The sequence below is a fragment of the Dromiciops gliroides genome, chromosome 3 (genome assembly GCF_019393635.1).
Source record: "Dromiciops gliroides isolate mDroGli1 chromosome 3, mDroGli1.pri, whole genome shotgun sequence".
Lineage (NCBI taxonomy): Eukaryota > Metazoa > Chordata > Mammalia > Microbiotheria > Microbiotheriidae > Dromiciops > Dromiciops gliroides.
Window position 1 is genome coordinate 310,205,004 of NC_057863.1, and position 72,089 is coordinate 310,277,092.

A 72,089-nucleotide genomic window follows, 5' to 3' on the forward strand; every position below is an offset into this window, starting at 1 on the left:
GGGGGAAACTGTGTGTGGTTATATTAGAGACAAGTCTATTAAGCTATTCAGGGGAAGGTGGGAAGTGAGCCACCTTCCTGACTTCTGTTCAGTTGGTCTCCTTGGAGTTATACAATGGCAACTACTTTGGGGACTATTGATGTTTATTTCTCACTGAACATTGAATTTTATAAGGCCTCCTAATGTATGTCCTCACTCTTGAGTATTTATCATTTTAACCAGGAGTACTTTATTCAGTAACCCTCACTGATATTTATTCCTGGCCTCTACCTGTCTGATTCTAATTATTAACTCTGTTTATTTTATCCCAAAGACATACATATGCCCATTGGGAACTTAGAAAAGCAGAAGAGGGAATGGTGCAGAAACAGAAATATGAAAGATTCCCTAGAGGGAGGAAAAATCTTGGGATTGGGTTAACTTAGCAGTCTTGCTCTTACATTCAATGGATCTTTAACATTCCCTTTGAGGAGGAATCCCTGTGTCCATTTTCCTCGCTTTTTATTCATTGACATCCTCAGGAGTATAAGCACAAAGAAAAATGAGAACTTATATAATGAGGGCTGAATCCTTGGAGGATGCTGAGAAAGTTCTGTCTCCTGTCAACCCACAAGAGATGGGTTTAGTGAACTTTTTTTTTTCAACTGCATGATAATAGGGATTCAGGGGGCCAAGATCTCTTTGGTTAGAACACAAACAGTTATTTTGTGACTCATGTCTGCTAACTGCCTGGTGAAAGACTGTCTTTTAATTGAGTGCTGATCTGGAACTGAGTGTGCATACAAAAGGTACAAACTAACCCAATAACCACTTTTTCTCCCTAACAATATTCATTTGTGCAGGATGAATTTCTATGGTGCTATGGATGGCTAAGGAACCTTGGCCCCTGTGTCATTTAGTCACTATGTATCCACAGACCTGCTGTAGCTGCTGATGTTGTGTTTCATTTTCTCTGTTCTTAGGTAAATGAGTGTAAGAGACTGAGTGAACAAGTATGCGATAGTATCTACCTTCTTCACAACAACTTTATGAGGATGGTGACCAGAAGGCTTTTTATTCCTATGTTATACATAGGGTTGTGCTGAAGTCAGCACTTTTTAGAACTAATTGTTAAATTTTCAATGTGAACATTAAAACCTCAGAAATTGGCAAACTCTAAATCAGAATTTGGTTTATTGTGTGTGTGTTTTTAATTGTCTAGACTGAAAACAGTAATAGAGAAAAAATGTATAATGGTGATTAAACTTAAAGTATTTTCAGAGAACAAGTTGTTAAAACATTTACCAGAACATCTCTGGCTAGAGGTAAGAAAACTAGTGCCTTGGAAGTGAGATAACTTGCCCAACATCATATTACTTGTAACTATCACAGATAGAATTCCAACTCAATTCTCCAGTCTTGTTATCTTGCTTTTTTTTACCAATGCTTCTAGTGGGTTCTTTAGAAAAGAAAGAATGAATGAAGAATCTGAGCATCTTGAAGGCAAAGATAATCTCTTTTGTACTTGTTTTCTCAGAGCCTAGTTCAGGTCCCTATAGTTATCTCAAAATACATGCTTTGCCTTGATTGAATCTGCATGAATATGTAGTGTGCATAGTGTTGTCCCACAATTCCATAGGGACTTAAGGAAGGCATCTGCAGGTGAAAGCTTCCAGGTGCTTACAAAAAGGCACTGTAAGTCAATACAAATCAAGACACTTCTTGAGTAGTAGAAATTAACCTGCAGGAACCTTGCAGGCACTGGTAGATTTTAGGCAACAACACTGTGTATGTAATTAAGCTGTATTTATCACCTAAGTGGGAGAAGGAGTTTTCAGGTAGTCTGAGTTACTATGATGCAATCTGGTATTTTAATTTCAAAATAGAGGAAGTTAGAGAATATACTTCAGATATATGTCCTTTTTAAACTATTTTTTTTTCCTGTAGTGTTCTGTACCATTCAGAAATATCATAAGCTCCCAAGTGGCTCTACTTCAAACATTAGTTTTGTAAGCTCTATGTGCATGTTCATTCTAATTAGCATTGCTTACAAAGGAAATGTAGAACAGCTTAGTGCATGTGTAAAGAAAGCATTAATCAACCTGAGGAGGAAGCTTAAGAACAAGATAGTAATCGAATTTACTTTCTCACTCCCTTAATTACACTGGGAGCCACAAACAAAACCATAGGATGAGGAATGAAGGAATTCAGACTGCAGAGATTTCCAATAATTCCATCCCTAGAAAGCTATTCCCTCTTCTATTGTCCTTCAACTTCCCTTCCCCCAGCCCAACTCTTTGATACAAAACTCCACTAAATATTTATAAATCTTTGCCAAATGATAGGAATGTTCTTGGATTTAAAATTATTTTGACATACTCAGAATTGGAAGATAAAATAAAATAAAGAATTTAACTGAAGAAACAAGAAACCCTTAAATAAAATGGTAGATGCAACACTCTCCACCTTCTAGTAAAGTTTAGTGAATGCCAAATCTAAGAAACAGAATGTGTGGCACTTCTTTTCCTTTTAACTTCTCACTTTGTATTAGAGAATGTGTTAATCTATTTGGTTGCAGTAATCTATTTAAACAAATAGCAATAATATAATTAGGAAGTTAAACACAATGCTTCTCTACAATACTTAATTAACTTACTCTTATTTTCCATTTTCTCCCCTTGATTATGAAATAAAATTCATGTCCTTCAAAGTTTGACTCAGCCATAGATTTTTTAAAAATTAATTTCATTCTCCCATTGCTATATCAAATTCTCCTTTTGTCATCAGTTGTTGACAGCACCAATGGTGGGAAAGGAAGAAAGTAAAGGCTACATTCTTGCGGTAATGCCATATTTACATTTATTGCTTTTCATTTTTCATTTTAATCAGTATATATCCCAAGTGCTTCTATTGGCATGAGATTCTTTTGCCTTTAGCAAAATCATACTGATTGAATGATATAAAATGGTTTAAAATAATAAATTATGCTATTATTTGTATTTGATACAAGCACATGGCCTAAATATATTTTTTTATTATTATTATCAAGAGAATCCCTTTCCAATCTTCTAAACATAGGAATTGTGTGTGCATGTGTGCAGATATATATGTATATATTTACATGTGAATATATGTATAAATATACATATACATACACACATATATATATAGCTGTTAATATAATTGATAATGTAATATCAGAAAATTGTTAATATAGATTGTAATATGAATTGCCTCAATCTGTTTAATCATCCTGACAATGACAAAATCCCAATAGTATCCTTATATTTCTAGCTTTAAAATAATTAAATTAGGTTGAGCTGAGCCACACCTTATGCTTCCACCCTGGAATCTTCAAATCCTATACCTCAGAATCTTTTGTGGTATAAAAAGAAAACAATTCCTGCCTGATTGCTCCCTTGACATTCTTACCCCCATCAGATTAGGATTCATGGAATGAAGGGCAAAACAGCCAGAGTGGAGTGGTTTTCCTTTGCCCAGACTATGGAAAGCGGAAGACATTACATGGCCAGACCTTCCTCCTCCCTCCCTCTACCCTCCTAAGGTATAAAAAAATCCATTTCCATAGGTCTCCGGTTTGGGAAATCCATGGTGCTCTACACTCCTGGGTGACCTCAGTTTGCAAACTTTTCTTAGGAATAAAAAAGAATTTCTTTTCTCTTTCACATAAGTGTTGATTTATTTCAGGGCTTGTCAAAACATACTTTTCAATCCTCAATTCCACCAAGTCTAGGTATGTTTTAATAGTCATATAAAAAGAAATAGCCCTTCAATTATGTGAAGGTCTCAATCAATGGTAATAAAGTTATGCATACTTACATATATACATACATATATGCATATGTTATTAAATAATTTTAATTCCTCAAAACTAGTGAAAAACTGAACTAGCTCTTCTAATCAAAACGCCAAACAGCAGCACATAAAGAATACAATCCCTTTGAATAGTTAATTTTAGAAAAATGAGTCTGAAATTTTATATTGAAGAGCAAAGACTTTGTAAAAGTTTCAAATTTCACAAATCGTTTACTCATTTAAAACAAGTAAACACACATTCTCAGATTCCATCTTTCTAATGTGAGTTCCCCACTTTCCATTTAGTATTTAAGTATAGTCTCTTAGATACCAACTGACATCTATTGACCTATGCAAAATTTTCCATACCATGACATCTAAGGCCATGGAGTTTTCCATTTACATTGGGGTCTAATGAAAGTAAAGTTATAGTTCATGTGGACATAAGTCCTGAAAATATATTTAGATTTCAAAATCTAGATTTCTATTGACTTTAAAATCAGTTTACTATTCCTTCTCTTTACCAAATAGTAGTAACAGCTTTTTTGGGGAGTAGGGGGAGGTCTTTTATTTTTCAATGGTATTTTCATTATTCGATTCCTTTTAAACCCAGTTATTATTCCAATTTAATATATACAGATGTTTTCACCTAAAAAATAGATACTGCATCTGTCATTCATTCTTTTCTTATATTTCAACATTTTATGGTATACAATAAATATTTAAACATGTTATACCAGATTTAAGATATTATTTATGGTTACACACACAAATTCCTATGTAAGTGAAAGCAGATGTCTTCATAAAGATGAGACACCTCAACTGTGAATGTCAATGATTGTAAAATACTTTCTGAAGTTACAAGATTACAGATTAAACTCTGGGTAACCCTTTTAACCTAGCTATGACTAAATTCTAAAGTCAGATTGCAAGGGAAAACAGCCAAGCTGAAAAGATGGAATTATCTGAGAAGTAGGAGTAGGAAACTAAAGCAAAGACATAATCAGAGATCACAAAATCACTAAGAAATTGCTTGGATGATGTTGGATTTAAAGAAGAAATTGATCATATCCTGAGACCTTTACATTAAATGCCTTGAAACCACTTGTCTGTAAGGAAGGAAAAATGTAACAAAGAGGTTTTCTAACCAATCTAGGCTATAATGCTGGTCTTATAAATAGTCAGAGACAGCAATTTCTTACACAGTATTATTTGAGGATTACTTTTAAACCCTGCCCTCACCCCCCACACACATGCAAAAGTATCTTCATTAGTTTCACCAAGGTGTCTGAAAAGATGACATTTCATCTTTTTGGATCTCTTTTTTACAAATGGTGATACCTCAGTGATATGCACCTCTATATCTTGAACAGCGGTGGCTATGGCTAACCTTACTGATATTTGGGAGTATATATATTTGTTGTGTTTTGTGTAATTTACTGGCAAAATATTTCTTCTTTTGTATTACAGATGACACTGAAAAAATTGCTACATTTTTCTTCATTTAAAATATTTTTCTAAATTTAAGCATCAAGGAAAATAAACATTTTCATTTAAAAAGAACAAAAGGGTATTGTGTATGAAACTATGAATTACCATTATTTGCAACCTGCTTTTCAGTTTAACTCTAAAATAAATTCAACATGCAACTTTCAAAGCTGCCTTATTTTTGTTCTTTCCACATAATTTTTTATTCATTTTAACATGTTTCAATAAATCTCTTTTCTTTACTTTTTTAAACAACCTATCCCTAGCCTTCTTCCCTTAACCTAGCACTACAAAAAAAATTTTAAAAGAAGAAAAACAAAACTTTTATAACAAATATGTATATTCAAACAAATAAATGCCCATATTGACCATATCTGAAAATGTGTCTCATTCTACATATTAAATGTATCACCTCCCTTCCAATAGATAGGTAACATGCTACATCATAATCACTCTGATATTTTTCATATCTGACATAGGTAGTGATATCAACTCCCTGACTAAACCAATGGTCAAGAAGAATTTCAACATGAGAAAAGAAGTATTAAAATTACAGTGGTCCTTAAACCCAGAAATCATTGTAACACACAACCATGAGAATTAATATATGGAAAAAACACCACAGGGACACTACCCTGTACCACTGTCCTTCCTTTGTATACATATTATAGGCAAATTTGATGGAAAGTTTAATGACGATATACATGCAGAGGAAAATATCAAGAACATACACCATTGTAAATAAGAGCAACCCTAGGTAATCCAGCACAAAATGATTTCCAGGCAACCAATTAAAAAAAATGACAAAAATATTCACTAGGAGATGAAATTATATCAGAGGCTACCAGGAAGTAAGATTTAATTTGCAGTTTAGAAATTAGTTAAATTCTAGATACTTACTTGCTGGTAGGATGAGAACTATTTATTTTCTCATTCTATATTATACTACTTGACTACTATTTCCTAAACTCCTTTGCTGGATTCTTGTCTAGGTCAGCCAGATAAAAGTGAGTGTCTCTGAAGAAAAGGTTCTGAGCCCTCTTCTCTTCCCCCTCTATACTACTATGCTTGATGTTTCATCAGCTCCCAATGATTTGATTATCATCTCTATGTTGATAATTGTCAGATTTCTTTGCACAGCCCTAACCTTTCTCCTGACCTCCTGTCACACATGTCCATCTACCTATTGGACATTATCCAACTAGATGTCCTTTTATATATATAGTCCCTTTAGACCAAACGACTTGAGCAAATGGAAATCAATCACCCCTAGATTTGATCAAAATCCAACACTGTAATTTCACAGTTAAGGACTATATTTAATACATATCAGCCCACTTGGGCTGATTTTACTTGTCTTATGGAAACTTTTCCATCCCCGGGTGAGATTACAGATATTACCTCAGCAGGAAATGCCCTGGTTTTAAGAGGCCAGGCAGTTGCCGCATGGCCTCTCTGGGACCCACAGTGGAATTATAATGATGATCAACAATTCCAAGATTTAAAAGACGCTAGGGAAACACTTCTGAAGGGAATGGAATCTTGCTCTAGAAAACCCGAAAACTGGCAGAAATTCTTAAACTTAGATCAGGAGACTAATGAAAGACCTAACAGGTTTTACAATAAACTTTGTGAAGTCCATAGACAGTATACCAGACTGGATCCATAAGATTTAAGAGATTTCTATATTGTGCTTAACACATTCATTCATAATTCATTGCCAGAAATATGCAAATATTTTCTGACACAATGTCGAGACTGGAGAACTTTGAGTATAGATAGGTTTAAAGAACTTGCCATCTATGTCTTTGACTCATGTGAGGAGAGAAAGCCTAAACAGAGCATTCTGGCACCAGCACTTTGTGGTCAGGCATCTAAGGGCCAACACAAGGGTACTAAGGTGTGCGGTTACTATGATAAAGAAGGATACTTATTGAGGGACTATAGGACTTGAAGACAAGTATTTAAATGCATAATATACAAGGACCAAGGTAATGATAGGCCATATTACAGGTGAAATCAAAATGGAAATAGATCTTTTCAAGGGAATCCAGAGAGACAGTATCAAAATAACCATAGACTCTATCAGAGAGGTACAGAAAGACAGAACCCGAATAAAAGTAACCGAGGAGTCCCTCAGAGCAGGGCACAGGATTGATGAGACAAAGGGGAGGGATAGATACTGAAAGCCACATATTCCCAGACCCAGATTTTTTAAATGCCCTTGTACCAGTCCATTCACCTCCCCAGAGTAACAAACCTCATGTGACCCTCGAAGTTGGGGACACGTATTATGATTGTCTGCTAGATACAGGAGCTTCTAAATCAGTACTAGTGAGCAAACCTGACCCTGAATCACCAGCTGAATGTAATCATTCATAAGTTGAATAAGCCCCTATGGCAAATCCATGGTACAAACAAAGTCAATGCTGAAGAACTCCACATTTTCTACCATAGAGAACATTATGACAGCATTAGAAAAATCAATGACAATTCAGAAACCCCTGACACTTTGGTGTACAGAGAATTGGGGAACCAGTTAAAATGATGTGGTATACCCCAAACTCTAGCAGCATAATAATTTAACTTTAACAAGCTTTTCCTTCTGCAGGTAAACTACTGAAGCACATGGCCTTGTTTTCTGGCCTACCTCAATCTACCCCACCCCTTTTCCCCCTCCCCCTACTTAACCCTTGTTCCTTGAAACCGCCTTTTGTTGTTTTGTTTTGAAAAGCACCAGTTCATGAGGGACCACCCCTTTGGACAAAACTTTCCTCTCTCCCTTTTCTATATTGTTATTAATATATTGTTTGCTAGTATAGGGCATTATATTCTCTTATTTTTTGACTGTTTCATTGAGCAAATGTGTTTTCTGAAGAAACAAAGGGGGAGATGTGGAAAAAATTATTTGTGGTAAAATTACTAGAATTTTAGCTGACTCATTTGGGAGGGGCCACACCTGGCCCACCCTGAAGTTACATATACTACTGAAGTCAGAAGGATAACTCTCCATAGGCAGTTTTTGAAGGACCTCCCCTTTTGGGAGAGAAAGATTGAATGCTCCATGAAGGGAGGCAGAGGTTCTTCCAGAACACTAGCTCTCTTGCTCTCTGACTTCTGCCCTTCTGGTGGTACAAGCAACTGTAGACTTTCCAGGTGTTGGTAAGTGAACAACAGAAAACCCTAAATTCCTTTGAAATAGCTTAATTGGAAATGATCCGGGAATTGCATAGGCTAAGTTTAAAGTTAAGAGTAATTATCTGTATTTCTTTTTCCTATTTCCTTATCTTTGATTTTTTATTAGTTTCACTTTTGTTGTTTAATTAATTCCCAAGTAATACAATCTGATCCTTATGTGAATTAAAGCTGTAAGGCTCCTTTCTTATTGGCCTGGGAGAAGTATCTAAAAGGGCAGTTCAGAGGGGAGGGTGAACCTAAAGGTCTCTCATATTTCCGGGACCCCAATATTAAGGCAAGTCACACAATTAATGCTCTGTATATCAAATTTTGTCCCTCACAAAGTCAACATAAAACTAGACTCAATATCTTTCCTTGAAATCCCTCCCCTATTCCAAGGATTGTGGTGAAGTCAAGTCTAATCAGCTTATGAAAGCCTTTGTAAATTTTCAGTGTATTTATACCTCAGAAATTGTTAATTGCTATAAATCAATGATTGAGTGTATTTTTAGTGTTGTATGAAAGGAGAAAAGAGTTATTTTTTAACTGTCTAGACTTTAAAACTTGATAATAATTCATATTAAACTTAAAAGTGTATGAATCATGAGCAGGTAGGTGGCACAGTGGATAGAGTACCAGCCCTGAAGTAAGGAGGACCTGAGTCCAAATCCGGCCTCAGACACTTAACACTTACTAGTTGTGTGAGCTTAGGCAAGTCACTTAACTCCAATTGCCTCACCAAAAAAAAAAAAAAGTGTATGAATCATTTTTTACACTTTTTTAAAGTCCAAGTTGTTAAACGTATTTATCAATGCACTTTTGCATTGCTCTATAAATACTTCTCAAGCTCATCAAGTGTACAGCAGTTGTAATGGATAGAGAACAATGTCTGGAGTCAGAAAGACCTGAGTTCAAATTAGCCTCACCCACTGATTTGGTGCATGATCCTGGATAGGTCACTTAACCTTTGTCTGCCTCAGTTTCCTCAATTGCAAAATGGAGATAATAATAGTACCTCCCTCTCAAGGATATTGTGAAAGATCAAAAGGGGATAATATTTTAAAGTGTTTATCATACTGCCTGACACATATTTTATGTTTAATAAATGCTTGCTCCTAGTCCTTTACCTTCCCTATGTGCTAATAATGATATTAATAATAATAATTAGCACTTAAGATTTGTGAAGTACTTTATATCTATTTTTTCATTTGAGCCTCACAATACTCATGCTTATTCCTATTGTTACTATAATACCCTAAGACCTCACTTCCCTCCTAATCATCCTGGCACACAACCTAGTTATCATCATCTTCACTCTCCACTCTACTTATCTGACATTTACAATCTGTTTCGAAATACTAATGAGTCCACCTTTTCAGTAGGTTTTGTATATTCTCCTTCTCTCCTCTTACAGTGCCACCACCTAGATGAAGAACCTCTTTACTGGACTACTGAAAAAGTCTTCTGGTTGTCTTCCCTTTGTCAATTCTCTTCCCACTCCATTCCATTATCCATTCATCAATCAATGTTTTTCCTAAAGTTTAATTCTGACCGAGTCACCTCCCCATTTAACAAAGTTCAGTGGCTCCATTTAACTCTAGACTCAAATATAAAATCTATTGTTTGACTTTTAAAGCTGTTCCTGATTCTTTTTACATTTCTAGTCTTCTTAACCTTTGTTCTCCTACATGTATTCTGTAATTCGGTGGTATTAGCTTCCTTGCACTAACTGGCAGGACACTCCCTCTCCCAACTCATTGTCTTTCCACTGGCTGTCCTGGAATGTTTTCCTTTCTCATCTCTACCTTCTGGCTTCCTTAAAATCTTAACTGACATGGGGTTTAGGACAGATTGAGGAATTAAGGGACTATTAAAGTTTAAACTGGACAACTAGATATCAGGACAGACACAACTAAAAAGTAAGGGGAGATAAAATTCTATAGCCATTAGGCGTGGCTACTACCTGGGGTGGTGCCAGGGGACAGAGATAACACTAGAAGTCAAGACCACCACCACTCATTCAAGCTTTTCCTACCCCACCCAGAAAAGGAACTTTCCATTGTCAGGTGATCACCCCACCTAGCCTCTATAAAAGCTTTGGCCTTTCTTCTGTTCTGGGAGGAGAATGTTTTTAAGCCATCTCCTTGCCTTGAGACAAAAACTTCCTGTCACTTGCTCTAGGGCCCAAATAAAAGACCATTTTATTCTAATTAGGCTGTGTCTAAGTGTTGTAATTCTTTACAGAGGAATACCTAAGGAGCCCACTACCTATTTCCCTGGTGATATTAACTAAACTTAACTAAACTAAATCTTAACTATACTCCCACCTCTTGTAAGAAGCATTCTCTTTCCCCTTAAAGCTAATGCCTTCCTTCTGAGATTACTTCACATTTTTCTTATAGATAGATACAAATATCTATATCTAGATAAATAGACAGATATAGATATCTTGATTGTATATAGTTGTTTGCATGTTATTCCCTCATTAAGGTTGTGAACTCCTGCTCCTTGAGAGCTAGGACTGGTTTGTGTGTGTGTGTGTGGTTTTTTTCCCTTTCTTTGTATTCCCAAGGTTCAGTCCAGGGCCTAGAATGTGATAAGTCCTTAACAAAATACTTGATCACTTAACTTAGGTAGTATCATGGTTGCTATTATGGGAATTAATTGAAGTATAATTAATTAAGTAGATTTGTAACTATTTTGAAAAATACTGTGAATATAAACAATAAGATAAAGGAGAACCTAGATTCAATTCAGTATTTATGAGAGAATTCAAAGCATCTAGGTGCTATTGATATAGGAGGCAAAAAGGGGTTAATAGAAAAACCTAAGATCCAAGCTTTAATTCAGATATGAACTCCAAAAAGGAGTTAGACCCCAGTTAATGGATAACTTATGTTATGTTCTTGTGCCCACAGAAATCAGTGCCCATAATGGGACCTTAGACTAAATGACAATAGTATAGAAATTCTAATGAAAAATGATTATATTTTGAAACCAGCCATGGAAATCAGAAACATGCACAGAAAAGGGCAAATTTGTCCCTAGATTCATCTTATGATGTGTAAACCCCCAAAACACACCTCCACTGAAACAGGTACCCACCTCAGGGGTTGGCTTAGGACTCCAGGAACTCCAAATTAGGATAAGCCCTCCCCTGAAACACCTCTAGGTTGAGAATATTATAATGAGAAGGACAGGCCCTCCCCTGTACCTCCCCAAGGTGGAGATTATTACAATGAGACTGGTAGTCAATTTATTCATACAATAAATATAACTTTCTTTCCTTTCCTTATTTGAGAGATACCTTTCCAATATTCTGGTTCTCTCCCTGTGGTCACCCACAGCATTGCAATAAAACTTGGGAAACTGAGTCACTGAGTCTCGTAATTCTTTTGGGACAACTCACGATTAATTTGATCCCAAATTCCAGCCCACATCACTATAATGCATAAAGTACTAGACTTGATGTCAGGAAGGACTGAGTTCAAATCTGCCCTCAGGCACTTAATAGCTGTGTAACCTCTGTCATGTCTGTTAAACTCCCTCTATCTCATTTTTTCTTATAAGTAAAATGGTAATAATTCCCAGAGCTGTTATGAGGATAAAAAGAGCTAATATTTTAAATCACTTTACAAATCTTAAATCATCTTATAAATACTGGTTGTTATTGTTGTTGTTACTATTATTTCTCTCTGCCATTAATTAATACCTGTGGACAGGGGCCTTGTTCAAGTGGAGGACCTAAAACATATCATATTGAAAATGTTGCATTTAGTCCATCTGAGACTTAGCAAAGTTAAACTTCTAAAAGGAAAAACAAAGAAACCCAGAAAAGAAAGGCCTTTCTGATGCAAAGGAAACATTCCACATCCAATAAAAAGTCTGAAGCTTGAAAAGCTAAATTGCCTGGGAAGAGGGTAGTGAGACAATGAACTTGCCTCAGAGCAGAAATTACTTCAATAATTTTATTCCTAGCCATTCATGTTCATAAGAACCAAAAGAAATCTGGTGAGACAAAGTGGATTGATTCTTTCCCTGAGAAAATCCAGTAGGAAGGATTATTAAATGGAAGGTGATTTACCTTTCCCACCCCCTTCCTGGAGATATGAAACTTCACAAATGATCCTCTGAGAGCATCAAAAAGGTGAGACTTTTGATAATCTCAGGTTAAGGACCATAGTCCTTTCTGAGATTACTATAAAGTTGCTTCTGAAAAGAATGCAGTAACACCCAGATGAGTCAGAGGCTGGAGATAATCAAGACTCCAGTTACCCATTAAAGAATAAGTAGAGGGAGTTCAGCAGATTAACCTGACAAGCAGAGGTGCCTCACCCTTTGAAAAACCCAGCACCTAAAGGAACTAACTTCTTCACCTATCCTGAAAGTAACAATGCAGTGGCAGAATGAGCTGCCCAGTTTAACCTTTTGGCAAACCTAATCAGGAAACTGCTACACAGTCAAATATCTTGATCTGCTTAAAGCAGAGACACTGGGCTTGAAAAGCCAGTCCATCCAGGTTGCAAAGTGAATGTCATGATAAAGGGGAGATTCTACAGCTGAATTGTTGAAGGGAAGCACACTTGTAGGGTCTGTGCATCATTACAAAGATAGTAACTTACAATGTTGCCCTTAGAGACCTGAAAATACTAGCAACTGCTTTTCTGGGTGCCCAATTGGTCAGTGCTGGTGAGAGGTGGGAGAGTGATTTTAATGGGAAAGTTGCAGAAAAGGTAAAAAAATACTGTTCTGAACTTGTCATAATGGATAAAAGAAATCAAAACAAAAACAAAAACACATACTTATTTCTTGTTTGCACAAAGCCATTTTTTAAAAATTACCAAGCCTTTCCCTTTAGGGTAGGTTTGCAGTAAAAAAGTCAACATAAAATTTGTAATGTAGATGTCCAAGATAGCTATCCACTTCTCCTTTCTAAAAGTCTTTGAAAAGAAGAATCCATTTCAAGTTGGATCATTTTTTTTTTTAATTCAGCAAAGTTCCCTTAGCCTTCTTCTGTCTTCAGAGTAGTTCCTTCTAAACTTCTGAATACAAATTAAGAAGTGCACAGCAGGGTGCTCTGATTGGCTGTTAATAGACCCTCTTGAGTTATCTTCTGGTCCTCTTATTGAGTACCTCCTGTGTTTCTTCCACACAAATTACACAGCTAAAGCTCTATAATTTACTAACACTCCAGTTGTATAAACTCTTTAAAAAGCAAGTTGAACTCAATGTCAGGACCATTTCTTTAGACCTGTTTCACCCTCAACACTTAAAGTTATGTTGCAAATGAAACTTTATACCAGTCTTACCAATAAACTTTTCCCAAAGCCACTGTTGAACAGTTTAAATTTTTTAAAAGAGGAGAATTTTATATCTATCTTTTGGACATCAATCTAATACAGAAACAGTAAATAATACATATGGACACACATATATTCATATATACATTTATGTGTATACATGTCTTTGCATGTATAAACACACACAACTATAACTATATACACATGTATGTATATGTGCACATGTTTATGTATGTATATATTTATGTTTAATGAGCATGTGTATATATAATGTCTGCCCTGTATGTTTATATATGTGTATATTTATATATAATGTGCATGTGCGTGTGCATAATGGCTGCTCTGACTCTTCTTAGTTATATGACCTTTTAAGTTACTCAAACTCATTCAACCATTAGTTTTGTCATCTGTGTAATGATGATGCTACCTACAATATTTAACTCCAATAACTGTTCTGAGCATGAAAAGTAATGATCCTTTTAAAATGTACTGTAAACCTTAAGGGCCAATAGAAATATCCAAAAAATTATTACTTTTAAAAAAAAAGTTAGGTAAGGCTAGTGGTTAAGGGACATTAAAGCTATTACTATGTCAACATATGCAGTGATTGTTCTTTCCAAACTTTTCATAATGTCTAACAAACAACACTTTGATACTAATCTAGAACTCCTGTGTTCTTTGACATCTATGCCATTCTTAAATTGTGAATTCCCAGTGCTAGATGGTCATTACTATTCAGCTTCTTTTGGAGCCACATTTTCACAATTTCAATGCCATTCTCCTCAACTTTCCTTAATGTGTTCACATATTTTAGACTTCACCAGCTCTTAGGAATGAACCTAAAATTATTTTCTCCATAGCTTTCCATCATTACTACATTGACAATCATGAATACTGGATAGCCTTAACTGTTTTCTTGGCTCAAACTCATTCCTAAAATACTAGAGTAAGAAACACAAGTTCTTAGAATTAGAAGTTACTTTAGAAACCACCCAGCTGACCACATAAATGAATATGAATCCTTCTACAACATCTCTCATAAGTGGTCATCCAGTATTTATGTGAATTAGTCAATCAATAAATATTATTACATATAGGAAACTATGCTAGATACTAAAAATGGAAAGTAAAAAATGAAATAGGTCCTTCAAGGAATTTACCTTCTATGGTGAAGAAACCATGTAAAAGTATGAATATATACTATAATATAGTTAAAAACATCTAGTGAGAGAGAAGGAACTCATCACTTCCCAAAGTAGTCCATTGTTCTTTGAGACAGCTGTAATTACTAGGAAATTGTTCCTTGCATCAAGCCTAAATTTACCTGTTTTCAACATCCATCAGTTACTCTTAATTCTGTTTTTCAAGACCAAATGTTTCTGGTCTAGTATCTCTTGCCCATGACTATCAAGATTATTGAAAGTAGTTATCATGTCTCCCCTAAATCTTCTTTTCTTTTTGAAAAAAATTGTTTATTTTTGTGGGGCAATGAGGGTTAAGTGACTTGCCCAGGGTAACATAGCTAGTAAGTGTCAAGTGTCTGAGGTTGGACTTGAACTCGGGTCCTCCTGAATCCAGGGCTGATGCTTTATCCACTGCACCACCTGGTTGCCCCCTAAATCTTCTTTTCTTAAAGTGAAACATATTCATTTCTTTGCCATGTTCTTTGATATAAGCTTGAGGTTCTTCATAACACTGGTTGTTCCATACATAATCATCTTCTAGCTTTTCCCTTAAAACCTTTTAATCTAACATCCCTTCTTTCTTTCCAGTTGCTTTTTGAATCATTACCAGTTTCTTACTATTCACCATATCCAATGATTTTTTTTTAATTCAGTTTTTTTTTATTCTGGACCTCTTTTATTTGAAACTGTTTTTTCCTCCCAAAGCTCTTATCTTCCTTGTCTTCAGAATTCCTGCATTGCATGGCTTCTCCTTCTATTCTAATTGCTCTTTATTTCTCTGACTGGTTCCTTTTCCTCCTATTATTTCCTAACCATGGACATTCTGCAAATTACTGACCTTATATGCCATTCTTCTCTCTCACACACATTGTCTTCCTATTGGTAAGTCATATTCAGTTATTTTCTGGAAAAATGAGAGTCATTCACTGTACTTTGCTTTCCCTTTTCTTTCTGTTGGATATGCCCAAGAATCAGCCTGGAAGTAACTTTTGTCATTCAGCTCCTCTGCTTAATAAGATGGGAAAGGAAACAGCAAGATTGTCTCTCTTAATCCCAAAAGATTTAAAGGGAGATGCTAACATAATCAAGATGGAAGAGCTAAATGGGTAGGGACCCAAAATTGGACCCCACAAAAGCTGACCCAAAACAGAAAAAACAGAACTTAAGTTGTAGTCCAAGGGGAAAAAAAGATATATCCAGTAAACTGAAAAAAAAAACTCTCTGATTAGAAGTTCTAACTATAGAACCAGAGGTAGTAAACAGCTATAACTTTCAGAAAACTGGGACCATCTATAGGAGGATAACTGAACTGTGAGATTTAGTAAAGGAAAGCTAAAGAGAGTGAAAATGCCAAAGCATGCCTCTTTCTTCATGAGTACAGGAGAGAAGAAGTAGAATAGTGATTTACTAAGGGAGAGACAAACAGACAAGGATAGAGACAGAGAAACAGAGATAGAGATAGAGGGACAAAGCCTGAGGGACCTCAAACTGGAGAGATGGACCTCAAAAAGAATGCTGTCCAGACATGTAACATGAAGGTGCAGTTATGCCTTTTTCCATTGCTAGAAGCTCATGCTAGGTATAATTATAAATTATTGCAAGAATTCAAGACATGGGAACAAAACTGACAATTGAAATGAGTGGGAGTTGGATTTCTTGATATTCCACAGGCTTTGATGAAAGTTCTTTCTCTTTGCTGCACAAATAAAAGTATTCTATATTTTGAAGTCCTAGGAACCTTAAGTATTATCAGACAAATTGGTAACTAACCTTAGGGAAATGTCAAATACTGATGTTCTCAGGATCTATAGGTTTGAAACAATGAACCAGGTTCATGACAGGTCAAGTAGTAGGGTATGACATTTTATATAAGGAAGGAGTTTGATATAAGAAATACCTTATAAGGCTTCTTTGCTTTCAGATATGTAGTCTACTGGGCAAGTCATAACCCCAATTGCTTCACAAAAAAGAGAAAGAAATGTAGTCTATATGAATTATTACCAAATTTTTGTTTGATGTCTAGAGTTCCAATCTCACATTTCAAACTCCCTGCCAACCATCTTCATTGAATTGCCACCAGCATCTTGAACACAATTCCTTACAGCCTAAGATGCCAATCCTATGTCTTTTGCCTATAATGTGACATTTGTACCCCTTGAAATCTTAAACCCTCTTCAAGGTATGATTTCTCCATTTTCCAAATCTCCACAACATTGTAATTGTTCTTTTTATGTAATTTAGCATATTGTTTTATAATATAGTTACATACTTTTAAAAAATCCTCCACTTTTCATTTCTCCATGTAATTTACAAACTCCATGAGGACAATGGCTGTATTATACATGCTTACATCTTACATGGCAACTAGAATAGTTCCCAAACATAATAGTTGCCCAATAGCACCCATTAAATAAATATTCTCTTGGATCATTGCATTAACCATGAACTACAGCAACCTTACTGCGGTTTGTTGCTTCATTGTCTTATCAGTGCTCAAAGTCAGCGATCTGACTTTTCAAAGTACTATCTGTGTGAATAGACTCATTCTTTTATCCCTTAAACAGGACATCTACTTTTCTCATAGGAAAGAACTTTGACTTTCTATAATGATCTTCCTACTCTATATGCTCTAGCACCTTTCTAATACCAGTATTAGCTAAAGAGGATTCAAGTTATGTCAATACACCTGAAATGAAAATGTCAACTGTAATGTCAGACACCTGCATGACTGATCCAGATGAAAGTAGCTCTGGAAACATTCCTGAATCCATGGCAAGACTTTCACTCAATTAAACATATAAAAGTCCTAATGAATTAGCATCCAAACTAGCCCTTTTTCTCATGAAGCAAATATTTCTTTTGACTTGTAAGCCCAAATGAAAATCTCAATAGCTAACCTTTGTAACATCTAAAACCTTTTTTGTTTCATTGAGTTAATAATTTTCACATATATCATTTCATTGGATGCCCACACAACCTGCACAATAAGCAGAGTAGTTATTATTACCCTCATTTGGTAAATGAGGAGTATACTGAAACACAGAGATTTTAAGTGATTAAGTGAATTGCTCAACATCACCCAGAAAAGTAGGATCAGATTCAGACATGAAATTCAAGTTTCTAGACCATTTTCCTTCATGACATCAGAATTTTCTTTACCAAAGTATATTTATTTTTTTGTTATAAGTATCTTGTAATTATATTGGGGTTCTCCCATCTAAGATTCACTCTGTGTAGCACTTTTAATTTTAAGGGAAATCAAGGAGTAATTTAAAATTGATTTGGAGACATTTTTCATATGGTAGCTAAAAATGTGCCAGGGGTGGGGGGCATGGGGTTCCCAAGTTCCTATAGGTGTTACCCATGCCAGGTGGCTACAGTGCTATAACTCACTTTCAGGGTTCTAGGTGTGTGGAGGAAATGCATGTCTACATTTGTCTGTAGCTCCTGAGCCCCCACAAATGTTTTGTTTTGTTTTTCCCATTTACACACATCAATTACAGTAGCACCATTAATTCTTAAACATTAAATACTCATTTACTAAGAAGGTAAAAGTAAACGTAATCATGACACAACATTTACTAATGTTAACTAAATGGAAGGAAAATTATGAATACTCAAAATAGTGTAATCTACCCATAAACCTAGTCATATTTTTTCTACCACATTTTTCTATACACAGTCACCATAAGAGATGAGTGGGCCCAGATTTACAGAAACCTAGAAGTGAAGCACATAAGCAAGAAAATCCATGTGCTAGGGCAGCTCATGACGCTGGCACTAGAGGCCTAAATTTCTGTAGTCTCCTTAGCATTAATTCTACCATATCTTACCTGCTGTATGAGACTGTTCCTCTTCTCCTCAAAACAAACAAAAAAGTTCTCTGCTACTCTCAAGCTTGTGAAAACATGATAAACTCTTAGGTCAAAACAAACAAAATGTATCCCTGAGTCCATAGTGATCCTTAGCTCTGCTCCTTTCACTAGGCACTAAGGCAGTATGACATGCTTTCTACTCCCTTTAGGTACCTTTTGCAAACCTTTTCAGGTCTTACTTTCTATAGACTTTTAGGGGTTTCCTATCTAAACCCTTATAGGGTATAAAAGGGAATTATAGAAAATCACTGGAGGTTTTCCCTTTCTCCATCTGTAGATGACTCTCAAAAGCAAGGCAAACTTGGGACCTTCCAGCTCTTCACCCAAAGCAGAACAGCTCCTTTTCTGCCCATCCAATGTTTCAAACAACAGAGCTTTTCACCAATCAGATCAGTTCCCCTTCATTAATAGCAGAGCTTCTGTTCTAGCTGTGTTTAATTCATGTCAGCTTCTCAGCTCCAAAGGCCTTTCTGTTCTATTATCTGGTATTTTGACTTCTTGGATCTGTCTCTATCTCTCTCTATCCCTGTCTTCATCTCTTTCTCTATTTCTTTCTTTCTGTCTGTCTGTCTGTCTGTCTGTCTGTCTCTCTCTCTCTCTCTCACACACACACACACACACAAACACAAACACACCTGTTATTGCTAGCATCTTTAAAACTCTTCAAGGTTTGTAAAACATTCTGTGTGATCTGATTTGATCCTTACAATAACTCTGCAAGATGTTTGCTATTAGTTTGCTATTATCATCCAAATTTCCCAGATAGGAAACTGAGGCTAGAGAGGGTAAGCAGACCAGAACTATACAGCTAAGTAAATATGAGGCAGGATTTGGACCTAAGACATCCTAACTCTAAGTACATTCTATCCATTATACTACCTGACATCACATTCATCTTGTTTTGACACAGACTTAATCTTATGATCTGGCTTCTGCTCTCTAGTTTCTGCTCTTCAAATCAGAACTTCTTTCTTTATAATGAGGTATCTTTAATAAGTTAAGAAATAATATATGCTAGTTCTATAATAAACTCAACCAGTTCATTGATTCAATTCCTCAGCAAAACACTCCAAAGTTCTTCAAATTAGCAACTGGAAAACAAGGGACTATATGGAAAATTTAATAATCAGTTTTCCCTCTGTAGGACTTAAGTCCTTTCAATACTTTTATATGAGGAACTTTTTTCTCTTACATTCTCAGAACTGTTTGTTTCTTCAAAATGTTTTACTTTATGGTCACACATAAAATGTGCTTTTTCTTTCTCTTTCAGATAATAAAACATCTATATATGAAGAGGGCAGTATCTTATTATACAAGTTTACTACTAATGGGGTCAAAAGAGAAATTAGAAAAGAGAAATGTGAAGCAGAGAGAAATCAGGCAAGCAACAAGATACACATATTGATTAATCACTTACCATGTGCCAGTCACTGTTAATTACTAGGATAAAAATATAAACAAAAAAGAAAGACATCCCTCAAGAAGCTACATTCTACTGAGGAAAGACAACACAATAAAAGAAGCTTAAAAATAAGGGGTAGGGGGCATCTACATGGCTACATGGCTCAGTGGATAAAGCATTGGCTCTGAATTCAGGAGGACCTCAGTTCAAATCTGGCCTCAGACACTTGACAATTACTAGCTGTGTAACCCTGAGCAAGTCACTTAATCCTCATTGCGAAGAAGAAGAAGAAGAAGAAGAAGAAGAAGAAGAAGAAGAAGAAGAAGAAGAAGAAGAAGAAGAAGAAGAAGAAGAAAGAAGTATCTATATGGGGACATGAAGGTAAAGTTTATAGAATCAGAAGCACAATTTAAAACCATGATGGTCTTTGGCCTATCCTCAAAAAGGACTCCTGAAAAGGAAATCATCAAGTGCAGAAGGAGGCTGGCATGGCCAAGAGATATTCTAGGGTTAGAAGAGACCTGAGCTATGATGATGAAGTCTGAAGAGTCAGAAGCACAGTCAGGAGAGGAAGAACTCCCTAATTGAGAAGAACTATTGGGGAAGATATTGGAATTTATTTCCCTAGCATCCAAGGTTTATCTCCTCTTTCTAACTTGTAGGCCTTTTATGGTTTGGAAATTGTAAACCATACAAAGACAAGATTCTTAAAGCTCTCCAGCAATACATGCCAAAACAAAGCTCTCTGTCTAGAGTTATTCCTCTTGTTCCTGGGTGAAGTTCACAGTGACATCTTGGAAGGTCATTGTTTGCTGACAGACCAAAAATGTTCAGGCACCCTCAGGGGAATGTGTGTTTTGTGTAAGGGGGTGCATTGTAAAGCTTTTCCTGGAAGAGGTAACAACTGGTACCATCTTTGAAATAACATAAGTATTCTGAAACGCAAACATAAAGAGGAAATGCATTGCAGACATTGGACAGAAGAAATGGGATAGCTTGTGTGAATTCAGAGGTCTGAGAAACAATGTCAAGTTTAAGAAAAAAAATAACTATAGTAACAAAAGAATTACATCATCATAGATTTTAGATTTGACAAGGGCCACAGTAGCTAACTAGTTCAACCCATGACTATCAGATAATTATTCAATCTCTACTAGAAGACTTCCACTAGAGGTGAAGGGCACTATCCCACCTTCTCTAAGGCAGCTTTTTCCACTTTGAGATAACTCTGGGGGTCAGCTAGGTTGCACAGTGGATAAAGCACTGGCCCTGGATACAGGAGTACCTGAGTTCAAATCCAGGCTCAGACACTTGACACTAGTTGTGTGACCCTGGGCAAGTCACTTAACCCCCATTGCCCCGCAAAAAAAAAAAAAAAAAAGAGAGATAACTCTGATTATTAGGAAGATTTTTTTTCTGGCATTAAGCCTTACCTTTCCTTTTTGTAACTCCCATTCAATGTTCCTGACAATCTTCTATTGACAAACTATGAATGATAAACCCAATCATTAATATGGAAGTCAGGTTAAATGGTGACACTACAAAAATATGTATTGAAACTAGAAAAAAAAAGTAAAGGAAAAATAAACAACTTATATCAAGTATGCCATGCCTTTGAGACATCAACATGGGATGATCTTGTCGGATATTGGAGCTGAGAGTTACTGTGAGGACTTAATTAAAGAATCAATAAAAGTTGAGTAAAAGGTATGTGAAGCAGTAATGAGGGCCCTTCTGAAATTTTGAACCATCTATTTTTAGAGTAAAATATTTTCAGTTTCATGATTATTTCCAGTGACAATCAGCAACCCTAGAATAAGGGACAAGGAGTACAGATATTTTAAGATACACAAATCAAGAGCAAAAAGTCATCAAGAGACATAAAACTCTAGGGTAATTGCAAGTGGAGAAAAAATGAAGTCAAAGGCCATGTGAGAAAAACTGAAGATGGATGTAAAATGAAGCCAGGATGGAGGAAATGAATTGGATGAGAAGAGGGTTGATTCAAGACATCAGAGTTCACAAAGTAGACTTTGCCTGCATAACAAAGCAGAAGAGGCAGGAGTATAGGGAAGTGAAAAGACAGTAGATGTTCAAAATTTGGTCTTGAAAGTTTTTTAATTTCATGAGATTCTAAGATCTCATGTTTGACTATATCTAGCTAGGGGAGGTTGGCAGGAATCTCTTAAAGTTAAGGAGCTTCAAAACTTGTGTGGTCTGAAGAGTGTAGAAGAGTCCTCAATCAGAATATGACGGTTACTATAGGATTATGTGAGGGTGTTTGGAAGCTTGGTGGCATAATGGACAGAGTGCTGGACTTGCAATGAGGTATTTGAATCCTGCCTTGGACATTTGCTAGTTTGAGATTTTTAGGCATGTTACTTCACCTCTCTGTGAAACTGTGTTCCTCATCTATAAAAAGAGGGACTTAGACTCTGTGGTTTCTATGATCTCTTTCAACTCTAAATCTATAATCATATGATGCCATGATAATAAAATAGTGAGAGAGACTATGAGCAAAATACTAATGTTATTTTTTTAAAGTCCAGAGAAAGATCAGTTAGTAGAAGAATCAATAAGGATGAGAGAAAGGGATGCATAAATGAGATGGATCTCAACAGTGGAAAGGTCATTGAAAACATTGGAGGGAAGATCTAAAGTGAGCTTTGCATTCCTTCCCTCTCCCCCTTTCAGCTTCCTTTTATCTGTTGTCTTCCCCCATTAGAATGTGCTTGTGGGCAGGGACTGCCTTCTTTTATATTTGTATTCTGGTTGCTTAGCATCGTGCCTGGCACATTGTTGTTCAGTTGTTTCCATTGTGTCTGATTCTTTGTGACCCCATTTGGGATTTTCTTGGCAAAGATACTGGATTGTTTGCCATTTCCTTCTCCAGTTCATTTAGTGCTTAATGAATACATAGAGACTGACTCCTCTAGGATTTATGATGTGGGAATAATGGCAGAAGTTAGGGCTCTATTGGAGAAGGTTCCAGGTGATGCGGTATCCTCAGGAGTATCCCAGGTTTCAGTTAAATTTGAGAGGTATTATCAATGTTGGTTGAGAGTTTTAAGGATATTGAATAGTTTGTTGAGAATCAAGCAATTAATTCTAAAATGCACTGTGGAATGAGCTAGGAGACAGGTTTATTGGGCCACAGTGTCACCTCAGGAGATGTGGGATATAGTAAGGATGAGGCCATGGAGGGGGAAGGAATATGGAAATATAAATTTTTACCTAAGGTAACAGTGCTTGGTGACTGGAATAAGGGATTTGATATAATAGGAAGAAGAAACCTGGGTCATATTTCATCATGAAAAGTGAAGTAGAGGATGTGCACTGATCTTCAGAGTAGAATTTGGAACGCTGTTATTTTAGAACATATCTCCACAAATTCCTGCTATTTGGTATGCTTTTGACCTATTGATAGAGAGAATCAGGCTACTGGGTTCCTCCTGAGAGGTCCCATGTTATAGTTTTGATGCTATACCTTCACAGACTTTCACTCAAGACATGCAATATCTGAATTAAAGAAAGTCTATAGAATGTTAACAAAATGACAGAAGGTTGTGTGAGGTAGTGCCACATAAGAACACAGTAAAAATATTGGATCTCTATAAAAGTGAATAATGAATATAAGCATGATCAAAATCTATAAAATAATTAATAGAAGGGCAGGTAGGTGGCACAGTGGATAGAGCACTGGACCTGGATTCAGGAGGACCTGAGTTCAAATCCAGCCTCAGATACTTAATACTTACTAGCTGTGTGACCCTAGGCAAGTCACTTAACCCCAATTGCCTCACCATAATAATAATAATAATAATAATAATAGAGTGGATAAGGTGAACAAAGTCTTGATCATCAAATCCCAAAATATTAGAATGAAGGGTACCCTTTAAAACTTGAACAAGAGAAGTCCAGGAAAAATAAAAGATAAATAAACTTCTGGAATTCATTATCCTAAGTGGAACAACTATCAGGAATTACAAATTGATTCAAAGATAGTTTGGACATGTTTAAGAATGACAAGGCCATAAGTGCCTCCTAAAAGAAGCAGAGATATGCAGAATCTTTAAGGGCACTATAAGGGAGGAGAACTACTTTCCATGTCATTATAGAACCCATCTATTTGAAGTCTCTTTTGGCAGAAAAACACTGAGCTTGTCAGGACATGTGAATGACCCCTTATTTAGAATGTCATTTTCCTATGGCCTATTAATTAAAGAGCTGTTGTTTTGTCCTTCATTCTAGAAGAGGACCATGACATCAGGAGGTGATGTCATGATTCACAATGAATTGGATTTAAGTGAGGGAGAGCTGTGCAATGTTACTAGCTTCACTCTTTTCCAGAGCCATCAGGGTCTGGGGGCAATATATACATCAGGATGACTGGAGATGGTCCTGGATATTTGAAGCAATTGTGATTAAGTGACTTGCCCAGAGTCACATAGCCAGTAAGTGTCAGGTATCTGAGGCCAAATTTGAACTCAAGTCCTCCTGAGTCCAGGTCCAGTGCTCTATCTACTGTGGCACCTCACTGCACCAGTAATTAAAGAGTAGACATTGAAGTAAGGAACAATCAGGTCTGGGCTCTGACCCATATTGGCTATGGGAAATCAGGTAAATCACTTAAATTCTCGGTACTCAAGGCAACTTGCTAAAACAAGTTACAGAGGTATCAACCTGCAATGGTAGAGGGGATTTCATTACCTGATGTTTCCCTATATCAATGAAATCACAGGCCCATTACTTACCTTGATACCAGGGGAAGTTAGGTGGTACAATGGGTATAGTGCTGGGGTCAGGAAGACCTGAGTTCAAATTCAGTCTCACTTACATGCAAGTCACTTAACCTTTGTCTGCCTCAGTTTTCTTTAACTTATAAAATGAGGATAACAATAACCGGTGTTGTTATGAGGATAAATCAAATTATATGTGTAAAGTGCTTAGCATAGTGCCTGCACATAGTGGGGAATATATAAATGTTTCTTTTCTTTTCCTTTCTATTTAATGTACCTTAGAAAAATTATTGAGAAAAAAACAAAACAAAACAAAACAAACCTACCCAAACTTCCTCTTAGTTCAAAAGAATAATTTTGTTTTTCTTTTCAATCCACTGTGTGCAACAGGTCTAAAAGGCATGCATAAACACCATAATACCCAATTCCCCTCAAATGATTTCTTCCTTTATTTACACTCATTTTTTTCTGGCACACCACTGTGCTACATTAATTATCCTGGAGGGCTGTTGACTTTTAGCATGTTTTTCACATAATGTGACTCATTCTTAACAGCCTTTTTTCCTTTTACTTAATTTAATCACCCAACAACAACAACAAAAAAAATCATGTGGTGACAGTAACCTTTAGCACATATTGCTATTCTGATAAGGGGTTTAAAGTTGGTGACACTTGAATTTGATGGAGAAATACACAGGCTAGAATCATTCCTTTTCTGTCTGCTTTGAACATCTACCTATAGGCTAAGTTATCTCAGTAAATGGATGACAGTAGTATCAGGAACAGTGCTTGGCAGTAGCCAGGCCACCAGGATTACAGCTACAGAAGGGCTAGAGGTGGGTTGCCAAAGAATGTCCAATCAGCTTACATATTGTGAATTCAAGTGGATAATAGCAGTAAGGTTGTAAAACCTAAACTTTGCAGGCTTTCTCTCTAAGCAATACAGTGAGCATGATCATTTACTGTTTGAAGCAGTTATGAGGACTAAGACTAACATTTGGCATTCATACATGGGTTGTCATTTTTTTTTTCCTGTAAAGATGTCACAGAAGCTGAATTAAAGAAACAAAATTCCCCTTAGAGAGCAGAAAATACAAAAAACAAACAAACAAAAAAACAACTTCCCAGCAACACATCCTCATCAACATTGTCTTCATCCTTACCATTATCATCCTCATTATTATCATCTAACATTTAGATAGCATTGAAAGTTTTATAAAGCATTTTACATGAATTATATCACTTGATTCTGACAATCCTGGGAGATAGGTGCTGTTACCACCTTTATACAGATAAAGAAACCTAGGCACACAGGGGTTATGGAATTTTCCTAGAGTCACATAGATATTAAGTGTCTGAGGGAGGATTCACACTCAGGTTTTCCTTTTTCTAATTTCAGCACTTTATAATCTGTGTCATGTTATTATCTTCAAACAAGTCTACTGTGCCCTTTATACTGCTTTCTGTAGGTCTTTTCAGTTAAATTAATTTGATGGGCAGCAATTCAACTCCATCTTTGTATTTCCCAAATGCTAAAAGTTTCTTGCTATTGAAATTATCTCCCTTTGTTGTATTTCAGAAAGTTGGACTTGTTTTTAGTTTCATGATTAGCATCTCTGTCTCTGTTTCTTTGTCTCTGTCTCTCTTAAAGTTTTAGAAAAGTTTGTTATTATATCTGTCATCTGGGTAATCAAAACATGCAATTGTAGATGTGTTCCAAAACCATAGTTTTTATTTCCAAATATGCATTATTTGTTTCTAGAAACAGGTCTTCTCTTCATTTATCACATTACCTCAGCATATACTATATGGTGTGTGTGTGTGTGTGTGTGTGTGTGTGTGGTGCATGTACATTGATTCATCTCCCCAGCCTATACCCTTTAACTGAGAAAGATAAGAATGCCTTTAAGACTGACCTAGAAAATAGTGTATAAAATAATTGTAATACATTAATTCATCAGACAGTCTCCCCAGTGAGTGCTAGATGAGATGACTTTAGATGGCTGTATTAGGTAGCATGGACACAAGACCAAGGTTAATATCCATTTATATTAAAGATGAACTTCTCAAGGTCTTTCTTTTCCATAAGGAACAAGTCTTTGTTCACTTTATTTGTTCTATTCTCAGGTACTCCCCTCAGTATTTAATGCTCCCTATGAACTTCTCCCTAATAAATATCATCTCTTCTCTATTTAAAAAGATCTCAACTTTCTTACAAAACAGTAAGTGGTTAGTTAGGTACCAAGAGTTTCAAAACATGCTCCCCACCCCCACATTTTAGCTGTCATACACTTGAAAAAAATCTTCACAATTCCTTTTTAAAAAATTTTATTAATTTTGAACTTAAATGCAAAAAGACAAAAAAGTAGCATGTCCACATATATCAGCCAACATGAAAAGAAGATTAAATGTAAAACCTTGAATTTTCATTTCATACTGTTTTCTTCTTTTTGAAAAAGCTAATAAATACCACACATTGTTTTCAAAGCTACCCTGCTTTTCTATGCTTCCTTCTTTTTTTCTCAACTGTGTACTTTAAAATTTTTTTTCTCCCTCCTTCTCAACTCCACCTTAGAGAAGGCTACCATTGGACACAAATATGTGTATATATGTAAAATCAATACTATAAATGCTTCTATTTATACAGTTTCTTTATAAAAACTAGGATGTATTTATTGATACAAAAACATAAATAGTAGGATATCAAATTTATCTATGATTCCCAGAGACCATAAGAGAAAGAAAAGTAGTATACAAAGCAGCATAACAGATAGGGACAGAATTAAGATATCAGAGTAGTTTAGAAAAGCACAGATAAACTTCTCAACACAACTCCTACACAGAGGTCTAGAAAATGCACTTAATTTAATCCTGATCTAGAAATCCGAAGGAGAGGGGGTAAAAGGAATAGTTAGTCATACTTGAAGCATAACCAGAATAGGAATACCAATAAGTCTACAGATACTATGGAGGGCAGTGAGAACAGGTTCTGGCCAAATTTGCCATGCTTAGAGCATCATGGAATATAGGACCTAAACAAAGACAGTCTTTAAAGCAATGGGATGAAGGAGAGGGCAACAAATTTTTTCAGATTTTGAGAACAGGTACCAACTGGCAACTGCCATTTTGCTACTCAGTTCTATATCACAGATCCAGGATACACTAAGGAGGAGATGTGAGTCTAGGTGTGGAGATCCAGGGTGAGCAGTAGTTGTGACCTCTAGGTTGAGAAGTCATTTTCCTTTATAGTTTTTATTTACTTTATGTAAATAAGGTTCTGACTATTCAAATACATAAGAATAAAGAGTTAAACTATAGTGTGAAATAGGGTTTTCAGAACAAAGTTGTTCCTTAATGTAAATAAATTAGCTATTAATTTATTATGTAACTGATGTACAGTTGGGTAGACTTATTTACTAAAGCATGAAGCAAAAATACTAGGTGTTTTAAATTTTATTTCCATGGAGACAAATTAGATTTAGTCTCTCCAATAGTTACGACCTGAATCCAATCCAACTCCCCTTAACACATTTTTTATTTTAATTGGACTAAGAAAGAATTCATTCAACTAACAAAGGTTTATCTAATGTAACTATGGCACATAATGTCAAAACCATAAACCTGACCCCACCCCTCCGAAAACAGAAACAGAGTGAAGCACAGTTGTTTACATAAGGACCCATTTTATTTCTGTTCAGCAAGATGGGCATGCATGCATGGGGAATCTCAAGAGAAACCCAGCATTAAATTGGGGAAGAGGATATTTCAACAGCAGGGTTACAGTTTTAGGGAGTATAGTTAAGATTTATGTCCTTGTTTTTTCCTGATAAATGCAATGTCTGTACAATCATGAATCTACCAGTGGTGGTAATAACAAAGACAAGTTTCCATTCTCAATCTGACAGTTCAAGTCTGGAACATAAACAGAAATACAAAGGCAGGGGAGAATCTCTGTCGATAAGCTAATGAGCTCAAATTGGTTTCAGAGGTCTCCTGTTGATTCCTACAATGAATTGTTGGTATATCAGCCAAGTCCTCTTACAATCCTCTGGTTACCTGAATAACTGGGAGGCTCAAGAAAGTTAAAGTATCCTTATTTTTTCTATAATATAATGGGGGATATGAAGGAAATATGAAGGAAATCTGTGGTGTAGAAACACATATAAATACTCAGAAGCACAAAACAATAATGCTACTAGAAAATTCAGACTGAAGTTGCTTCTGAATGATGGTATTAAAACCATAATCTTCAACAATATAATGGTCCATATTAGAGATAGAAGTGGGTTCAATTTAAGGTTCTGGCATTAGCTAGCTTCATTATAATTTGCTAATCTCTTTGATTCTTGGTTTCCTTATATTAAAATAGGATCATCTCTTTAGATCTACAATTCTCATTTTGTAATTTTAATATAAATCCACAGATTTCTTGAGAAATGTTGGCAAAGTATCCTGATGAAATTTGTTGAAAAACTAATTCATATATATGTATATGCATATGTATTTGTTGAAAAATTAATTTGAATATATGTATATGTTGATATATATGTGTGTGTGTATGTATGTATATACACACACATATATTTGAATACACGCACACTTTTTTTTTTTTAAACAATCTGATTTCCTACTTTTCTGGTCCCCTTTTTGTGCCTCTTGCACAGGATGTCACCCATGCCTGGAATACCATATCCTCTTATTTCCACATCCTAGATTCACTAACTGCCTTTATAAGTCAGTTCAAGTGCTCTCTCCTATAAGAAGATTGACATTACTAGTGTCTTCCAACCCTTTAAATATGTTGTATATAGCTTGTATTTAAGTATATATATATATACATTTTTTCCTTTTAAGAGAATGTAAGACCTTTGAAAGCAAAGACTATGTCTATTTTTTATTAAATTTTGTATCACTACTGACTTACATAGGACTTATCACACAGTAGGTATGATTAATAAATGCTTGGGAATAAATGATTAATTGAATAAATTAATAAATTTGAGGTTTTCTTAGAGAAATCTGCAAAAATCAGCTGGATTGACCATTAATTTGATCTTATAAACTTTTAAAGATAACACAAAATATCAGATTATCCACTGTTAATATAATATTTCTCTGCATGTAGATACTGACATGGTCTTTTTATGCTGGTGGGAAAGTGTTTTTTTCATGTTTCTGTAAAACAGTAATGATACAGTGATCACTAAGCACTGCGTTGACAAATTGGCAAAAATTCAATAATTGTAAAATATTTAGCTTCTTAAATTTAAATGTACATGTAATATTGGTTTATAAAATTCTGTGAAGCAAATCTGAATGATTTTCATGGAAAAATCAGTTGCAAAATTACATAAGTTATGATGTTCTGGTAAATTATACAACATGACTGATAAAATGGAAAGAGCTCAATAAACCTGATTCTGCTACTTACAGAATGGCTTTTAGAAAGCTAACACATTTATTGAATGATGGTTTGCAGTTAAAAATGTAATCCCTGCCCCAAAGTCCATTTGTATGGGTCTCTTTATTGGTGGAGATGACGACCCTACCCTCAGTGAATGGAGGAACTGAGTTGACAAGAGGCAAGAGCTTCAGATCTCAGGTCTTTTGGGGACTCTTATAGTGTATAATCAGTCCCAGTTTGGGACTCTTCAATTGAAAGTTGTTTTAGACATTAGTGGTGAGTAGGCCTGTAGCTTAGAGAGAGAAGAAAAAAATAGGCCATCTCCACTACAGGTTGCGGAAGGAAAAGAGTAGGAAGCAATGAAAGGAGCAGGAAGCCTCCATCATGTCACTCTTCTCGGCTTGTTTCTATAAAGACTTTGAGGAGTATTCCTTTTGGTTGAGAGCCAGGACATTGTCTCTTGCTTATAACCTGAGTTATCTTACTTCCAGTGGAAGAGTTCCTTCATTCTATATTGTCTAGTGAATATTCTCCTATACTTTCTCCTATACCTATACTTTCTCTAGGGCAGCTTGACATTGCAGTAGATAGAGAGCTGGCCCTGGAGTTGGGAGGACCTAAGTTCAAATGTGACCTAAGACACTTACTACCTGTTTGACCTTAGGCAAGTCACTTAACCCCAAAATTGCCTTAAACATCTGGACCCATCTCCAGTCATCCTAGTACATATCTTGCCATTGGGCTCAGATGGCTTTAGAGGAGTGAATGATGTTGGTGACCTTGCACAGCCCTTCTTCACTTAAATCAAATGCAGTGCAAGTCATGACATCAGCCTGATGTCATGGTCCTCTTTGAAAATGAAGGACATGGGACAGCTAGGTGGTGCAGTGGATAAAGCACTGGCCCTGGATTCAGGAAGACCCGAGTTCAAGTCTGGCCTCAGACACTTGACACTAACTACATGACCCTGGGCAAGTCACTTAACCCTAATTTCCCCGCCAAAAAAAAAAAAAGAAAGAAAGAAAGAAAGCAAAAAGAAAAACAGAGAGAGAAAGAAAATTAAGGACAAACAACAAGCTGGTACTGGGACATAGGTTGCAAAGAGCTTAAAATTAATGTAATCTCGGGCAAAGAACACAGGATTATCAGTTCATGTCTGGTGTTTTGAGAAAGTGGTCTACTCCTGCTGTCATCTGCTTCATTTTACAGATTAGACAGAGTTTAGTATCACTGGTAGCGTGCTGGGCTGTCCATTTCGGGGTTGGAGCCTTCTTCAGATGTGATAGATGTATCCAACTGTCAATTCCCTTCAGTTCTGTGAAGGAAGGGTTGATCAGCAAGACTTTGTCATTTACACCTGGGCTGTAGGGAATCCTTGCATAGGTGCTTTTTCCAATAGACCTAGTCTCCAGGTTCCAACTACAGGGTAGACTGATTTAAGGTTGAGTCTCTAGAAAATGACTGAGAGACAAGATGGTTAAGGTGATGAAGAGTTTGGGTGGATCATCTGCAGTAGGACAGAAGGGAGAACTTGATGGTGAGGGAGTCACTGGAGGGAGGAAGGAGGGGTATACGATGCCTAGTAATTATTTCAAAGGGTGAAAGAGAATATTTACCAAAAAGTGTTGCCCTAAGGTTTGGAAGAACTAGAGGAAGGGTTTTTGGCCATGGCAGACCCAAACCATCCATAAATTTGCCAAGCTGAACCATAATAATTCTACTGATACATTCTTCAAGACCAGAGGACTGGGGGTGGTAAGCACAGTATAACTGTTGAAGCACTGACCACAGAGCTAGCAATTGGAAGACAATTAAAATGAGTACCCTTGTCACTGTAAATTTCTTTAAGAATTCCTCTAGTGGGGAAAATCCTTTCTAATAAGTATTTGGCTATGGCCTGTGGCTATGGCCTGTGGCTTGTTTATAAAAAAGCCTCTATCCAATGGGAAAACATGCAAACCATAACTAATACAAACTTTTATAACTAGAGGAGGGTGTGATCTGAATAAAATCAATCCTCTAGACTTGAAAGGGGGCCTCAGGGAGAGGGAATTTCCTGGGGGGGAGGTCTTAGGGGTTTACTAACATTATATTTGGGACAAATTTCACATTGTAGATAAACATCATGTGCAGCTTGTCTCATTTTTCCTCAATAACATTTGCAGCCCAAACTAAGCAGCTTGTGAGGGCTCCAGGGACTTAAAGAGTGCAGGTATTCCATCATAGGCTGACACAGAAAGACTAGGAATCCATTTGGCTCATAGCAGAGCCCAGAGATTTTATCCTTTTTGCACCCTTCCTATCTTAGCCTTTCTTGGATGGGATAGTAAGTACATGGTCTCTTGTGTCATGGGGCGCAGAGCACCCCAGAATTTCTCTGGGGCACACCGAGGAATCTTCTCCTTGAGAAACTAAACCAGAGGACAGATAAGGCCTAGAGGAACCAAATCGGACTGAGCTAGCTTGGGATTCCTACCCTTCATTCCGGTCTCCCTTATCCTGGGGAGATAAGTTTGGGAGTGGCTTCGGCCTTTGTGTTCTGAAGAGGGATCCTTAGCCACTCCTCACCCAATTCCCCCAGCTACCACCAGTGGGGGATGGTCCACCTTCATTAAAGGAACTTTTCACGGGCAGATGGTCCACCCCCATCAGTCCTCTATAAAAGTACCTTCCGGTCTCCTGTTCGGGGAGATTTGGTACCTCTGAGCCATGTGCTTTATGCCAAATCTCCCCATGAAAAGTCTAAGGATTTCTTTCATGGTTTCCCTCCCCCCACCCTTCCCTTCCCTTGGCCCTAAATAAACTATCACCTTGTTCTAACTATGTTTTGTGTGCAAGAGGGTGTAATTCTTTAAAGAGGAATTCCCAAGAACCCCAACCCCAACCCATACCCCATTTTCCCACTATATCACTTGGACAGCAGCAAGTTCTCCTGGGGTCAACGTTCATTTGGGGTCAGGCCCAGCAGATGTAAAGGAAGACAGACCAATGCCAATTGGGGGCTTCTGAGCAGCCTGCTTAGCATGTAGATCAGCAAGGTCATTACCTGGGACCACCTTATTCTAACTACTTTTGTGTGCAAGAGGGTGTAATTCTTTAAAGAGGAATTCCTAAGAGCCCCAACCCCAAAACCCATACCCCATTTCCCCCATTACAGAATGAAACTAGATGGAGTTCAGTCAGTTGTTAGTTGATTGAGTTTGTCAGGGAGCAGATATATTTTAGCTCAGTACCCACTACCCTCTCTCTCAGGAGAGCAGAATGGTGGCCTCCAAGCTCTCTAGTAGAAGGATATGGGGAGAAGAGACTAGAAATGTCTATTCTGGTTCCTTTGGAGCCACATAAAAACAGGTCTCTTGCCACAGGTGGGCCTCACTATACTTATGGGGCTCCCTCCATATTGCTACACAGGGACTTTCAATCCATAGGGATATAATTTTTGGTCACTTGTATTTAGCAAGGTATTATGTTCTGGGAGGGCTTGAATGATATTTTTTTCTCTTTAAAAGTTGGGTCAAATTTAGATTCAGTTCTGCAATTCAGTATATTTTCTCAGAACTAGCTCATAGTGGTTCAAATGCAGGTACTTGAATACACTTTTAAGTCTAAAACACCTCTGGCTTTTATTGAATAGCTAGTAAAAGCCCCCAGACTAAGTCTTTATAAGGCTCATTATTTAGGTTTTGATAGCTGAAATGAGTGTTAATAGGAATTTTATTTACCAACAGCCGGTTTACATTTTGTATTTTTAAGCGAATAATTTTCCTGGAGAAACTTGGAGACATTTTCCTTCCCTGGCTGCTATTTTTGTTCTGGTGAATCTTTAGGCTGTCTTTTGTCTCAGTTCTTACTAGCCCTTAGTGAGTGAATGGGCCCTGCCTCTGGCAAAACAAATTGTGTCCTGGGAAAGGCTCTTGTTTTTGAAAGAAAGTTTTGGCTTTTCCCCATGGCCAGGTTTTTTTTTTTTTCAGAAATGGGATTTTGTCTTTGTGGGAAAATGTGGGTCCTCCCCTCAAAAGTTGAAAATGCTAATGTCCACAAATAGGGGGCTGGGCTCCTCCCAGTCTAAGAAAGGGCTGCCTCCCCTCCCCCTCCCCAGCAAACCAAATCACATGATGAGGGAGACCCAAGGCTGGTCATGTGGGGGAGAAGTTTAGAGGGCTGTCTCTGTGTCACCTCCCCCCACTGGCTGCACTACATTCTGATCTGCTAGTTTTTGGCACCACTGTCTTGTCTTGGCATGCAGATTGTAACTGGGGAAAAAGGGTGGGGCTAGCCCTGTTAAGGGATAAAAGAGCTCAGGGGCCCACATTTTGCTGACATTCCATTAGGGAACTGCCCATTCTCAAGAGAATGTAAATAAAGACCTTTGATATTTCTCCAGCATTGAGTCCCAGAAATTTTTAAATGGGGTTTCTCACAGTCTTTTTATTTTGGGAAACACTTTTTTTTATGTTTTTTTCCCCTTTTATTTTTCTCTTCATAGTGACAAACACATGACAAACCCTGATTGACTTATTTTCGTTTCCTTTCCCCAGACCAATGCATTGTCTGGGGTAGACCAAATTTTGTCTATTCCAGTCTCTGATTACCAGCTTATGTAAAACAATAACAACAGCAACAAAAAACAATGAAAAAAAAATAACCCCCCAAAACAACTTAACAGGTAATCAAAAAAGGGCATCCTTTGCTATTTGTTTTCTGTATCCTATGATAACCATGATTTACTGAGAACTGACTGATCCTCACTTATTCCCCATTCCCAGGCCAATGAATTGCCTGGGACTAAACAATGTTTGTCAGTTCCAGACTTTTGATTGTCTTATGATCTCCCCCCAAACAAACTATCCCCTCCCAAAGATTCCCCAGTTTAATCTCTAGACTTTCAGTTATTATGTAAAAGGGTTCATTGACATTAAGTAGTTTCTATTTATAGTTAAGTAGTTTCTTACTTAACTCCAGGGCAGTGTAATATCTCCCTTTATTCTGTTACCCCTTATAAATCCCCATCCTTAGTCCCCTTCTTTGAGTATTCCTAGCAATTTGCTTTGCTATACTCAGTTATAGCTCCTCTGCCCCATTAAAGACCTTATTTCTCTATATTGATTGTTTCATTAATTTTCAGGTTGAAAATTTCAGTTTTCAGCCCCACCCTTTGGGTACTCACAGCTTGCTATGGTATCAGGAGTTATAATTCATCTGCTTCATTAAAGACCTTAATTTTGTTACATTGATTGTTTCAATAATTTTCAGGTTGACATATTTGGGGGCTCATCTGGGATTTGAAGAACCCCTGCTCAGCTGAACCCCATTTTTTACTTCAGACACTTGGCGCCAGGGGGAACATTGAATTCCCAGACTGGACTTAAACTCAGTGACTTGGCCTGAGTAAACAATTCTCTCAAAACCCAGAACTCACATCTTTTTCTGCATGAGTTCCTAAAACTCTTTGATTGGAGGTCTGGTTATGTCCAATATTCACATTACAGATTGGTGAACTGAAGTAACTTGTTTTAAAATCATGTAATTAACAAATTTCCACATTCAAATTTTTAACAAAATTTTGAAACAAAATATCACAATAAACCCTTACTTTACAAAAACAACCACTTATCTTATTAGAAGACATATTTCACTTGAAACAAGACTAGAATAAATTCAATTACAACTGGAACTATTCCTAAATGGTAAAATTCTCAATTTATCTAAGACCCATCTACTAGCATTAAAATGTGAAACCATTATTATCAATAAACTCATTTTTACATGGTGATAAACAGTGCTGACTGAGAAGCCAGACAGTTCCCCAAATTTAAATAGAATATGATTAACTTTGATTTAAGATATCTAATATTGGAGATCAATTCCCAATTAAAGTTTTAATAAATTTCTTAAAAACAGGTAAAACAAAATAAAATCAAACTATAGTTACCCTCTAACTGCCTCTCCATGTAAATTACCTTGCTGACAATTATGCTTTGAGTAGCAGAGAGGATTGCTAATTCAGTGCAAGGGACTTAGCTTGAATACCAAGGGGGGCATACATATATATAGAACATTTTAACACAAATTGCATTCTACAAGGACAGACACAAAAACATAAACAGTAATGGTAAAGATTCTTAAGAATATTTAGCATGCACAAATTAAGTCCTCCATTATAACCTCAAAGACCCATTAATTTGAGTCAGATCAATTGGTCTCTTTTTCCTCATTTTTTAATTTAGAGATCTTTTCTGAGGTACAAAAATTCTATTTTCCTCCCCTTCTTCCCTTCTTTTTTTGGACTCATTCTCTTGAAGGAAAGAGTGTTCAGATTCAGATTCTCACTTAGTTGATTCAAAATTCCATTGAAAGAAAAAAAGGTTCCACTCAGGGCCTTTGAATCAAGAATAAACTCAAAAAGGAGATCCCACTGTGGCCATCAGTATTGTGGGTCAGACTTAAATTCTACCAATTTTCTAAGTACTTACAAGCATGTATACATGATTTGAAAACAGAGCCCAGCTGCCATCCCTTTGGGAGCTAAGTGGCCACATATCGTCCATAAAAACAAACTGCAGGCATCCCCTTTTGGGGAAAACCTGTCAGAATGGACCCAAGTTGCCAAACCATTCATGGACATAACCAGACCCCTGATTAAAGAGCTTTAGGAACTCAAGTGAAAAGGATGTGAGTTCTGAATTTGATAGACCCTTATCCAGGTTGAGCCTCCAGATTTGAGTCCAGACTGGAACACAAAAGATTTTTGCTGGTACCAAGCATCTGGAAGTCAAAAACAGTGCCTGGCTAGACACTGAGTCTTCAAATCCCAGACAAGCCTCCATTTGTCAACCTGAAAATTAATGAAACAATCAACAGAATTAAGGTCTTTAATCAGGGCAGAGGAGCTATAACTCAGATTATTACAAAGCAAATGTCCCCAGAGTCCCCAAAGATGGAGACTGAGGACAGGATTTATATAGGGTAACAGAATAGAGGGAGCTATGAGATGTCCCTTGGGAAAAATATGTTTCTCAGAAACTTATTTACATTGAGTAAATTAACCTTTTTACATTGTAATCTATAGTCCAGGAATTAAGACTGAGAATCTTTGAGAGGGGATAGTTTGTTTGGAATTGCTAAAAATTGGATTTCTTCCTTCTCTTCAAAGTCCCTTTTGAGAGCTTCCATGGCCTGAGACCACTTCATATTTTTCTTGGATGTAGGGGCCCTGAGAATGTTGTCCTCTTCTGAGGTTGCACCTTGATCTTCCTCGTTGCGGAACAAACTTTCTATAATTCTGAACTTTCTTGGCTTGTTCATCTTGCTAATGACATATGTGGATTTATTTTATATCCTGAAACTTTGCTAAAGTTGTTATTTCTTTCAAGTAGGTTTTTTTAGTTGATTCTCTAGGATTCTCTTAGTATACCATCATATCATCAGCAAAGAGGGATAGTTTTGTTTCCTCCTTGCCTATTCTAACTCCTTTAATTCCTTCTTCTTCTCTTATTGCTAAAGTTAATATTTCTAGTACAATATTGAATAATAGAAGTGATAATGGACACCCTTTAATGATTTCATTTAATAATTTAGTGATTTAATGGAAACCCTGTTTCAATCCTGATCTTATTGGGAATGCCTCTAACTTATCCCCATTACATATAATGTTTGCTGATGGTTTTAGTTAGTTATTGCTTACTGTTTTAAGGAAATCTCAACTTATTCCTATCCTCTCTAGTGTTTTAATAGTGCTGTATTTTGTCAAAAGCTTTCTCTGTATTTGAGATAATCTTACGATTTTGGTTAGTTTTGTTACTGATGTGGTTGATTATGTTGGTAGTTTTCCTAATATTGAACCAGCCCTGCATTCCTGGTATAAATCCCATCTGGTTATAGTGTATTATCCTGGTGATGAATTGCTGTAATCTCTTTGCTAATATTTTATTTAAGATTTTGCATTGGTATTTGTTTTATTGTTATATTGTTTTGGCTTTGCCTGGTTTAGGTTGTGACATTTAAAACCTAATGTGTGTGGTCATCTTTTTCTGCCCGCAGTGTGTGTGGCTGTGGGGGGAGACTAGCTAGGATTTACTTATAAGGAGGAAGCTTCAGAAACAGTATAGAAACAGTATATAAATGCTTAATGCATTTATAAAAGTATATTAGGGGTTAGTAGAGAACACATGGACTTCAGAAAATTGAGAAAGAAAACCTTTTTACCATAGGGTTCAGAATGGACTCCTTCTTCTCCTTCCCTCAGCCACCAACCAGAAGTTCTGGAACAAAAGAGGCCAGAGCTAGGGAACTAGCATCTCTTCCTACTTCCTGTGTCCCTCCCTGGAAGGGGAGCTCTTTCAAGCTGATTGGTTGAGGGTGGTCTTGTATTGATGTACTAGTCCACAGCTTCTGAGAACACTCCCTCTTGGGAATCATGCAGATGTGGTTTTAATTTAATTAACTTATAAGTACTTATAAGTAGGCTAATCAGCAAAGTCAATAGCTCTCAGTCAGTCTCACTTAATTCAATCAGTCAAGATTAATCTCCTCTGGTTGGGGCCTTTGGGCATTGACAAAAAGCCCATTATATCTTTTCAGGTGTGGATGCTGATGATGAGCTAGCAAGTTTCAGCTAGAGAGTTTCAAGTGTGGTTGTAAAGTCTCTCAGGTGTTTCAGATACTGATAGTCAGCTGGAAAGTTTCCTACAAAATTGATCTTAACATAATTTAAATTAGCTTTACCAATAAACAAATCAAACAATGAGTTCTCAAAAACATGTCTAGGGAAATTCAAAATCTTTTAGAGCTATAATGAAAACAAAAAATTGAATTTATTTTAAACTTAATATTACTGTAAGCCACCCCCCCCTTTTGTGGGGAATAAATTGAGAAGACAATTGTGAAATTAATTAAGAAAAGTTTTTATCTTTGTTTCATCACTTTTTGCATAATCTGCCTAATTATCCTCATACCATTATGAGAAATTAAAGAATCTAGTATAAGAGGTAACAGATGTCAAGGCCAAATACAACATTGTATTTATTATGATACCTGAGATAATTATGGGGTTACCATAATTCATTCATTAGGAAAATTGGTCTATAATTTACTTTCTCTATTTTGGCTCTGCCTGGTTTAGGTATCAACACCATGTTTCTGTCATAAAAGGAATTTAACAGAACTTCTTCTTCACCTATTTTTTCCAAATAATTTGTATAGTATTGGAATTAATTGTTCTTTAAATGTTTGGTGAAATTAATTTTTAAACCCATCTGGGCCTGAAGGTTTTTTATTAGGTAATTCATTAATGGCTTGTTCAATTTCTTTTTCTAAAATAGACTTATCTAATGATTTTATTTCCTCTTCTTTTAATCTCAGCAGTTCATATTTTTGTAAATATAGATCCATTTCATTTAGATTGTCAAATTCATTGGCATACAGTTGAGTAAAATAGCTCCTAATTATTGCTTTAATTTCCACTTCATTGGTGGTAAAATCACCCCTTTCATTTTTTTTTTTTTGGCAGGGCAATGAGGGTTAAGTGACTTGCCCAGGGTCACACAGCTAGCATCAAGTGTCTGAGGCTGAATTTGAACTCAGGGACTCCTGAGTCCAAGGCCAGTGCTTTATCCACTGTGCCACCCAGCTGCCCCCCACTCCTTTCATTTTTGATACTGGTGATGTGGGTTTTTTTCTTTTCTTTTTTTTCCCATCAAATTAACTAAAGGTTTATCTATTTCATTGATTTTTTCATAAAAACAGCTCTTAGTTTTATTGATTAGTTCTATAGTTTTCTTGCTTTCAATTTTATTAATTTCTCCTTTGATTTACAGGATTTCTAATTTAGTATTTAGTCGGGGATTTGCTCAATTCTTTGATCTCCTCTTTCTCTTTTGTATTCATGTAAGCATTTAAAGATATACAATTTCCCCTGAGCACTGCTTTAGCTGCTTCCCATAGGTTTTGGTATGTTGTCTCATTACTGTCATTCTCTTGGATGAAGTTATTGATTGTTTCTATGATTTGTTTTTTGATTCATTCATTCCTTTGAATGAGATTGTTTAGTTTCCAATTATTTTTTAGTCTATCTTTTCATGGCTCTTTACTACATGTAATTTTTATTGACTCATGATCTGACAAGGATGCGTTTACTATTTTTGCTTTTCTATATTTGACTGTGAGGTTTTTGTGCCACATACTGCTGAGTAAAAGGTATATTCCTTTCTATCCCTATTCAGTTCTCTCCAGATATCTGTCATATCTAACTTTTCTAATACTCTATTCACTGCCTTAACTTCTTTCTTATTTATTTTGTGGCTAGATTTATCTAATTCTGAGAGGGGAAGGTTCAGATCCCACACTAGTATAGTTTTGCTGTCTATTTCTTCTTGTAACTCATTTAAGTTCTCCCCTAAGAATTTGGATGCTATACCACATACATATTTAGCATTGATATTACTTCATTTTCTATCATACCTTTTAGCAAGATGTAGTTTCCTTCCTTATCTCTTTTAATTAGGCCTATTTTTGCTTTTGCTTTGTCTGAGATAAGAATTGCTACCCCTGCTTTTTTGACATCAGCTGAAGCATGATATATTTTGCTCCAAACTTTACAATTACTCTCTGTGGATCTCTGCTTCAAATGTGTTTCTTGTAAACAACATGTTGTAGGATTCTAATTTTTATTCCACACTGCTATTTAATTCTATTTTATGGGAGAGTTCATCCCATTCATATTCACAGTTAAGATTATTAACTGTTTATTTTCCTCCATCCTCTTTTTCCCTTTGTACTCTTTTTTTCCCTTCTTTCACCCTATTCCTCCTGACCAGCGTTTTGCTTCTGACTACTGCCTCCCTCAATCTGCCCTCCCTTTTATCAGCTGCCATTCTTTTTCTTGCTCCTTTTTCCCCCTGCTTCTCTCCTCCCTTCTATCAATACCACCTTCTTACCCTTCCCATTTTGTTTCCTTAAAGAGTAAGATAAGTTACTTTATACAAATGGGAGTGTATTTTATTCCCTCCTTGAACCAAATCTGATGAGAGTAAGGTTTCAACAATGCTCACCCCTCCCTTCTTTCCCTCTATTGTAATGGGTTCTTTTTGTGCCTCTTCATATGATGTAATTAATTCCACTTCACCTCCCCCTTCTTCTCCTCCCCCTAGTCTTCTTTTATTCGGCCCCTTAAGTTTCTTTATATCATCACATCAAAGTCAATTTAATAACAATACTTTAAAAGAGATACAGATCCCAAGAGTTAAAAGTATTGTCCTCCCTCATAAGGATGTAAGCTGTTTAACATTATTGAACAACTCTCCCCACTCCCTTGTTTACCTCTTTATATTTCGCTAGAGTCTTGTATTTGTAAATCAAATTTTCTGTTCAGTTCTGGTCATTTTCTCAGGAAGCCTTGGAACTCCCCTATTTCATTGAATGCTCAGTTTTGCTGGGTAATTTATTATGGGTTGTAATCCAAGCTCCTTTGCCTTCCTGAATATCAGATTCCAAGCCTTTAATATTGAAGCTGCCAGGTCCTGTGCAATCCTGACTGTGGCTCCATGATATTTAAATGGTTTCTTTCTGGCTGCTTGGAGTATTTTCTCCTTCACCTGATAATTCTGGAGTTTGGCTACAATATTGCTTGAAGTGTTCCTTTTGGGGTCTCTTTCAGGGGGTGATCAGTAGATTCTTCCAATGATGATTTTATCCTCTGATTCTAAAATTTCAGAGCAATTCTCCCTAATAATTTCCTGGAATATGGTGTCTAGACTCTTTTCTTGATCATGGCTTTCAGGCAGACCAATAATTCTCAGATTATTTCTTCTGGATCTATTTTCCAGGTCAGTTGTTTTTTCAATGAGGTATTTCACATTTTCTTCTATTTTTTAGGGTTTTGATTCTTCGTGACAGATTCTTGGAGTTATTAGCTTCCATCTTTGCGATTTTAATTTTTAAGGCCTTATTTTCCTCAGTAAGTTTTTGCACCTCTTTTTCCATTTGGCCAATTTTTTCTCCCATTTGTCAGTTTTTTTCTCTCATTTGGCCAATTTTACTTTTTAAGAAATTGTTTTCCTCAGTCAATTTTTGTGTTTCTTTTTGCATTGTAACTATCATTTCTATAATTTCTTTTTCCACTTTTTCTTCTACCTCATTTGGTTTTTATAAACCCTTTAGTGCTCTTCAAAGAAGGCCTTTTGTTCTTGAGACAAGATCATCTTCCCATGTGGTGCTTCACTTGTAGGCATTTTGACAAATTCATCTGAGTTTGAGTTTTAGTCTTCCCTTTCACTATAGAAGTTGTCAATGGTAAGGGTCCTTTTTGTTTTTTGCTCATATTTTAGCCTATTTTTCAACTTATAAAGATGAAGTCTGCTTCTGGGGCACAGGGTTCACTTTCATTTTTGCAAGCTTCTTACTGCTTTCAGCTTCCCCAATCTCAGCAGTGTCAAGTTGCAGTAGTGTTGAGCTGACCTGTGCTGAGCCAAGCTGACCTGAGCTGAGCCGAGCTGACCTGAGCTGAGCAGTGCTGAGCCACCCTCCCCTTTCACTCAGGTGAGACAGACTTTTCCTGAAGTCTTCTAAATTATCTCAAGTAGGAGGATTGTGTCTCTCTTTTTGTAGTTTCTGTAGTTCCAGAATCTGTTTAGAGGCTTGATTTAATGTTGTTTTTGAGGGAAACCTGGGAGAGCTCAGGCAACTTCCTAGCTTCTTTCTGCCATCTTGGCTCCACCTATAATAGGTCTTTATCAAGCATCTTCATGTAAAATACTTTACCTTATTATTCCTCTCCTTTCTTTCTGCACCCAGTGTATTCCTCTTTCTCATTCCTTAATTATTTTTTGTCATTCTCTCAAATTCATATTATCTCCATACATTCTATGTTTATTTCTTCTAGCTGTACTATTAGTGATACATTTTTCCATATAAATATTTTATTATTTTCCAGTTACATTTATAGATAGTTTTCAACATTTGTTTTTATAAGATTTCTAGTTTCAAATTTTTCTCCCTCCCTTCCCTCCCTCCCCCCTCCCCAAGACAGCAAGTAATCTGATATAGGTTATATATGTACAATCCCAATAGACATATTTCTGCATTAGTCATGTTATGATAGAAGATTCAGAGCAAGAAGGAAAAACCTCAAAAAAGAAAACAACAACAGCAAAACCCCAATAGAAATAGTATGGTTTGATCTGCATCTAGATTCCACAGTTCTTTTTTTTTCCTGGATTTGGAGAGCATTTCCATCACAAGTCCTTTGAAACTATTTTGGACCATTGTATTGCTGAGAAGACTCAAGTCTATCACAGTTGATCAACACATAATGTTGCTGATATTATGTACAATGTTCTCCTGGTTCTGCTCATCTCACTCATCATCAGTAGTGATACATTTTTTTAAGAATTAAAAGTATCATCTTCCCACATAAGGATATAAACAATTTAGCTCTGTTGGATCCCTTATGTTTTCTTTTCCCTTTTTACTTACTTATGCTTCTTTTGGGTCTTGAAAATTGGAGTTAAAATATTTTGGTTCATTTCTGGTCTTTTCTCTATAAAACCTGGAAATCCTTCTATTTCATTGAATGACCATTTTCCCCCTTTGTTGTATTATAATTGATTTCACCAGGTAGGAGGTCCTTGGTTGTAGTCCTAGTGCCTTTGCTTTCTGAATATCATGTCCCATGGCCACCAATCCTTTAATGTTGCAGCTGCTAAGTCATGTGTAATCCTGATTGTAGCTCCTTGGTATTTGAATTGTTTCTTTTTGACCACTCAGCACTTTTTTTCCTTGACTTGATAGTTCTGAATTTTGGCTATAATGTTTTTTATAGTGTTTATTTGGGATCTCTTTCCTGAGGTGATCAGTGGATTCTTTCAATGACCATTTTGCCCTTTGGTTCCAGGATATCGGGGCAGTTTTCCTTGATAATTTCTTGAAACATGATGTCCAGGTCCTCATTTTGATTATGGCTTTCAAGTAGTCCACTGATTCTGACATTGTCTCTCCTGGACCTATTTTCCAGATCAGTTGTTTTTCCCATGACTTATTTGATATTTTCTTTTTTTTAAATTTGTTTTATTGATTCTTTTTTTTTTTTTGAGAGGCAATGGGGGTTAAGTGACTTGCCCATGGTCACACAGCTAGTAAGTGTTAAGTGTCTGAGCCTGGCTTTGAACTCGGGTCCTCCTAAATCCAGGGCCAGTGCTTTATCCACTGTGCCACCTAGCTGCCCCCTGTTTTATTGATTCTTGATGATTCATAGAGGCATTAGCTTCCACTTGCTCAGGTCTAACTTTTTAAGGAGTTGTTTTCCTCAATTACCTTTCGTTCTTTTTTCTATTTGGCCAATTTTACTTTTTAAGGAGTTATTTTTTTTCCAGTGGATTTTTACATCTCCTTTTCTGTTGGGCAATTATACTTTTTAAGCAGTTGTTTTCTTTTTACAAGCTATTGTCCCTTTTTTCATAATTATCTTGCACCACTCTCATTTCTGTTCCCAATTTTTCTTCTGCCTCTCTTATATGATTATAAAGCTCCTTTTTGAGTTCTATGAGTTCTTTCTGGCTTGGGACCACTTGCCTTTTTTTCTTTGGGGTTTTGCCCATAGTGTTTTGACATTGTTCTACTCTTCTGAGTTTGTGTCTTGAACTTTGTTGTTACTACAATAACTTTCTAAGGTAAAATTCTTTTGTTGTTGTTTTGCTCATCTTTTGGACTTTTTCCTTTCTTTTAAATTTGAGCTCTGTTCTTAGGGTAGAAGGGGATCTGTCTCTTCTTGTGCCAGGGTCTGCAAGCCCCAGTTATTTACTCATAGATATGTTGATATTGTGCTGAGGCCCATGATTGACAATCATTTCTGTTGCTGGGCTAAGGAGATGGGTTGGGGAATAGCTGGCATTGCTGGAGTCCATCAGTATCTGGCAGCTTACCTTATATTGAACTGGGGTTCTAGTGGTGGTGTTTGGTGTTTTCTGAAGCCAGTGGGGTGTTTTTGCATTTCGGTGGGGAAATGCTGAAGCAAATAGTGATTCTCAGAGCTGAGGTCTGCCAATTTCTCTGGTTATGTTGAGGCATGTAGGTGGTGGAGGCCCTGGTTTTGGCCTGCTCCATTGCACTGGAACTCTGGATCTACCATTGCTTTGCTGAGGTGAAGGTTGCTGCTGAATTTCAGGGATGTTTGCTTTCCTGGACTCAGATCCCCTTTTACCCCAGGGAGACAGACTTTTCCTGCTCATCTTCTAAGTTTCTTGGGCTTAAAGATTATTTCACCTTGTCTTTTTTTGTGGTTCTGCTGTAGATAAGGAATCTGTAAAGAACAAGTAGTAGAAAATTGTCTAAAGTTTACAATACAATAAAAAATTTCTCTACTGAGGTAATACCTACATTAGCCAAGGCATTGGATTTGGGACTTGATTTGATCAATGGATATAGTGACTTAAAACTTTTTTTTCCATTTTATTTATTATAAAAGGTTTTTTTTAAATTTCATTTTGGAGAAAACTCTTTTATGAAAATAATTATAAAGTATTATTATTCTTTTGATCTCTGAATTAAATTATGTTTATACATGATTTTATGACACATTTTAATGACCAGAAAGAATCAACTGCAAAGGAGTCAGATGAGGTTAGCAGCAATATCCATAACTGTGCTTTCCATTTTAATTAAAGCTTTATTTACACACTTTATCTATCACAGAGACACCAGCTAGCAAGAGTTCAAACTTTTAGGAAGGGGAGAAAGGTGCTTTGCCAAATAGTCACTATTCAAAGCTTAATGTCTCTGTCATTCAAAGTCCATTAAATATATGGCAGACTAATTAATTGCCTATAAAATTCCATTTGTTGAATTGTAGCTCATTTTTAATTATATGAGCACCAGGAATGCACATGACATGAAGTAATTTATAACTGATAAAAGAATTTATACTCAAATTGCCCATGTCCTCTTAATCATAGACTCTATCAAAGACTAAGGCTGTTTTTTTCTTCATTTTTTGCATCCTTCCTTTTTTTTCCTGCCTTCCTTCTTTCCTTCCTTCCTTTCTTCCCTCTCTCCCTTCCTTACCACCCTTCTCCCTTCCCATATCTCTTTGAAGCAAATGAACTATGGAACACAGTTCTACACAGTTGGAAACAGTTGTTTTAAACTGGAATAAAATTGTTTAAAAAAAAGTTTCTCTTGGTTTTACATTAATAATTCAACTATACCTGGACCTGGAAATGATGGTCAATTCTGATGTCCAGTATCTTGTATATATATGCTTACCCTATGAATGAATGAAGTTCCACCAGACCAAATGTTTGTTTTGATTATGTTGGGATAGGTATTCTATTACACTGTTCTGACCAGAAATTGACCTAAGAAATTTAGCTTGAAATGAAACTTTCAATAAAATTTCTGAACACTGAAGGATGATTTGCATAGTGTGACTAAATCAAGTGTTTATTAAGAATGTATTGGGAGGGGCAGCTAGGTTGCGCAGTGGATAAAGCACCAGCCCTGGATTCAGGAGTTCCTGAGTTCAAATCCAGCCTCAGACACTTGACACTTACTAGCTGTGTGACCCTGGGCAAGTCACTTAACCCTCATTGCCCAGCAAAAACAAAACTAACAACAACAAATAAAAGAATGTATTGGGGGAAGCTAGGTGGCACAATGGATAAAGCACCAGCTCTGGATTCAGGAGGACCTGAGTTCAAATCCAGCCTCGGACACTTGATAGTTTCTAGCTGTGTGACCCTGGGTAAGTCACTTAACACTTTTTGCCCTGAAAAAAAAATAATCTATTGAATTTTATGCATTAAACTGTAGGCTAGAGATGCGAAGAAAAGTAAAAGGGAAGAGAGGGAAGAGGGGGGAAGGAAAGAAGGAAGGAAGGAGGTTGTATTCTCTGCCATACTTATAAAAGGATGTTTAGTGGTTTGGGGAGATGGAATGGATAAAGGAAGATAAATATTGCAACATTCTAGAATCCTGGGGACATTTAATCTCTCCCAGTCCTAATGAAACTCCACTGAATTGTCTGTGAGAATGGATAATTTATCCACTTTTCCAAGGATAACTTTTCTGTGAACAGAAGTATATGTTAGCATCTAAGCCTTTTCTCTTCTATTTCAATGTTTGCTGTGTAGACACAACAGAACAATAAAAGAAAATAATTTGGATTCAGAAAGATACATAATGTATAGAAAAAGATGGGCTCATATGTAGAAAATGTTTTTAAATCTACTGTGGATATATTTTAATTTTTATTTTTTTAAAGATGCTTTCTACAATTCACCATACAAAAGATAAATGTAGCTCTATCCCAGGGCTGTCAATTGCTTCATCAAAGTTAAAATCATCTTAAATAGAACAATTAGAAACACATTTCCTTAACTTGGAAGTTCAATTATGTTTATTTATTTCACAAATTAACAGATGCAATTTTATGTAAATTGAAGAGTCTGTTCCTGGTATGGGGAAGAGAAAAATCTAACCTTGGCCATATGAGTCAAATATATGTAATTTTAAAAATATTATTTGGTCCTAAATGTTGAATTATTTTATTTTATTGTTACCTTCTCGATGTTGCTCATATATATGATCCTGTGAACATTATATATATAAAAAACAAAAAATATACACTAGAATCAAATCAAGTTAGCAAGCATTGATTAAATAATTGCTATGTACTAGGCACCATATTCAAAACTGGGAATAAAAATACAAGCTGAAAATAGTCCTCAAACTCGAGCTTATATTCTAATGGGGAAGGACAACACAGAAAAGGAAATTGTAAACCATGGCATAGAGAGGAGAGAAATGAAAATTCCTGACAAGGAGGCTTGGTAGAGAAAGTTCAGAGTTTAAGGACTGTGGTTTGGAGAGGAATGAAGACATTGGCCTGGCTGTCCTTCCTAACTTGGAGACTCTGGGAGGAACTGACCAATCAGAAGAAGAGGCCACAGGCATAGAGAGTACTTCCAATGTGAGAAGTCCAGGGGTCGGAGAGGAGGGGGAAGAAAACATTTCTTCAGTATGGTTGAGAAAGTTAGTGGAATATCAAGAGACCATATTGGAGAAGAATGAATCATAGAAATGTAAAGTTGCAAGGATTTTAAAGGGCATCTAGCCCAATTTCCAAATCCAATGCAGCTATGCTTTCTATGCGATTCCTTTAAAAAACAATGATTGATTATACAGCAATGGATAGACCAGTAGTTAACCACAGATCTCATTCAAATACTATGCATCATTGTTAGAATGACCTTCTTCATACTAAGCCAAAATTAGCTTTCACTCATTGGCTGTAGTTCCATTCTCTGGAGCAATATAAAACAAATCTACCTTTACTTCTATATTATAACCTTTTAATTATTTCATACTGATATCTTTCCCTTTATTTTTCTCCAAGTTCAAAATCTCCATTTCAAGAAATCTGAATGAAATTCTTCAGATATTGCAAAATAATACTTTTTGGCATTCTCTTCTGTGTAAATTTTGTCAATCTGATGGGTTGTTTTAATTTGAATTTCTCTCATCATTTGTGATTTAAAGAACTTTTTCATGGGACTATTGATTCTTTGAATTTATTGCCCTTGAACAATTTCGAAGGAAATTAAAAAGATTCTAGTAATTATGTATAATATTTTTCTTTTGCTCATTTCACTCCACTTCAGTTCACATATTCATCCTTTCTGACAATGTAGTAAAATTCTATTATATTTTTGTTCAAAAATTTGTTTCCAGTACTTTATTATAACTATCAAAATCTATTATAGTGTGGTATATATGATAGCTTTCTGTCTTTCACATCTTTGCGTGTATTATACATAGACTTTGTATAACTTATACATGTCCACAAATATGTTCAATACAAGATAGAATGTCAAAAAGTTCAACGAATAAATCCAGGAAAAGTGTCCTAGGGCAACGCTTCTTAAACTATGGGTGGCAACCTCATAAGGGGTCATGGAAGTGAATATCAAGGGTCACAAAAACTTTGGCAACAATAAAAGGCTATGCATACCTATTTTATATATCTATATACTCAGGGTTGTGTAAAAATTTCTTGTGCAAAAAGGGGCACAAGTTGAAAAAGTTCAAAAAGCCTTGTTCTAAATCACTATTGATTAAAGAAATGAGAAGTAAAAAATACTCTGAGGTACCTCCTATACCATATATACCAGAAATAGCCAGACCGCGAATCCCTCAAAAGACCGAACACCAAATCATGTGTGCTCCTTTCAATCTCTCTCTGTCGCCAGAGAGAGAGAACTTCCATGCCTGCCCTAACTTTTAAGTCCGCATACCAGAAGTTCTTAGAGTTCTCCTCCCCCAAAAAGGAGGTCCTTCAAAAGCCACTTCAGTAGCATGTGTAATCTCTCAAATGATTCAGCTAAAAATTCCAATATATATCTTTACTATAAATAATTTTTACCATACCATATTAGTCATTTTGTATAAGAAAACTTGAATAAAAGAAAAAAAAGAAAGTGAAAAATAGCATGTTTCAGTTTGTTTTCAATCAATATCAGTTCTTTCTTTGGAGGTCAATAGTATGTTTCATTATTATTCTTTTGGGATTGTGCTGGATCACAGTATTGCTAATAATAGTTGACATTCATAACTTTTCATGAAGCAATATTGCTTTCTCTGTGCACAACATTCTCTTGGTTCTTCTTCCTTTATTATATAACAGTTTATACAAGTCTTTTCTGACCTTTCTGAAATCATCCTGCTTGTCATTTCTTTGTGTTTTTTTTTTTAGTGAGGCAATTGGGGTTAAGTGACTTGCCCAGGGTCACACAGCTAGTAAGTGTTAAGTGTCTGAGGCCGGATTTGAATTCAGGTACTCCAGAATCCAGGGCCGGTGCTCTATCCACTGCGCCACCTAGCTGCCCCCTGCTTGTCATTTCTTATAGCACAATAATTTTCTATCACCATCATATACCACAGGTTGTTTAGCCTTTCCCCAATTGATGGGAATTTCTTTGATTTCCACCACAAAAAGAGTTGCTATAAATATTAAGAAAATCCTTTTTTGTGAGGGGTGTTCTTTTATCTTTTTTATCTAATCTTTCTTTTGAAGGTGCTTCCTTAATCTCTTTTTTAATTCTTTGGGATTTTCTAATTAAATGTGTCATGTACAAATAAGAAAAACATGTTTTATCTTTACAATGCTTTGGTCTTTATTTTTTTCCTATTGTCTTTTTATTACCAGTTAATGAATTTTGAAATGATGTCATATGATTTAGAGGAAGAAAGCTGTAGCATTTCAATATTGAAAATAATGTTAGTATTCTTGTTAAATTATATGCCATTTATTATATTTTCTCTCTCCCTTTTTTCTTTTTTTTTTGGATGGGGTAAAGAGGGTTAAGTAACTTGCCCAGGGCCACACAGCTAGTAAGTGTCAAGTGTCTGAGGTTAGATTTGAACTCAGGTCCTCCCAACATCAGGGCCAGTGCTCTATCCACTATGCTACCTAGGTGCCACTTGTGAGAGATGTAATGGAGGCTTACAGAAGTAGAATCAACAGGGGCTAAATTGGTGGGGAGCAGAAGTTATGAGTTCTGTTTTGGACATGTTGAATTTTAAATCAAATATTCTGACAAAGTATTTCATTAGGTGGATACAATCCCCATGCTTAAAATCTACTTGTGAGTGTGTGTCTGTCTCTGTGTGTGCAGGTTTCTCTGTGTATTATATATATATATATATATATATATATAATGTTTAATTTCCTCCTGGAAAGCAATGCTACTGTGCATACATGGCCACCACAATGTGTATGTGTTTTTAAGTTTTTAACATTATTATTGCTTTTAGATTATTTGAAAATACATGTCTTTATTCTTTGTAGCCTGATACATGTGTTTACTTTGAAGACCATTCTCTGTCACAAAAATTTCTTATGATATATTCATTCTGGATGTAACCTGTTTTAATAGTAACAGAGAAATCATATTTTATAGTTTGGGTTCCACTTTCTCCTCAAATTTCATAGGGTTTTCTGTCTCATCAAGCATGGAGTAATTTTCTTTTGTTTTGCAGTATTTAATTATAGACATCTAACATCATTTTATCAGCTTTGGAGATCATACTTCTTTTTATTATTAATGTTTTCCCTGTTGAGTTATCTTATGGTCAAGCTCTTTGAGGTTTCTTCTTCTTGAGATCTTAGTTAATTTTAGTCTTTTCTTTTTCCTCTGTATTTCCCCTTATTACTATTTTTCTAACTCCCTTTCTTCTAATGATGGTTTCCATTAGGGCTGGATCTCAAAGCTTCTCAGGCTCCTTGTTAATTCCTGGTTCACCTGCTGAAGTCTATGTCTGCATGATTTTTCAGGGGACAGAACTGGCCCCAGGTGGATACTAGTTTCATTCTCTCAGACTTAGTGAAGTATTGCATAGCTTTTCATACATATAGTGAGCTGTTTCTGGGTGCTGTTCTGTTCTTTATGTTCATAGCACCCATACTATTGCAGTTTGAGATTATTTGGAGTTGGATCTCCAAGTCTGTGGGAAGAAAAATGGGTCAAGTTAGGTTTGGAATTGACTTCCATTTTGAGCCCAGACTTGTACCCTTTTCTGTTCCCTCACTGTATTTCAGTGTTTTTATATAGGACAGACCACTGGATTAGGTGTAGCCATCTGGGGCCCAGAAAACTTCTGCAGCCTAGGGTCTGTCACTGGAAAGGGGAAATGGGTGGGTAAACAGGTGATTAGACTGAAGCATTGTTTTCTGTTGCAAGCTCATGGGTCAAATGCTTAGTATAATCTTGCTGCCAGTAAAGTGGTGGCCAGTAGGAAAGGGGGTGTTGAGTAAGCTCAATGTGGGTTTTTTGACTTTTTTCCTAAATTGTTTTTTAATATTCTTTTGTGTTCCTGTTGTTCTAAAACATGGAGAAAACTTACATTTCTCTTTGTCTTATAATTTCTATTTTAGAGACTTTCGAATAGTTGTAAAAATCAGAGAAAATTTCTAGTCGTCTATTTTGTTGGTCACATTCATTTTATAGCATTGGTTAAAAAAAGACATCCAAATAACATAGACAATAATTGATAAAGAAAAAAAACATAAATGTATAATATGTGTGCATGATATTTATATGAAAAATAATAAAAGAAAGAAAAATTATATCCCCAACTAAATAATTGTCTTTTGGGAGGAGGAGACTGGGGGAGTCTGAGTCTGTGATTTCATTGCTACACATTACTTTGGTTATGCAAACCCATTCTACCTATTATGGAGTTGAGGAAAGAAGAGGAAGATAGACTAGTCTTCATTCTCCTAGTGTGTTCAAAGAATTTATTTTTACTTAGTAATTTCATTCATCCCATTATTTAGACAAAGATATCTTAGAAGTAAGAAGTGTCCTTCTAATAGGAATAATTATGTCTTATAATTCACTAATTACAATAAAAATTGACCACTACTTTCACCACAACTTCACCCACCTACCCAAAACATACCCTATGGGTAAAGAATGATAACAGTATTATGTTATTTACCTAAAAATAATACCATTGTCTCTTCTTTAGTAGAATTATGTTAATTTTCTAATATAAATGATTAATTACATCAAGCTAGCTAAAGATACTCATTCTTCTATCATTAGCTAAGAGTAATACATTTGTGAGATACCCAATGTAAGTTATAGATTTCATCTATGATGAAGAAACATTTTGGCTTAGGTGAAAAAAAATGGTTTTTATAGGATTACAACTTGCAGCTTATCATCCTTAGCACTATAGTTGAACTAGCTGCAATAGTTGAACAAAACTCTCTTACCCATATAAATATGCAATATTAATAATATATGCAAATATAAGCCAATAAATGCCTTTGAAACCAGTATGACGTACTGGCAAATAATATTGTTTCTGGAGAGAGAGAACTTGAGTTTCTTGAAACATAGTTCTGTTTACTCCTTGTACAACCTTAGAAAACCATCAGACTTCCTGGGCCTCTTCTGCTTCCTCTGTAAAATGAAAGAGTTGGGTAATGACAACTAGTTCACTTTGAGCTCTATGTATTTGATGGTGACAGTAATAATGTTTATGGATTGGTAGTTTTAACTGTTATTTTTCTACTCAGTTGATAATTGTATAACTGCATGTTCTGTAAAAGACAAGGATAAGCTGACCTCTGCTCTGCCTTATAACAGGTTATGTCTAATAGCTGCCCATGTATTGTTATTGCTGGGATGTATAATTATAGTATAATCTAAGGTTGATACTTTCCACTACAAACCTCTTGACCCCCAGATCTTATGCTTTTATTCAAATTATACCCATAGGAAGATAATTTAATTTCTATTCCACATCTAATTCAGAATATTAGCTAAGTATTATAGATTAAAAATACTTTTAAAGATCAACATTAATGTGCTATATTAATTTCATCTACCTATGTGTTTATTTTGGTGGATGTAGTGATTCCAATATGTAATAAATGTGAAATATAAAAGTCAGTTAAAAATTGAATAATCTGGGGCAGCTAGGTGGCGCAGTGGATAGAGCACCGGCCCTGGATTCAGGAGTACCTGAGTTCAAATCCGGCCTCAGACACTTAACACACACTTACTAGCTGTGTGACCCTGGGCAAGTCACTTAACCCCAATTGCCTCACTAAAAAAAAAAAAATTGAATAATCTGTATAAGATAATGAGAAGATGAAATGGTGATACAATTTCCTCCTTATCTCAAATCAGCTGAATAATACTTTCTTTCCTACCTGGTAGACTAGGTGACACTTAGCTTGATCATATGGCAAATGAATATCAAATATAAGATTTTCTGAAGGCCTTACTTGCTGGCCTTTTCAAAATTAAATAACACAGAAGTCCTTCAACCACCAATAAAAGTAGAAAAATGTTGTTTTTTTGGAGAAATTAATTTTTCTACATGCATATTCCAAAAAAAAGAAAGAAAGAAAAAGGAAAAAAATGGCATTCCAAATCACTTTTGTAACTGGGGGGGTGGGGTAGATTAACTCTGTAACTCCTCTAATATTTTTATTAATTCAGTGGAACATGCTTCATCAATCTGCTTTCTGGTTAGGATTTCCTAAAAATCCTATTGTTCTTATTTGCCTAAAAATTTTCCAAAGAATATTTCTTCTCCTTCCTCTTATTAACTGAAAACCAGACATTCCTGTTGGATATCACTTCCAAAGCAACCCTTCCCAATGAAGGTCATTTCTTTACCCAATACATTAAATTAATGGGGCCAGGAAAATGAGTAGTCAGGTTTTTTTGCTCTGAACTGTTGTTTCTAAACTATTCATCTATAAGCCTTTCTCAATAATCTGTGTACCTTTGAAGCCTAAACAATTCATTTATGCCTTTTGCTTCATATCCTTGTGGCTGTTTTCTAAAAATATTCATATCACTTTCCAAATGTTTTAAATTTATTTTAGTCTATTTATGGGCTCTTGGAATAATTTCCTAAGAGCTTTTCTAGCTCCTAATTCATTCTTTATACCACTATCTCTTCCACACTAATTTCTTCAATCATAATTGTGGCATAAATTATTTGTCTCTATTTAGAGAGGTTTATGATAGTAAGTGGGTTTGTCATGTAGCAAGAATTTAGTGATTGCTGATGTATAACTAAGGAGATAGGAGATGATTGTGACTGGGGTGATGATAGTGATGACAACTGAAACAATAACCATTTGGAGTCTACTGAAACCACTGATTGTGTTGTTATCCAGATCAATGGGATAAAAGTTCCCTTATAAGTATATTTAATACTTATAACAACAATAGCTCATTTTATATAATGTTAGTGGATTTTCAAAGAACTATATAGACATGGTAGAATATGGCTATAATTTGGTTCTTTAATTTATTGTGATGATCAGCTTGACATGGAGTGGAGTGCAGTAAGTAGTATGCTGTTTTCTGGTACAACAAGGCAAACAAGTAAAAAATACCAATATCATTTCTGTTAGCAATATTTTCCTGCCAATTGAACTGACCATGACTGTGCATGAAATAGATCAAATATATGAATATTTTTATTATGCACAAATCTTATATCTTAACAAATTGTAAATAGATCTCAGCAGTTATATGCAAGGTCTTCATATTATTTAATTTATTTTTTTTTAATTTTTAATTTTTTTTTAGTGAGGCAATTGGGGTTAAGTGACTTGCCCAGGGTCACACAGCTAGTAAGTGTTAAGTGTCTGAGGCCGGATTTGAACTCAGGTACTCCTGACTCTAGGGTCAGTGCTCTATCCACTGAGCCACCTAGCTGCCCCTATTTAATTTCAATGGTACTCTAAATACCAAGTCAAAGAACAGTGTTACTGACTGATTCTGGGTAAATAAAATAAGTTTCCTTCTAAGTACGAATTAAATGAGATAAAGTGAAATAGAGGAATTATCTAAATCAGAAGAAGGAAAACTTGAAGAGCTTGAGATGATTGTATTCTTCAATTTACTCTCTATTATCAAATGATGAAAATACCGATAACTCCCCAATATGATAGTTATATGTTTATGTACTCTATACAAAACATTCATAGTTATGTGTTGAATCAACCTCATGAAATATCCACTGGAACAAATAGGGTATGTCAAAAAGTCCCAAAGTTAAAAAGAATAACAAATTATTGATTCATTAATTATTGAACAGACTGTCTAAAAGCATCAACACATTTATACTATCTTTATTATCACAACTTCCTTCTCCATTTCATCTCTGACACATAGGTATGATTCCAATTTAGAATTCACAATCCCTCAGAATTGTGTCAGTTCCATGATCCTGAATAAAATTTATTCTATGACTACATTTTAATATCTCTCACTTTTTCACATTAAATCACTTGTCCTTTGATCATTTTTTTTCCATACCATCTTTCATTCTGGCTTTACTTGCCTCTATGCCCAGATTTGATCCAATAATGTACCAATTTAAGGGTGCCCTAATTAGTGAGATATTTTACATTGCCTTCTATTTTTTCATTCTTTTGGTTTTGCTTTATTGTTTCTTGATTTCTCAAAAAGGCATTATCTTCCGTTTGCTCAATACTGATTTTTAAGGAATTATTTTCTTCAGAGAGCTTTTGTACCTCCTTTTCCATTTGGCCAATTTAGCTTTTCAAGACTCTCTTTTCCTAATTGGCTTACCATTTGATCCAGTCTGTTTTTTTTTTTTAAGGTATTATTTTCTTCAGTATTTTTTTGTGTCTCCTTTACCAAGCTGTTGACTTTTTAAAAATGATTTTCTTGCATCACTCTCATTTCTCTTTCCATTTTTAACTCTACCTCTCTTACTTGATTTATTTTTTTTCAGGGTTCTTACTTTATTTTCAAAGTCCTTTTTGAGCACTTCTATGACTAGAGACCAATTCATATGTTCCTTGGAAGCTTTGGATGTAGGAGTTTTGACTTTGTTATCTTCTTCTGAGAGTGTATTTTGATCTTCCTTCTTCCCATAGAAACTTCTTAGGGTCAGTATTTTTTTTTTTCTGTTTGCTCATTTTCCCAGATTATTTCTTGACCTTTAACTCTTTCTTAAAGTGGGGCACTGCTTCTAGGGTGGAGGGGTCACTGTCTTAGTCTTCAGGGGTTTGAGGAGCTGTTCTCTGAGATACTTCTAGGAATTGGCAAGTCCTTAGTTCTTCCAAAATGTTATGATTTAAGGTGAGGTGTGTTTACTACTATCCTGGCCTGTGTTCTGGTCTGTAAGCAACAAAAGGCCTGCTTTTTTGCCCTGGAACTATGAACAGAATCCTGTTCCACTGTGGGTACAAGTTCTTGTGTGCTTGTACTCCTCCAGTTCCTGGGACTGCCAGACAAGGCTGTGACCTGGATCTAAGTATGGGCAAAACAACAGAGTCCTGTCTCAGTGCTAGCAAAGAGACCCCTATAATCTCTTTCTGGCCAATTGTTTGACACCCTTACTGTCTGTGGGCTGAGTTCTGCTGTTGATTCAGAGGTTCTGGAGGCCTGTTCCTGGTTTGCTGGGGCTGGGTCTATGCTGGGATTGGATCTGCACTGGCATGGTCTGTGCTGGGATGCACTCCACTCTCAACCTCATACTATAGACCTTTCCTGCCAACCTTCTAAGTTGTCTTTGTCTGGAAAACGATTTCACCCTTTCCTTTTGTGGGTTCTGCTGCTCCAGTATCCAGTCTTATGGCATTATTTGAAGGTATTTGGATGGGTCTTGGGGAGACCTCAGGCAAGTCACTGCCTTTCCTCAGCCATCTTGGCTCTGCCCTGTAAGGTAATCCTACCCACTACTCTCGTGTCAGTGACTTATTATATTCCAAACACAAATCCTCAGCCTTGTAAAAAACTAAAATCTATATCACTTTCTGCTCTAGGATTACTAAAAATTGTTGAAGAAATGAATGGAATTGAGCCAATTTTAACTAATACAAATATCTGGTGTATAACATATGATAGCAATATGAAAAGAATTAGGTGAAGAGTTAGAACATCCATGTTACAATCCTACTTCAGTCGCTATTCTCTGTGCAATGCTGGCCATTTCTCTTGACCTTCCTCAGTTTCTTCATTTGTCAAATGAACAAGTTGGACCAGTTGAACACTGGTGTCTATCTCTTCCATTTCAAGGTCTATGGTTGTATAATCTCATTACCTTTAAAAATCCTTCCACTCTTATCTTTTCTGTTATCTAGCAACTGTTCCAAATACCTTTACCTCTCAAATCTACAACCACCACCCAACACCTACATTTTTGTATATTAGTTATCCTATTTTACAGACAAATTTGAGGCCATGTGACATAGGCTAACTCAACGACAAAATAAGTCCTTAAATTTATCACTATCAACATCCTCCCTTAATCATGTTTCTTCACTGGACTAATCTTTTTGTTTAGGTTCTTGATTCTATTCCCCCCTATTTCCTTCAGGATTTAGCTCCCACAGTTATGCTCTCTCTCATGCCTCTTCAAGCACTTCAGCTGGTTAATTTACTTCTTCTAATCTGCCTGGAGATTTGATTAGGGATTTCTAATAAAGATAACAAAAACACAATTAGGGGGAAAAAATCCTCCTTACATCCTTACATCCTGTTAACATACAATTTTCTTCTTCAGCTTCATGGTTAATTTCATGAAAATCATTGTCTATATTGATGATAATATTTCCTCCCATTTCTTCTTTCTCCTACAGTTGTGCCCCCACAATAACAATGGCAATAATAATATTAATAATAAATAGCTCACATAACTATAGCAGTTACTGTATGATGCCAGGTACTGTTATAAGCACTTTATAATTTTTATCTAATTTGTTCTTTATAATAACCCTAAGAAGTAGGCACTATTATTATCTTCATTAAAAAAATTTAAAAAATAAGGTAACAGGTAAATAAAGGCTAAGTTATTTGCCCATGATCACACAGTTAGTAAGTGTCTGAGACTAAATTTCTGAGGCTGAATTTGTACTTGGGTCTTCCTGACTCCATGTCTGGCACTCTATTTAAAGCCAATTAACTGCCTAACAGAGTAGGACTGACTCTTTGAAACAATGGCTGCTTTACCCTTACAGGTAACTTCAACATCAAAGCAGGTGGTCTCTTGAATCTCTAGCAAATCCTAATGTGTTCTTTTATAAGAAGGACCCCATAGGTAAATAAAAAGAGATTTTATAAGAAAATTAGAAGAACACAAAACATATTACTTATCAGACTTATGGATTGCTGAATAATTTATGAATAAACAAGAGACAGAGAACAAAGGTAGGTGTAAAATGCATAATTTTGATTAATTTTTTTTAATTGTACAAATAAAGCTAATGTTACCAAGATCAAAAGGAAAGCAAAAAATTGGGGAAAATTTCATAGAGAGTATAGCAGATAAAAGTCTCATATCTCTCTATCTATCAATCTATCTATACACATACATACAAAAATATGTGTATGTGTATATATATATATGTGTGTGTGTGTGTGTGTGTGTGTATAAAGACCTTTGTTGAATCTATGAATTCAAGTCATTCCCCAACTGATAAAGATACTCAAACATTAATACATATACATACATAAATATGTATATATTATATATGTATAAATACACATAGATAATATTATATATAACCATATCTAGGGCAGGAGGTAATGAAGGAAAAATTTGCAAGGCAATTTTGTTGCATATTTGAATGGAATAGCCAGTTGTACCTAGTAGATTGGCAGTTTTATGTGTAATTATCTTTTCTATTACACTGTGTTAGGAAATGCTTGTTTTATTCCATAAATTAAAAATGAAATTAACAAAAAGAAAGACCTGAAATTCCTATCAGTAGGATGATATGTATTATTAGATGAGGTTAGACTGACTAAAAGGGTTACTTAACTCTAGCAACTGTGAGTACTTTCCCATTGTAGATATAATAATAGAGGAAACTTCAATTCTACCATTGTATGTATAATAAAGCTTGAAGATTCTATGGCTCCGAAGGGGAGGTACAGCTCACCAGAGAGAGGAGAGTGGTCCTTACACTCTATATGCTCAAATGTAAGACCTTTTTTTTTTTTTTGGCTCTTCTCCATAACACTAGATGCTTCCTTGTTTTCATTAAGTCTCACCTAAAATCATCTGAAAGAAAAATAAAAAAAAATAATCTTTAATGATAGTACCTTTTCTTTCAGGTTATCTCTAGTTAATCCTAAGTGGTCATTTTCATGTTGCTTCCCTTAATAGATAGTGAATTCTACAAGAACAGGTCTAGTTTTTTTTTTTAATTTTCTTTATTTCCATGGTGCTTAGCACAGTACAAGGCACAAACAAGGTCTGTGTTTATAGACTTGATTTATTGATTAAATAAAACCTTCCTAATATTCAATTGTTTGTCTTTGTACTTTTATGATAAGAAAATATCTTCTTCCTTTTGTTGTGGAGACAAAAGGTAAATACAGACAATCCTGATGGTATAAGGAAAAATACTTGAGCAAGTCTTGACCTTGAGTTCAGGGTTATGGATGCATGTTAAGTCAAGGAATGGTGCAGATCATTGTGATAGACTTTGGGGAAGATATTACATTTAAATATGAAAGAACCCATAACTTCATTGAGCTCAAAATTGTGAGCTATAATTGGTTAAGAAACTAATATGGGAGGGGTGGGGGGGGTCAGATAGGTGGCACAGTAGATAAAGCACTGGACCTGGATTCAGGAGGACCTGAGTTCAAATCTGGCCTCAGATACTTGACACTTACTAGCTGTGTGACTCTGGACAAGTCACTTAACTCTCATTGCCCCTCCAAAAAAAAAAAAAAAGAAACTAATACAGAGAAGTATAACACACAATAATTAACAGGTTAAGTATAATAAGTAATAGTTAAATAATGTGGCTTTATATAGTGCTTTAAGATTTGCCAAGTTTGATGGATATGTTAATTCATCTTAGCTTCATAAGAACCTTGTGAATTAGGTTGTCAAAATATGTAAATGAATCTTTTATCTCATTGATTTGAATGTTCCTTCTAGGGATTCAGATAATTCCACCCCATCCATGCCTGCCTATCCTATGTGTCTCTTGTACATATCTTTCTATAAATTAACCAAGTAGGATATACCTTATATAATATAAGTATTATTTTACTTTAAATATGGAGACACTTAGAGTCAGACAGGTAAGGTTCTTGTGTAGATCACAGTTAATAAAAATGGAAAGTTGATTCTGAACCTACATCTTTCCTGAATCCAAGTTTATCATTCTATTCAGGAATTATACCAAGTTTAATAAGTTCAATCTCAAGCTATAAAACTAAATGCAATCTGAGGTAAAAAGAATTTAGTTATTACCCTTATTGGGAAATCAAAGAAGGAGGTAACATTTAAGTCTGGCAGGAATTCAATAGGCCATGAAGGGGAGGGAGGGTGCACTAAGAAAAGAGAAAAATGTAAGCAAAGACAATCAGGGATCAAAGTATTTGGTATGTCTGGGATACAGGATACTCTGGTTTAGCTGGTATGTAGAAAACATGGAGGGAAATAATATGAGATAAGGCTATAAAGAATGGGTGGTAAAAGAACGTAGAGTGCATTGAATACCAAGCACAGGAATATGAATTTTACTCTGTTAGTAATAAGGAACAGATGAAAATTTTTGAGCATGAGTGATGTAATTTCTAAGGAAATGAAATTTGGAATTAATATAAGCCTTAGACTAGATGGGTGAGAGAGTTAAGAGAGGAAGTTCTTTTAGGATACCCAGATAAGTGGTAATGAGGGCCTGTATTGAGTTGTAGCAAGAATTCTGAGGAGATGACTGATGACAAGAACTATTACAAAAGTAGAATATACAGGGCGTAGAAAGATATTAGATTTTGGAGGTTAAGGAGAAAGAATACAATGATAAACCCAAGATTTCAAATAAAGGGGACTTTGGTAATGCCACTAAAAGAAAAAGTTAAGGCAGATGGAAGGGAAGGTTTAGGGAAATATAATAATAAGCTCTGGTTGTTTTTGTTGTTGTTGTTTTTTACAAAACAGTTTTGAGAATTCAGTTGGACATCCAGATGGAGGTGTCATATAGGCCATGGGTGTCAAACTCAAATAGGAATTGGGCCACTAAAACATACAAAGAATCCCTTTGGTAGCATATTGATTTAGACAACCACTCACTTAAGAATTTCTTTTTTAATTAATTAATTAATGCATCAACACATTAAAATTAGATAGGAACTATGTTTTAATCTTGTTTGGGCCTCAAGGCTTAGGCCTAAACCAGAGTGCTGTGGGCTATATGTGGCCCACAGAATATATCTTTGGACACCTCTGTCATAGGCAGATGCTGGTCTTGAATTTAGAAAATCAAGACTAGAAATATAGATTTCACAATAAATTCTGTTGATGTGATATAATATGAATAAGACTACCAAGGAGAAGATTGCACAGACAGAAAAGAGCTGCAATAAAAACATTTAGGCACTGGTCACCTTAAGTAGTGTGGGAATACATGAGAGTGGGTGAAAGTCAGCAAAGAAGAATGATTAGATTGGGAAGAAGAGAATCAAAGTATTTCAATATACTATCCCTAGAAAAAGGAGAATACCCAGAATGAGTGAGTAGTTAACAGAATAAAAGAGAGAGTGAGAGAGAGAGCGAGAGCAAGAGAGAGAGAGAGAGAGAGAGAGAGAGAGAGAGAGAGAGAGAGAGAGAGAGAGAGAGAGAGAGAGAGAAACCTACTGTGGCCACTCTAGTGGCTGATTAAGTAGACATTGATGGTCTTTGAAAGATGAGATTCACAGCACACAAAAAGAACAAAATCAGTGAAAGGCATGTCATGGGGTACAGAGCACCCCAGAAGTTCTCTGGGGCACATCAAGGAATCTTCTCCTTGAGAAACTAAACCAGAGGACAGATAATGCCTAGAGAGATAAACTGAACCAAATTGGACTGAGCTAGCTTCAGATTCCCACCCTTCATTCTGGTCTCCCTTACCCTGGGGAGATAAATTTGGGTGTGTCTGCGGCCTTTGTGTCCTGAAGAGGGATCCATAGCCACCCCTCACCCAATTCCTCTAGTCACTGCCAGTGGGGGATGGTCCTACCTCACTAAAGGAACTTTTCACAGGCAGATGGTCCACCCCCATCAGGCCTCTATAAAAGTACCTTCCAGTCTTCTGTCCGAGGAGATTTGGTACCTCTGAGCCATGTGCTTTGGGCGTATCTCCCCATGAGAAGTCCAAGGATTTCTTTCATGGTTTCCCTCCCCCCACCCTTCCCTTCCCTTGTTCCTAAATAAACTACCACCTTATTCTAACTACTTTTGTGTGCAAGAGGGCATAATTCTTTAAAGAGGAATTCCTAAGAACCCCAACCCCTAACCAAAGTCGTACCCCATTTCCCACCATTACAGGTAGGAGCCAGACTTTGGATCTGGCACCAAGCCTTAGTTGAAAAACTAAAGCCAGAGAAAATACCAACTGGTATAATTTTTTTTTAAATTTTAAATTCCAAACAATAACCACCATAGACTCAAGGATAAAAAGGGAGAGGGGATTGTCTTAAAAGACCTAATGAATACTGGGGAGACAATGAAGCAGAAAACGTTTTTTTTTTAAATGAAACAAAATATTTTGAGGAAATAATTGGAAGAAGAATGAGTAGCTTAGAAGAAAAAGTTGTAAGTTTTGCCCAAGAAACAGAACCCTTGAAAACTAGAGTAAACTAGACAGAAATCAATGACTTCATAAGACATCATGAAATATTAAAATAGAAATAATATTTTTTTAAAATGTCAGGTTTGGTATAAAAAAAAAAGAACTGTCTTAGAAAACAGATAAAGGAGAGAGAATTTAAGAATCATAACATTCCCAGAATACCGTGATTAAAACAAAACAAAAAACTGGATATTCTATTTCGGGAAATAATAAACAAAAACTGTGCAAATAAATTAGAACCAGAAGACAAAGAAAGAAACAATCCCCTTATAGCTTTCTGAGAAGCCAAAATGTAAAGATTCTGAGAATGTCATAGACAAAATCCAGAATTTCTATGTTAAAAAATAATGCATCCAGGGGGTAGCTAGTTGGTGTAGTGGATAGAGCACCGGCCCTGGAGTCAGGAGGACCTGAGTTCAAAACTGGCCTCAGACACTTAACACTTACTAGCTGTGTGACCCTGGGCAAGTCACTTAACCCCAATTGACTCACTAAAAAATAAAAATAAAAATAATGCATCCAGAAAGATATTCAAATATCAAGGAAATATAGGATCATATACGACCTTAAAGTTTCTTACAACTAGAGGAGCTTTTAGAATAAAATGTTACGGGGCAGCTAGGTGGCATAGTGGATAAAGCACAGGCCCTGGATTCAGGAGGACCTGAGTTCAAATTCAGCCTCAGACACTTGATACTTACTAGCTGTGTGACTCTGGGCAAGTCACTTAACCCCCATTGCCCTGCAAAAAAAAAATAATAAAATAAAATGTTACAAAAGTAAAAGATATTGAAGTGGGGTCCAGAAAAAGTTGTACTTTAAAGCTGAATATAATCCTACAGTGGAAAAATTGACTTTAATGGAATAATAGCTAACTTGCATTTACATAGTATCTACTATGTACTGTATACTGTGCTAAGTAAGTACTTTACAAAATGTTAACTCATTTGATCCTTAACAACCCAGGGACATAGGTGCTATTATTATCCCCATGATATAGATGAGGAACCTGAGATAAACATGTTAAGTATTTTTCCCAGTGTCACACAGTTATAGTTCTTAGTTTTTCTTCCTCCTCTGAGAAGACCAATGTGATCACAAGGGTGATTTCTTTTTTTTTTTTTTTTTTTTTTTTTTTTTTTTTTTTTAGGCTTATTTAAGGATTTTATTTCCTCTTCTGTTAATCTGGGCAGTTAATATTTTTTGTAAATATTAACCTATTTCATTTAGATGGTCAAATTTTTTAGCATACAATTGAGTAAAATAGTTCCTAATTTTTGCTTTATTTCCACTTGATTGGTGGTGAATTTACTCCTTTCATTTTTGATACTGGTAATTTGGCTTTCTTCTTTCATTTTTTTTTTTTTTTATTTTATTTTATTTTATTTTATTTTTTTTTTTATTTTTTTTTACATTATGAGATAGTTTATTTTTTCCGTTACATGTAAAGATAGTTCTCAACTTTTGTTTATACATGCTTTACAATTTCAGATTTTTCTCCCTCCCTCCCCTCCCTCCCCCCTCCCCTAGACAGCAGGTAATCTGATATAGGTTATATCTATATATATCTATACATATAGATATATATATACACACACATATATATACACATAATAACATTAATCCTATTTCTGCATTAACAAGGGTGATTTCTTGATTTATGAGTGAATTAGGTTTCAGTGAGGCAGAGCTGTGCAGTCATCAGCCTCACTTTCTCCTCCAGAGTCATCAAAGTCCAGTGCCAAGACAATAGTGAAAAGGACTGGTGATGGCTCAGGGATGCAGTGGGTGATATTTGATTCTTAAAATTTGTCATTCCTACTTAGTTTGTCTGAGGCAATGCTCATTGAAGGACTAAGGGCTAGGTAAGAATTTCGACAAAAGATAGTCTAGTTTACTATCACAAAATTATCAATCTGGGAGGGGAAGACACTCTGAGTTTTAGGTCAGAACAGAAAGAATTGATATTGGCATTCACTTTAAGCCATTGAAACCCAAACAATGAGCAACAAAGACTTGGGCTGGGGCCATCACTAAAAGCCTGAGTGATTTGGGTTTAAAGGCACAATTCAGTTTTGTTTTTTTTTCTTTTTTTTTTAGTGAGACAATTGGGGTTAAGTGACTTGCCCAGGGTCACACAGCTAGTAAGTGTTAAGTGTCTGAGGCTGGATTTGAACTCAGGTACTCCTGACTCCAGGGCCAGTGCTCTATCCACTGCACCATCTAGCTGCCCCACAATTCAGTTTTCCCAGACATTTTATCAAGTAAGAAGACTCCTCCCCCCTTACCCCAATACATTTTCTACTTCATCAAAAACTGGTCTATTGAATTCCCTTGTTACTGATTTTCCTTTGTTTAGTCTTTTCCGTTGATATAACTCTTTATTTTTTAATCAACCCCACATGATTTTTGATGATTACTGCTTTTGAAGATATTTTGATGTCTGAAAGTGCTATTCTCCCTTCTTCATTCATTTTGGTCCTTTCCCTTGATATTTGACACATTTTGTTTTTCTAAATGAATTATGTTATTAATTTAGCCAATTCTAAAAAGTATGCCCTTGGTAATTTGAATGGGTATGTTGTGGGAATACAGTAGGACCCCAAGAACCTAAAGATCCCAACCCCCAAGGAATCAAACTTTCCCAAAGGAAAAACAACTATGTCTCCCACCTCAGGAATGGTTGTTGCCAAGCTAAACCCTCCCCTGTATATACAAGATGGGTATGGATGGATGGATGCTGCATATCCTGTTGATACCCCCATTATTCAAAGATCCCCTCCCAGTTATCTTGCCCTTCTCTCCCCTTTGTTTTGTAAATGTACAAAAGACCAGCTCTTCTCACTCAGTTTTCCTTCTTGATCTGTACTCCAGTCATATATTCCTCTCTCCTAAAAAAATATTTTTTATTTTACAAGATTTGTGATGAGCCTCCAATTCTTTGGGTGAGCTAGCTCTGCCCCCCATCCAGTTTTCAAGTCCCCCCAACAGTAAGGCATCAAAAATGTAAAAAAAATTAGAATATTGTCATTTCTTACTGTATTGATACAGTTTAGCCATGAGCACAGACTAAGCCTTAATCCATTGTTCCCCCCTCCAAGGAGCTTTTATATATATTTTATGGAGCTGTGTGACCGTGGACAAGTCACTTAACCCCAATTGTCTCAAACATTCAGTAACATCTCCAATAGTCCTAATGTGTGCCTTGCCACTGGACCCAGATGGTTCTGGAGGAGAGAATGAGGCTCCCTCACTTAAATCCAATTTACTGCAAGTCATGACATCACCTCTCAATGTCATGGTCCTTTGAGAATGAAGAACAAACAACAACAACAACAGCCCCTACCATGTAGAGTTTGCTCCAACAAATTTCGTTTTCTGTTCTACCTTATTTCTAAAACAAATCCAATTGATTTGGGAGACAGAAGATACTACTGTCTGGTGGTAGGAACCCCCCTCCTTTTTTGTCCCTAATTATTTAGTTTACCACTGGTCATCACTGATATGGGCTTCTCTGGTTACATTATTTTTCCCCATTTTCCTTAAAATTTTCTTCCTGAGTCCATGCCCTTCTACTCTCCAATCTTGCTCCCAAGATTTCCAACTCCCTCCCAAGGAGGGCATGTACCAAATTCTCCCAGACAAATACAGTACAAAGTCTTTGTTTCCCTTTACCAAACAACCATATTCAGCTATAGGTGCCTTCATTAGTGGCTACTAAATGAAGTGACCTCCCACTACTAAAACATGCCTCCCCTTTTTAATCTTTCCTCACCCACTCCCCTGTAGCTCTTCCCCTTCTAAGACCACTAGGGTCACCTCCTCATTGCTAACCCTCAATTTGACCAGAGCACATCACACCCTATATCTCATATTCCCTTCTCCCTTCTCATTAACCATCCATTTTAGTAATGTAGTATCATAACAACAGTAAGTGATTTACCTAAGGCAAGATGTCACCATATATTATTTGTTTGTTTGTTTGCTTTCTTGCAGGGCAACAGGGGTTAAGTGACTTGCCCAGGGTCACACAGCTAGTGAGTATCAAGTGTCTGAGGCCAGATTTGAACTCAAGTCTTCCTGAATCCAGGGCCAGTGCTTTATCCACTGTGCCACCTAGCTGCCCCCCATATTTTATTTATAATGCAACAGGCCTGCCTGCTTCTCCCTACACCCATGTCTCTTTGTGCAGAATTAGAAGAAAGCCTCTTACCTGTATTTCTACTGTTACTCTGTTTCTCTTGAAGTCCTTGACTGCTTTATTAACTAATCCTTCCTTCATTTCTGTTGTTTGAAACATTTAAAAAATAATCTCTTCATATCAGTGTTCATTCTAAGAATATTTCAAATGCCTCTTTAATATGGAATGTTCATTTTTATTTTATTTTTTCATGCAAAGCTATACTCATGTTTGCAATGTTGACCATCCTGGGCTACATCCTTAGAGCCATTGCTTTCTGGGGACGCATTATTTCAGTCTTGTGTTAATCACATTTCCTTTGCTATTGAAAATCTTTTTCCTGACTGCCTGCAGAATTTTTTTTCTGAAGTGAATTGTTAAATTTAACCACTTGGAATTTATAGTTTAAATTTATTTTTTCTGAAAGTGATGTATGAATTATTACTTTTATCAATTGTTATTTCATTTTATATGTACAGAAGTTCTAGACAGTTCTCTCACTCTCTCTCCTTTTTTTGGGGGGGTGGGGAAATGAGGGTTAAGTGACTTGCCCAGGGTCACACTGCTGGTAAGTGTCAAGTGTTTGAGGCCAGATTTGAACTCAGACCCTCCTGAATCCAAGGCCTGTGCTTTACCCAATGCACCACCTAACTGCCCCTAGACAGTTCTCTTTTATTATCATCTGAATTATTATGTGAATTAATGAATTTTGTCTTAGCATGTTTTGTTTTGTTTTGTTTTTTTGTGGGGAGGCGTTGGGACACCTATGATCTCAATGTTGTCTCTCCATATCCTTTCTTTAAGAAACCTGTGTTTTGTTTGCAAAGTGAGCATATTTTCTTTTATTGTTCTGGGGTTTTTTGCTCCTTTCCATATTGTTTTTCACTTTGTTGTCTTTCCATTTTCAATCAGTTTTCTCTTGTGTTTCTTTGGTGAGACTTGCCATTGAGACTCCAGTTTTTCTATTCTTACCATTATTTTTAATGTGCATGTCATAAATTGTGTTCTCATATTTTTTTTTCTTTTTAAACAACTCAAGAACAGCTTACTATGGTTACATGTTCCCTTCAAATTTCACAGGGTTTTTTTGGTCTGGTCAAATGTTGTATCATTTTCCTTTGTTTTTTGTATTTATTTACAGATGTTTGAACTGGCTTACTAGATCTTAATGCCATATTCCTTCCTAATGTTAATGTTTTCACTGTTTATTTATCTGCTTAAGATTAAGGTCTTTGAGTTTTCTACTCTTGAAATCTTTGGTAATTTCAGTATTTTCCCATATATTTTCCATATTTTTCACTTTCTGACTCCCTCTCCTCTGATGGTAATTTCTTCACGGGTTAAACTCAGTGTGTCTCAACCTTCACCTATGTGGGTAATTTACTATACACAAGCTTAGGTCCTTCTCCTTAGTAACTTTTGAGTAGATAGAACTGGCCCCAGTTGTGTACTGAGTACTTTTCCTTAGATTTGGTGGAGTAATTAGCTCCATACCTCACACATCACACTGTATCTTTTCCCAGTGTCCTATTCAGCTTCCACTGTTCTTCAGTTTTCTAGCCTTGCACCAACAGTTTAGAGGGTTGCTATTCTACTGCCACCAGATTTGGGTTTCCAAGACTCTGGAAGGAAGAGGAGGGTCGGTTGTGATGTTGAGCTCTATTTTGAGACCAGACTCATGCCCTGCCCATTTCCCTGTGTTTCCGGATCTCCTGCAGAGATTGTTTGCAGAATAGAATGCTGCTTATCTCTGCAGTAATGTGAGGCTCAAGGGAGCTTCAGTAATTAGGAGTACTAGTAATCTGGAGTACTGTTGGTGAGACTTAATGGGTATCTGTCTTGGCCACAACAGACTTGTGCATCCTGGAGCTAGGATCTTCATGACACTGGAAAGAGAGAGGGAAAACCTCCATGTGTGATTGGGTTGTGTTGGAAGCCCATATGGGTTGCCTTGATGCTGGTACTATGAGATGTGTTGGAAGGGATGTTGATGAGTTCAGTATGCAAGTCAATTCATGGCTTTGTTTTCATTCTGTTTTGCATTGGTGTTGGCCTTCTTTTAAATTCCAAGTGTTGTAAATCATGAAGATAGCTTTGATATATAATTTCTATTTTGCAGAGGTTTGAGAGAATGAGAGGATCAGAGAAAATGTCTAGTCCTTTATTTTATTTACCATGTGATTAGCAATTTCAGAAGGAAGAACAAACAAGACAGTCTTGAAAGAAATAGGCAGAATTTATTATACTTTTTAAAACAGCAAATCATGTGAAAAAATTCACTATTTCATATAGAATACTATTTTTATGTTCTGCTATATTCATGAAAATGCTCTTTGTTTAAGATTAAAATGTTTTTTAAAATGAAAGCAAGTTTGGGGGAGAGTTGACCTAGATAATGTCTAAGGGTCCTTCTAGCTCTACATCTAAGATCTTGTAATATTTCCAACTAGTAATCTATGAATGTTCCTATGAAATTTATATTCCTGTGCAAAAACTTCTTTACTTAGTCCAAGAGATTTACTCCTAGGGCTAAGAAACTGGATGGCAAAGTGACTAGATTATAGTATCTAGAGCTAGGAAGACCCAAGTTTTAACCTGACCTCAGACCCTTATTATCTGTGTGACTCAGAATAAGTCATTAGAACTATTTCTTTCTTAGTTTTCTCATCTTTCAAATGGGAATAATAACGATACCTAACTAGTAGGGTTGTTGTGAGAAAAATATTTGTACACCACTTTGTAAACTTTAAAGTATTATGTAAATACTAGCAGCTACATCACATTATTATTACTACTGTCACTATCTGCCATACTATCTGGGGCCACTTTGCTCTCATATGGGATTTACAGGGAACCAAGACAGTATTAATGTATGGCCTCTCTCTCTTCTCTGTTCCTCTGTCTCCAGTTCCTCTTCTCTCTTTCTCTGTTCAGATCTCTTTTAAAGGTCAAGTCCAACTTTCTAGAACAGGTGTATGAGTAGATTTGAATATATTGTCAGGGTAGTCTTAATCATTTTGATGATAAATTATTGCTTCTGTAATTTATCATCTGTAAACTTTACTATGTTTAAAATTCATTATCAATTAGCTTCATGTGTTGTTAAAGGGTCAATGAGAACAAAGAAAAAGGTGAATTCACACCTTATAAAAAAGTTGTTTATTAAGTGAATTTCACACTCCATTAAGGAGACACAAAGGAGTTTGGGAGGACCTTATCAAGGCACACCATCTTCTTTGCATTGACTTGAATTGAATATAAATTCAAACTAAGTAGGCAAATTCCTCAATGACCCTTGACCCTCAACAACATCATTCTGCTTTTTTGTTTCCTCCAATAACCATCCTCAATTTGGGGGGATCTTTTACCTCTCACATTGAATTATTTCCCACATCCTACTAATTCTTCCAACTTTGTCCCTTCCATTACTTTTTCACAAGTACCTTCTTTATCTAAATTCCAATTCCCTACTAACTTCTCTTTCACTTTTCAGAGTAATTTATATGGTTGATAGAATAACCTTCCTCACACTATGGCCATTAGTTTACTTCCAATAAGGACTGTCATTTATTCTGCTCAAGAGCTTACAAATTAACCCTTTTTTTTTTTTTTTTTTTGGCAGGGCAATGGGGGTTAAGTGACTTGCCCAAGGTCACACAGCTAGTAAGTGTAAAGTGTCTGAGGCCGGATTTGAACTCAGGAACTCCTGAACCCAGGACCAGTGCTTTATCCACTGCGCCACCTAGCCGCCCCACAAATTAACCCTTTAAGTGTATGAAATTAAGGTAATCATGCCAAGCCTTGCATGTTGTGTCCTCCTTCTCTTCCATAAGTTTTTCTTCCTCTCAACCTTGTAAGCAGTACATAGTGATTCAGACTTACAAGTGTGAGTAAAAAGCAAATTGCTCTACCAGGTAGTGGTAAGCAAGCACTTGAGGGTTTTATAAAGAGGTCTATGCAAATACTCCATCATTATCAAACTAAGGATAATGGGAGTGCTTCATTCAGTCTTTTACAAATGCTACTCTTTCTAAGTTTTTATGTCTTTTTTTCTGATTGGGGTAGCCATTGATTTTAGCATTGATATATCTTTTTTTCTGTATAGAAATGTTAGCGATAGACATAGGGGAAAACATCAAGTGTAATAAACCATTTGCCCAGTACTCCTTAGTGGAAAAACAAGGGGAATAATAGTACTGTAGGCTATGGTTTATGATGTCCAGTTTTACAAATAATGTCCAGGTAGATGAGTTTAAACTGGAGAAGGGAAGACAGAATGAGACTTGGTAACTGTCTCTTAGTTATTTTTAGAGCTATTATGTGAAAGCCATATAATTTTATTTCAGAAGTCAAAACTAGTAGTAATGTGTGAAAGTTAAAGAGAGATAGATTTAAATTCAAAGTGAGGAAAA